This window comes from Lithobates pipiens, unplaced genomic scaffold, assembly GCF_037356315.1.
Source record: "Lithobates pipiens isolate NorthernLeopardFrog02 unplaced genomic scaffold, aLitPip1_a1.2 Scaffold_8, whole genome shotgun sequence".
In the NCBI taxonomy this organism is placed as follows: Eukaryota; Metazoa; Chordata; class Amphibia; order Anura; family Ranidae; genus Lithobates; species Lithobates pipiens.
The window spans coordinates 372754674-372826762 of record NW_027507903.1 but is presented as its reverse complement, the minus strand read 5'-3'; the positions used below and the strand labels follow the sequence as shown (position 1 = coordinate 372826762).

The 72089-nt window shown below is 45.5% G+C and overlaps 1 long non-coding RNA gene across 1 annotated transcript; it reads right to left on the bottom strand.

The window, feature by feature from the left end:
* Nucleotides 1–30329: 30329 nt before the first annotated feature.
* On the bottom strand, nucleotides 30330–53676 carry LOC143963843 (uncharacterized). The gene is made up of 2 exons (XR_013271047.1): nucleotides 52752–53676; nucleotides 30330–37210 (listed from the first exon to the last, which is right to left on the bottom strand). It is a non-coding gene; the product is annotated as an uncharacterized LOC143963843 (long non-coding RNA).
* Between the last annotated feature and the right edge of the window lie 18413 nt (nucleotides 53677–72089).

Sequence of the window (72089 nt, the reverse complement as noted above, 5' to 3'; positions counted from 1 at the left end):
GTTTTCAATTGGGTATTCACATCAATCAAGGATTTTCTACAGGAGTTAATCACCTCTAACACCTCCTTTAAGGTAGGCTCTGGGTCCACTTCTATGTCAGGACCTCCCACTAAACCCAGGCCCCCCTCTAGAGTCTGGCCCTGGAGCCTCCCCGCTGGGTCGTTCCCTTCTGCCTGCACTGGTGCTTGACTCTGCCCTTGGATTTTTCTACTCCCTGCAGCCCCCACCTGATGGATAGGCTGGACCTGTTGGTTCTGTGGTGTAGTTTTAGGGGGAGTGTGGGCATATTTCTCCAATTTTGCTGCTGCTTGGCTTGCCTTAGTATTACGTTGTGATGGCATACTGCTAATTTTTAGTAAGAAGAAGGAAAGCACACAATATGCAGCAGTTTTGGATCCTGTCTGTATGTAGCCTGGCCCTAGAAAGAGGACTAATAATAAATAAATAAATAAATATATATATATATATATATATATATATATATATATATATATATATATATATATATGGTACTGAGTGGATTAGTAGCATAAAATGTCTCGTAGGGGGATAAAAAGGATAATTGAAATAGTGACACAGTTCATTAAACTCTCTTCTTCCCTTTTTATATATCCCCAAAAGGGAAAAAAACAGCTCTCCTTTAACTTTTTTAATAAAAAAAGATTTGGATGTTTCTGACCAATCCTGTATAATGGATGAGTTCACAGCTGGAGAAAATGGCCAGTTCCAATCATCTGTGCTGCGTTGAAAGTGCCGTCTGGATGAACAAGTGTGGAAGCTCTTATACCTAATCTGGCAGTGGCAAAGGGGGACCTCTCACAATTCCCCCTGGATGTTGATTGCCGTCAGTCAGGTACCTATATCTCCTCTCCGCTGGCTGCTGTCAGCTATACCACGATCAGGGGGAGAAAAGGAGGAGCAGTCAGAGTCTCTCTCCCTGCAACCTCCAAGCAGCCTCACAAACCCAGAGCCCGGCCAGCGTCCAGTAATGCGTCCTCTGCATACAGCACACGTCCCACCACTCCCACCTGATATCTCGCTCTGGGTCACCGGAAGCCCGGTGCGCAGCACAGCACTGCCGTGTCCCACACACAGCACCTCCGTCAAGTGTGTCCTAAGCCCTGGATCTCGCGGGCGTCCACCAACCACAAAGCACCTTGTACCCACTAGTTTAAAGGGTCTTTTCACATTCCGTAAAGCCCCGTCTGCAGACCCTCACAACCCCTGCCTAGGGTTGTGTGGAAGAGGCCCTTGTCCCCTGAATATGGGAAAAAAGGTGGTTGACTTTTGGAGTGCCTGAGCCCCTCCTGCCCCCAAGCATCCACCCCCCCCCCCCTTCATGGGCTGGCTTGCTGTGTGTTTGGCTATGGGTTTGTTAGTGCGTGGTAGGGGCACAATATTTTTTGATTTGTGGGTGGGATTTTTCATGTGGGGGTTCTCAGTTTAAACCTTTACAGCCCCAAATGGCCTTCTATGTATTGGGGGCAGGCTATTTTTGGTTTTGTGTTAAAATCTTGTAGCTGCAATGTAGATATGTATGTTTTCTCTAAGGCCGTACATGTTTGAAGCATCATTTTGGATACATGCTACAGATGTACCACTTTACAGGCAGAGAAACCCCCCCCCCCCCCAAGTAACTAGCTTTAGGGCTAGGTCACTCCATAGAAATGCAGTTAAGATGTGTTCCAGATGCTTTTCTGCATGTGTGGTTTTTGATGCGATCCAGTGCGTTTATGATACGTTTGTGGTGCGTTTTTATGCAGTCCAGTACTTTTTTCAACCTTCTTTTTCCTTAACCTTAATTAAGGACATGCTGGATGATGTGTTTCATTTTGGGCAGGGGGTGGCTTATTTTGTGCTAGCTGCATTTGGGTTGGTCTGGGCATGCACAGGGACTTTATTTATTTATTTATTTTTTGTGTGAACAGCACTTGGATGTTTCTGGGCATGCTCAGAGTGTATTTTTTGGGTTAGTAATTTAAAGACATCCTTAACAGGTGTACCCACTTTGAAGTTCAGTCTCTACACTGGGTGAACTTGCATTTTGTGTGTTTTGCATGTGTTTTCAATTGCCTCATTAGCACACAAACCTATTTTTATATAAAGTTTGCAGATAGCATTCTTTACCTTGCCCTGAAAAAAGGCCAGCAAGAGAGTGCAGTTGGGTGTTTGTATCACATGTATTTCCTCTTTGTATTTTGTTTATGTCTTTGCAAAACAGATGTGTTTTTGAGCAAGTTTTTTTAACTTTGGTTTATTGTATTTTTTTGGGTGGGGGATATTTTCCCCTGAAATATGTATGGTGTCAATGTGTGTCATTTGTAGGTTGTTCACTTTGATTTAATTGTCTGTGCTGCATTATTTTACAAAAACGTTTTCTCAAGATATTGTAACTAATGTTTAAATCCTTAACAGATATCCATTTGTGGGCGCAGTCCTTTTAACTCACATTAGCCATGTTCTGTTCATGTGTAAAACTGACGTAAGTGTGTGCTTGTTTATTTTATTTTATTTTTATTTATTTTTTGCTTTCCTTTTCCAAGTCCTGTGTTGTTGACCAATAAATGTGTAGCAAAGTGTTATGTGTTGTGTTTTTTGTTACTTTTCATGCAACACATTTCCCAGCTGCAGCTTATCTAGGCTGATTGGCATGGCAAATCCCCAAAAATGTGTGATTTGTCCAAGTTACTTTTCTGGTACCTTCATGGTAGGATAGGTATGGATTGTGCGTATACTGTCATGGATAGGCACCAGGAAAGAAATTATAGAGAGGTAAGTATTCCATTTTCCATTTTAGAGCTGTGGTTCGCCGCCTCAGTTCTCAAGTACCCCTGACAGGACATGTTTTTGGAATTTTATCTTGGCTAAAATAGCTGTCCAAAATACCAAGCCATTGCCTGATTTACCTGTGCAAAATTAACGAAAACCTGCAAACATTGCCTGTTGGGCGTACTTGAAGACCGGATTGAGAAGCACTGATTTAGAACACTGAGCTAAAATCTAGCTCCAGACAATCCTATTCTAATTTTGGGCATTTGAGGGAAACAAAGTGAGTCTTACAACCGCTTTTTGTGTTTTTTTAGGTTGGGCTTTGTGTCCCTTTTCCTAACATTTGCTTCACTTCCTGTCACATAGCCAGACAGGAAATGAGGGTGAAACCCTACCAATGCCTTTCCTTGGGGACACGCAGGTCAATCTAAGTAGTGTCCCCATTAGGCAAATTGCACTCTAGCACTTTGTTGTGTACACACCAAATTCTAAGTTTTGGGTTTATTAAAGGTAAAGCCACTCTGCAATATGAGTGTACTCACTGAAAATCTGAAGGGAAGCACTGGTGCTTTTATCATCCAATCATGTAGAAGCAAAGATGGCGTTTTTTTTTATTTCCTTGCATGTCCCCCTCGGATCTCCATTAACTGCACTTGTAGTGCAAACTGGATTTGCCTTTAGTAAATAAACCCCAAAGACTTTCCCTGTTTTTTGTTATCTTGGTTTTACATTGAGGAGGAGTTTACATGCCACAGATTGTATATGAAGACCCCTTTCACACTGGGAGCTTTTTTCAGGTGCTTTTGGGCGAAAAATAGCTCCTGTAAAGCGGCTCCCCTGCAGTCTCAGTATGAGAGCCCGAGTGCTTTCACACTGAGGCGTTTTGCAACTTTTGAGAGTGATGAGAGTTCCAGTGCATTTACTGAGAAGATATCTGTCTGGTATAGATATATCGATGATATCTTTGTCACCTGGAATGGCTCAGTTGATATGCTCAGTCAGTGTATTGTGTCAATGGGTCATAATGACTTCAATTTAAATTTTACGATGGAAAGTGATCCTCACAAGATCATCACTTTCTTGGACGTCACCATTCAAAAAAAAACCAGATGGTCACCTTTCCAGTGTATTGTACTGCAAAGAGATGGCAGGCAATACAATCTTACATGGCACTAGCTTTCATCCTGCATCACTTATTAAGTCTATTCCTTATACACAATACTTGCAGATTCGCCAAAATTGCTCTGAAGATGGCACGTTCCAAATAAATTACAAACCAGACTTTTACAACAGATATTCCCCCCACAGGCCTGAAAAAGGCCTACAAAAGAGCCAAAGAAAAAACTCAACAAGACTTGCTATTTGACCCTTCTAAAAGGAGACGAAATTCAATGAGAGAAGATTTACAAATAAGTTATTACTACATTTAACAAACAACATAAATGTTTTAAAAGAATCTTAGAAAGACATTGGCATATTCTCCGTATTGACCCTATGTGAAATCAATTTATACCCCCTAACCCCCACGTACAAACACGATCACTGAAGGACAGATAAGTTACCAGTGAGTACACTGGGGAATTCAGGGGTGACCCCTGTAAGAGACGGGCAGATTTAGATATGGGGCATGCTCTTACTGCTAATTCACTAACATCGAGACTGACTACCTACTACCTAACGGCCTCCATTATAAACCTTCCCATTATGCCAAGTGTCACACATCTGGGGTAGTTTATTGTCTAACTTGCCCCTGCGGGTGTTTTTACGTTGGGAAAACCAATCTAGAGTTACACAAAAGAATGTACAGACATATACATCGTATGCACACATGCAACCCAGATCTCCCACTGGGCAGACACACCCAGGATGTGCATCAGGGGCATTTTCCCAATATTACATTTTTAATATTGGACCATGTTCATCCCAGGTATAGAGGGGGTGACTGGGACAAAACACTTTTACAGAGAGAAACAAGGTGGATAGTAGGGATGAGCTCAGTGTTCGACGCGAACACTGTTTGCCTGTTCGGTGAATCCAGGACTTTGTGGGCCATTCGGGCAATATTGGTGTGGCGCTCACGGCCCACAATGCACTGTGCCATCACAGTGAATTGCTGGCTCATGATTGATTGCGGGGTCACAGTGCATGCTTGGCCAATCACAGTGTCGGCAGCGATGAGAGCCATAATTGGTCACAGGCAGGATGCCTGTGGCCAATTATAGCTCAGGGGGGTTTAGTACACGCCCCACACTATATAAGCCCACCAGTGCAGCGGCCTTGTGTAGCATTTTGACATGCAGGGAAAGAGCAGGATAGGCAGGGATAGTGTATTTTTGCTTGTGAACCTAGCTCTGTTACAGTGGGTGTTGTGTGCCTCCTGTACAGTATACACCTAAAGCTACCCCTTATTGCTGGCGTTGTTCTGTTTCTATAACACAGGCATCTGCAGCAGTTACAGTGGGTGTTGTGTGTCTCCTGCACAGTATACACCTGAAAGCTACCCCTTATTGCTGGTGTTGTTCTGTTTCTGTAATACAGGCATCTGCAGCAGTTACAGTGACATTAGTGTGCCTCCTGCACAGTATACACCTGAACTACCCCTTATTGCTGGTGTTGTTCTGTTTCTGTAACACAAGCATCTGCAGCATTTACAGTGGGTGTTGTGTGCCTCCTGCACAGTATACACCTGAAGCTACCCCTTATTGCTGGTGCTGTTCTGTTTCTGTAACACAGGCATCTGCAGCAGTTACAGTGACAGTAGTGTGCCTTCTGCACAGTATACACCCGAAGTTACCCCTTATTGCTGGTGTTGTTCTGTTTCTGTAACAGAGGCATCTGCAGCATTTACAGTGGGTGTTGTGTGCCTCCTGCACAGTATACACCTGAAGCTACCCCTTATTTCTGGTGTTTTTCTGTTTCTGTAACACAGGCATCTGCAGCAGTTACAGTGACAGTAGTGTGCCTCCTGCACAGTATACACCTGAAGCTACCCCTTATTGCTGGCGTTGTTCTGTTTCTGTAACAGAGGCATCTGCAGCATTTACAGTGGGTGTTGTGTGCCTCCTGCACAGTATACACCTGAAGCTACCCCTTATTGCTGGTGTTGTTCTGTTTCTGTAACACAGGCATCTGCAGCAGTTACAGTGACAATAGTGTGCCTCCTGCACAGTATACACCTGAACTACCCCTTATTGCTGGTGTTGTTCTGTTTCTGTAACACAAGCATCTGCAGCATTTACAGTGGGTGTTGTGTGCCTCCTGCACAGTATACACCTGAAGCTACCCCTTATTTCTGGTGTTTTTCTGTTTCTGTAACACAGGCATCTGCAGCAGTTACAGTGACAGTAGTGTGCCTCCTGCACAGTATACACCTGAAGCTACCCCTTATTGCTGGCGTTGTTCTGTTTCTGTAACAGAGGCATCTGCAGCATTTACAGTGGGTGTTGTGTGCCTCCTGCACAGTATACACCTGAAGCTACCCCTTATTGCTGGTGTTGTTCTGTTTCTGTAACACAGGCATCTGCAGCAGTTACAGTGACAATAGTGTGCCTCCTGCACAGTATACACCTGAACTACCCCTTATTGCTGGTGTTGTTCTGTTTCTGTAACACAGGCATCTGCAGTAGTTACAGTGACAGTAGTGTGCCTTCTGCACAGTATACACCCGAAGTTACCCCTTATTGCTGGTGTTGTTCTGTTTCTGTAACAGAGGCATCTGCAGCATTTACAGTGGGTGTTGTGTGCCTCCTGCACAGTATACACCTGAAGCTACCCCTTATTTCTGGTGTTTTTCTGTTTCTGTAACACAGGCATCTGCAGCAGTTACAGTGACAGTAGTGTGCCTCCTGCACAGTATACACCTGAAGCTACCCCTTATTGCTGGCGTTGTTCTGTTTCTGTAACAGAGGCATCTGCAGCATTTACAGTGGGTGTTGTGTGCCTCCTGCACAGTATACACCTGAAGCTACCCCTTATTGCTGGTGTTGTTCTGTTTCTGTAACACAGGCATCTGCAGCGGTTACAGTGACAATAGTGTGCCTCCTGCACAATATACACCTGAAGCTACCCCTTATTGCTGGTGTTGTTCTGTTTCTGTAACGCAGGCATCTGCAGCATTTACAGTCAGTGTAGTGTGCCTCCTGCACAGTATACACCTGAAGCTACCCCTTATTGCTGGTGTTGTTCTGTTTCTGTAACACAGGCATCTGCAGCAGTTACAGTGGGTGTTGTGTGCCTCCTGCACAGTATACACCTGAAGCTACCCCTTATTGCTGGTGTTGTTCTGTTTCTGTAACACAGGCATCTGCAGCATTTACAGTGGGTGTAGTGTGCCTCCTGCACAGTATACACCTGAAGCTACCCCTTATTGCTGGTGTTGTTCTGTTTCTGTAACACAGGCATATGCAGCAGTTACAGTGGGTGTTGTGTGCCTCCTTCACAGTATACACCTGAAACTACCCCGTATTGCTGGTGTTGTTCTGTTTCTGTAACACAGGCATCTGCAGCAGTTACAGTGGGTGTTGTGTGCCTCCTGCACAGTATACACCTGAAGCTACCCCTTATTGCTGGTGTTGTTCTGTTTCTGTAACACAGGCATCTGTAGCATTTACAGTGGGTGTAGTGTGCCTCCTGCACAGTATACACCTGAAGCTACCCCTTATTGCTGGTGTTGTTCTGTTTCTGTAACACAGGCATCTGCAGCAGTTACAGTGGGTGTTGTGTGCCTCCTTCACAGTATACACCTGAAACTACCCCGTATTGCTGGTGTTGTTCTATTTCTGTAACACAGGCATCTGCAGCATTTACAGTGGGTGTAGTGTGCCTCCTGCACAGTATACACCTGAAGCTACCCCCAATTGCTGGTGTTGTTGCGTTTCTATACCACAGGCATCTGGAGCAGTTACAGTTGGTGTATTGTGCCACCTGCACAGTATACACCTGAAGCCACCCCCAATTGCTGGTGTTGTTGCGTTTCTATACCACAGGCATCTGGAGCAGTTACAGTCAGTGTATTGTGCCACCTGCACAGTATAAACCCGAAGCTACCCCCAATTGCTGGTGTTGTTCCGTTTCTATACCAAGGAAGCTGGAGCAGTTACAGTCAGTGTATTGGGCCTCCTGCACAGTATACACCTGAAGCTACCCCCAATTGCTGGTGTTCTCATCTCCCTGTAGGCCATTAGTATGTCTGGAAGGCCAACAAGGAGAAGCAGACAGTCACGAGTCAATAAAAGTGGGCAAGCAGGCTCTGTGTCTAGAGGCAACAGTGCTGGTAGTGGACGCGGTGCACCGTCATCAGCACGTGGCCATGGGACACGCTTGTCCTTATTTTGGGCAGCTGGACGTGTTGAGCTGCAACGTGTCGAAGACTTGGTAGAGTGGATGACCAAGTCCTCCTCATCCTCTCTCACCTAGGCTCACGGTACTGGCAAAGCAGCTGCCAACGTGTCCTCTTCCCTCGTATCAATGGCATCAGTCACTCCTTCCCTAGACCCACCATATCCTCCTGAGGAGTCCCCCGAACAGTTTGAGCACAGTGTTGGGTATATGCTCCAGGAGGATGCCCAGCGTTTTGAAGGCTCTGATGACGATACACAGCTAGAGGAAGGCAGTAGCGTGAGCCCAGAGAGAGGGGATGCTCAAGAAGGGCAGCAATCTGGCAGTCATGTTCCACCAGCTGCAGCATACTGCCAGGTTTGCTCTAGTGATGAAGAGGGAGGAGATGATGAGGTCACTGACTCCACGTGGGTGTCTAATAGGAGAGAAGAGGAGGAGGAGGCACATCTCCAATGAGGCAGGATGCCCTCCGGGGGCCAGCTTAAGGGCAGCACACCTACTGAATCACACAGCAGAGCTCCGCCTGTGCAGGACGCTGCCTCTGCGCGTTGTTCCAAAAGTTCTTTGGTATGGGCCTTTTTGGAGACGAGTGCATCAGATCGCACCAGTGCTATTTGCAACATATGTCTCAAGCGTATCTCGCATGGCCAAAACATCAGCTGCTTGGGCACCACATGCTTGACCAGACATATGTTGACCTGCCATGCAGCTCGTTGGCAAGAGTACCTTAACCACTTTCAGACCGGACCATTTTGCTGGTCAATGACCAGAGGTCTTTTTACAATTTGGCACTGCGCTGCTTTAACTGGTAATTGCACGGTCATGCAATGTTGTACCCAAACAAAATTTGCGTCCTTTTTTTCCCACAAATAGAGCTTTCTTTTAAAGGTATTTGACTGACTCTGCAATTTTTATTTTTTGCGATATAAACGTAAAAAGACCGCAAATTTTGAAAAAAAATGATATTTTCTACTTTTTGTTATTAGAAAAATCCAATAAACTCAATTTTAGTCATACATTTAGGCCAAAATGTATTCAGCCACATGTCTTTGGTAAAAAAAAGTCAATAACTGTATATTTATTGGTTTGCGCAAAAGTTGTCACATCTACAAACTAAGGTACGTTTTCTGGAATTTACGCAGCTTTTAGTTTACGACTGCCTATCTCATTTCTTGAGGTGCTAAAATGGCAGGGCAGTACAAAACCCCCCCAAATGACCCCATTTTGGAAAGTAGACCCCCTAAGGAAATTGATAAGAGGCATGTTGAGCCCATTGAATATTTTATTTTTTTGCCTCAAGCGATTGAATAATGACACAAAGTTGTCACTAAATGATATATTGCTCACACATGCTATGGGCATATGTGAAATGACACCCCAAAATAAATTCTGCTGCTTCTCCTGAGTACAGGGATACCACATATGTGGGACTTTTTGTGAGCCTAGCCGCGTACGGGGCCCCGAAAACCAAGCACCGCCTTCAGGCTTTCTAAGGGCGTAAATTTTTGATTTTACTTCTCACTACCTATTACAGTTTTGAAGGCCATAAAATGCCAAGATGGCACAAAACCCCCACAAATGACCCAATTTTAGAAAGTAGACACCCCAAGCTATTTGCTGAGAGGCATGTTGAGTCCATGGAATATTTTATATTTTGCCACAAGTTGCGGGAAAATTACAAACTTTTATTTTTTTTTATTTTTTTTCACAAAGTTGTCACTAAATGATATATTGCTCACACATGCTATGGGCATATGTGAAATGACACCCCAAAATAAATTCTGCTGCTTCTCCTGAGTACAGGGATACCACATATGTGGGACTTTTTGTGAGCCTAGCCGCGTACGGGGCCCCGAAAACCAAGCACCGCCTTCAGGCTTTCTAAGGGCGTAAATTTTTGATTTTACTTCTCACTACCTATTACAGTTTTGAAGGCCATAAAATGCCAAGATGGCACAAAACCCCCACAAATGACCCAATTTTAGAAAGTAGACACCCCAAGCTATTTGCTGAGAGGCATGTTGAGTCCATGGAATATTTTATATTTTGCCACAAGTTGCGGGAAAATTACAAACTTTTATTTTTTTTTATTTTTTTTCACAAAGTTGTCACTAAATTATATATTGCTCACACATGCTATGGGCATATGTGAAATGACACCCCAAAATAAATTCTGCTGCTTCTCCTGAGTACGGGGATACCACATATGTGGGACTTTTTGGGAGCCTAGCCGCGTACGGGGCCCCGAAATCCAAGCACCGCCTTCAGGCTTTCTAAGGGCGTAAATTTTTGATTTCACTTCTCACTACCTATTACAGTTTTGAAGGCCATAAAATGCCAAGATGGCACAAAACCCCCACAAATGACCCCATTTTAGAAAGTAGACACCCCAAGCTATTTGCTGAGAGGCATGTTGAGTCCATGGAATATTTTATATTTTGCCACAAGTTGCGGGAAAATTACAAACTTTTTTTTTTTTTCACAAAGTTGTCACTAAATGATATATTGCTCACGCATGCCATGGGCATATGTGAAATGACACCCCAAAATAAATTCTGCTGCTTCTCCTGAGTACGGGGATACCACATATGTGGGACTTTTTGGGAGCCTAGCCGCGTACGGGGCCCCGAAAACCAAGCACCGCCTTCAGGCTTTCTAAGGGCGTTACAGTTTTGAAGGCCATAAAATGCCAAGATGGCACAAACCCCCCCAAATTACCCCATTTTGGAAAGTAGACACCCCTAAATTTAGGGGTACACTAGTGAGACTAGGTAATAAATGGCGGGTGCCCTGAAACTATAAAAAAATAACTAACCAACCAGCGTCACCTGTAACAGTTATATGGTGATCACTGGTGAAAGGGTTAACTAGGGGGCAATCAGGGGGCTTTATGCGGTAGTATATGGGGGTCCCTGGCGCTATAAAAAGCTGCGGCGAACCTAAATACCTACCTGCCTAACTAGCGTCACCTGTGACACTAATACAGCGATCAGAAAAACGATCGCTTATTAGGCTGGGTTCACACTGGAGCGATGCGGGAACGCCACGAATCCGCGGCGGGTTCCCGCATCGCATGCCTCCCGGCGGCAGTTCACACTGCCCTATGCGAACTGCTGGGAGTGTCAGTGAAATGTTAATGACACCCCCAGATCAGTTCGCATATCGCAGTGCGATCTGCAAACTCGGATCGCATGGTGTGAACACCCATGCGATCCGATTCTGCTGCGGACCAAAAAAAGGGTCCCGTGCGAATTTGCGGCGGGTGCGGCGCGAATTCAGCCATACTATCTGTATGGCTGAACTCGAATCGCACAGAGATCGGATGTGATTTGCACTGCAGTGCGAATCACATCCGTTCTCATAAACCGCTGCAATGTGAACCCAGCCTTAGTGACACTGGTGACGGGGGGTGATCACGGGGTTAAACCTTTATTGGGGGGGTTAGGGGGGTACATTAGAACTAAAGGGGGCTAACCCTAACTGCCCTAACAGTTATTACAGTCACAAATGACACCAATGCAAAAAAAAAAATGCAATTGGTGTCACTGTGACTGGGGGGGCAGGGGTAATTGGGGGGGGGTGATCGGGGGGTGAAGGGGGGGTGTGAGTGTGCCTGGCATGTTCTACTGTGTAGTGTCGTGTTGGTGCAACTCACCGATCCTCTCTCCTCGGTGCCGGAACGAAAAATACCGACACGGAGGAGAGATTACATCACTTCCTCTGCCTGTGTTTACATTACAGGAGAGGAAGTGATGTCACAGAGCATTTCCATTCGTCGGGAGCGATCGCGAGGGGGGTGGCCATGAATGAATGGCCGCCCCCTCATCCCGGATCGTTACCGAACGAATACCGACCGCCGCAGGCACCGGGGGGGGGCCCGATCGGGCCCCCCACCCGCGGGAAGGCAGGGACGTACAGGTACACCCATATTCCTGCCCGTGCCATTCTGTCGACGTATATCGTTGTGCGGCGGTCGGCAAGTGGTTAAAGACCAACACCAATGAACAAAACGGACCTCTCCTTGCTCCTTATCAGCTGGGATCTCCAACGCCACTATACCTTCAGTCCTCTCTGAAACCTGAAGGAATGAAGGTGTACAATTAGTTGTGTCACAGCCAAATACTTGTGGGCACTTTGCTAGCAGTACACCGACGTCCGGTTGTACCAGGAAAATTTCCCTGCCCCAGCTGCTGGACCGTCGAAAGTTCACTCCAAGCCATCCACATGCCCAGCGGTTGAATGCTAGCTTGGCTAAATTGCTAGTACTTCAACTGCTGCCTTTTCAGTTGGTAGACTCGGCCCCCTTCCCTGAGTTTGTGCAATGTGCAGTTCCTCAGTGGTAGGTTCCCAAACGCCACTTTCTCATGGAAGGCGATTCCGGCTCTCTATCGGCATGTGGAAGGCAAAGTCCATGCCTTGCTGGACCAAGTGGTCAGCGGTAAAGTGTATATTTCCACTGACTCATGGTCCAGCATGCATGGACAGGGACGTTACCTATCTTTCATGGCGCTTTGGGTCACTCTTCTGGCAGCTGGGAAGGATGCAGGACAAGGTGCAGTAGTGTTGGAGTTTGTTCCGCCACCACACCTCCAAAATGCTACAACTGGTTGTGACACACCTCTCTCCTCCACCCCCTCCTCTTCTTCTTCCTCCATGGCCTCTTCCTGTGCTTTGTCCTCGGAACCAGTGGTGCTCCGTAGGCGTTCAATGGGCTACGCAAGTACGCAGGCAAAATATGCCATCCCGTGCTTGCGCTGGTGTGCTTGGGAGACAGGAGCCACACTGGGGCAGATATTTTGTCAGCTCTGCAGGGGCAGGCCGAGAGGTGGATGATGCCATGACAGCTTAAGCCAGGAATGGTGGTTTGCGACAATAGCACCAACCTCCTCTCCGCTCTCTGACAGGGACAACTGTCCTATGTGCCCTGTGTGGCTCTCATCCTTAACCTGGTGGTGAAGCAGTTCTTAGGCAGGTACCCGGGCTTACAGGATATCCTGTGGCAGGCCAGGAAAGTCTTTGTGCATTTCCGCCTATCATATAATGCTAGTGCTTGGCTGACTGAGCTCCAAAAGGAGTTGAACCTGCCCAAGAACCGCCTTATATGTGACATGCCCACCAGGTGGAACTCAACGTTGGCCATGCTGCAGTGGCTGCACATTCAGCAGAGGGCCAGGAGCGCACGTTTTTTTTCACCACGCAAGTGGGGCATGATCAGGGATGCATGCACTGTCCTGTCACCATTTGAGGAGGCCACGAGGATGGTGAGCAGTGACAATGCATGAATCAGTGACACTGTACCTCTTGTCCACCTGTTGGAGCATACGCTGCATGCAATAATGGACAGGGCACTTGAGGCAGAACAGAGGCAGGAAGAGGAGGACTTCCTTGACTCTCAAGGTCCCCTTTATCCAGACAGTGTTCCTGCTATCCCATCCATCACACAGGAAGAGGACGAGGAGGAGGAGGATTGTGTCAGCATGGAGGTGGAGCCTGGCACTCAGCATCAGCAGCAGCAGTCTTTTAGGGATAATTTACAGTCCCAAGAAACCCGTGGACTTGTACATGGCTGGGAGGCGGTGGCTGTGGAGCATGTTGTGCTTAGTGACCCAGAGGACTCTGGAATGAATGCCTCAGCTAACCTATGCTGCATGGCCTCCCTGATCCTGCAAAGCCTTCGGATCAAGGAGAGGGATCATTACTGGCTGGCAACTCTCCTTGATCCACAGTACAAGGGTAAGGTTGCAGACCTTATCTTGCCGTAGCAGAGGGTGAGACATCTCCGGGAGGCCTTGCAGAAGGGTCTGGGCAATGCATTCCCAGAGACTGGGAGGTTCCAAACTTCTGGTCCTGGACAACATGTTGCTGGGGCTTTGGTCAGTCACAGAAGGAGCGGTGGAGAAGGTGGCCATCTGACCGATGCATTCAGACAATTTTTTAGTCCGCAGCCCTCTAGGTATGATTGATTCCAGCAACCATCGCCAGCGTCTGATTTACATGGTGCAGGAATACTTAGGGGCAAGGTCAGACTTTTAGTATCTGGGAGAGGTTGCAGTGTCATGGCACCAATTTTTCAGCCCCTGTTTAACAGGGGCATGTAATTACAGTTTTTGATGCAATGCTTTGCATTCCTGCACTCCAACTAGAGTATCTGGGTGTTACGTACCTGGGATGTGAGCCTGATGTGCAGAAGAAGGCCTCTCGTACAACTCTGGCTCTTGGACCACTGGTAGTGATACAGCAGCCACAGGAGCACGGTGGGGTATGAGTGCCTGTAAACAGTTCATTAGCCCCTGTAGAAGCGGTGATCAGCAGGCAGGTAGAGGATGAGCTCACACTATGCTTGACTGGTGGCAGGCTGGGATGAAGCACAGAGCAGTACCAGATGCAGGCTTGCAGGGCTAGGAGCTGAAGCAGGCTGGATGAGCGAGATGCAGGGTCAGACAGGCCGGGTCGGTAATAATCAGGCAGATCAGGCATAGACGATAGGCAGAAGAGAGGTCAGGTCACAAGCCGAGTCGTACCGGAAGATCAGCAGACAGAATCAGCAGGCAGGATCAGAGTCAAAGGGAAGCCGGGATCAGAACAGGCAGCAGGCAATCACAGGTAACAACAAGCTGGATCAGATTCAGAGGTCACACAGGAAACAACACAGGAGCTGCAGACCAAAGAGCAATGAACCTCTGTTGGAGCCCTGTTTAAATAGCCCGCCTGACTTCAGTATTAGTGACAGGTGTGTGTCTTAAAGTGCTAGTACCCATGCGTGCACGCCGGGATCTTACATGGAAAGCCTGTCTTCCCTGACACTGGGAGAGGTTGCAGTTTCGTGGCACCAGTGCCTAAGGCCTAATTTTTCTGCCCCTGTTAAACAGGGGCATGCAATTACTATTTTTGATTTAATGCTTTGCATTAGGGCTCATTTCTGCACTTCAGGGCTCCTTCCTGCACTGGGAGAGGTTGCAGTGTCGTGGCACCAGTGCCTAAGGCCCAATTTTTCTGCCCCTGTTTAAAAGGGGCATGTAATTACAATTTTTAATGCAATGCTTTGCAGCAGGGCTCATTCCTGCTCTCCAACTAGAGCTTCTGTGAGGTGTTGCAGTGTTGTGGCACCAGTGCCTAAGGCCCAATTTTTCAGCCCCTGTTTATTACTGCATGTAATTACAATTCTTGATATAATATTTCACAGCAGGGCCTGTTCCTGCATCCATCGAGTAACTGTGAGGACTTGCAGTGTTGTGGCACCAGCACCACCACCACAACCACCAAAGGCCCAATTTTTCTACCACTGTTCAACAATGGCATGTAATTACAATTCTTGATATAATAGTTCACAGCAGGGCGCTCCAGTGCCCACCAAGAGTAACTTTGAGGGCTTACAGTGTTAACTGGTGGCAACACCAACACCTTAGGACCAAATTTCTGCAGAGCATATAGGGCAGGCCCCCTACTTTCAAACATCCAATTTACAAACGTCTCCTACTTGCAAACGGAAGGAGACAACAGGAAGAGAGATGAAAAAAGACAGATGGCCAAAACAATTATACAGGGGTGATAACCCTTCCCCATGTTTTCCAAAAAGCTTAAAAATAGATTTTTTGACTGGAGCTAAACTTAAAAAATGTACCACTTCAAAATTACAAACATATTCTACTTAACACAACAACACAGTCCTTGTCTTGTCTGCACCGCCTGTATACTGCTGTTCTGAGTATATAAGGCCTGGGGGCCCCACGCCTTTTCTTTTTTTAATTTGGGTACGGGGTTCCCCTTAATATCAGTACAAGACCCAAAGGGGCTGTTAATGGGCAGGGGGGCTACCCATGCCATTTTTCTCAATGATTTTCATCCGTATTTCCGGAACCAGACATTACATTAAAACCGCAAGCAGTTTTAAATGACTTTTTTTCAGTTAAATGTAAATTTGTGCAGTGACTGTTCTAAACACAGGAAACACGTGCCACTTCACAGGCATACTATAGACACCCACCAGGCATGATATTTCAAGGAATATTTCACTTTTTTTTTCACTTTAATCATCATTATAATCAGTGCTCCCGAAAAAAACATCAGTTTAAAAAAAAAAAAATTGCATTGATCCATGTCCCCTGGGGCAGGAGTCGGGCCCACAAACCCTTTTTAGGACAATATCTTGCATATTAGCCTTTAAAATAAGCACTTTTGATTTTACGAGCCACCTTACCACCAGGTCTCAATGACTGTATCAGTTATCGCCCCTTCCTGGAAGGATTTTCATCTGGTGTTTGGGACAGAATGGGGTAGATATTATAAGACCATATTTTTGGCTGGTATTGCAGATAAGCACTTGGATCGTCATGCAATTCTGGTTTGGTAGTATAATAGGATTTCTCTGTTCATGGGTAGTCTGCTTTGTTTACTCTACATACTATCATGTATAATTTCCTCTTTTTCTGGCGTAACAATTCCCTGCCTTTAACTACGTACCCCACAAATTTACACCAATGTCGGGTTGTAGTTTCAGACAGAATGTCTCACCAGTAAGGCGTTACACACAATAAGCATCTAGGCTGTATACATGCCTGTTTTTGTTAAGGATTTCATATTTGACATGTGTTTTTATTTTATATATATATATATATATATATATATATATATGTAGCACTAACCCCCCCAAGGAGCTGCTGGTTATTTTTGGGCTTGCCATTACCTTCTGCTTCTTCTTGTTGCACGTCTAGGGGATGTCCCATGGTAGGTGACCCAGTAACTTAAGACTGCCAATAGATCCAGTTGAATGGATTTTATTTGCAAACTTCAACCATTGAACAGTCTTTTAACTTGGGATCAGAGGGTTGGAAAGGAATTCAGGTACTCTCAATGTCAAAGTCTATAAACGTTAAGGAACTTGCTACTTTGACTGCATCCAGAGAATAGCCATTTGCAGCTGGATGAACAATCAGGTTGGACAGTCATTGTCTCACAAGGCCTAGCAGCCAACAAGGTGCTTACTCAAGAACAAAGTCTTTATCACCGACATTGTTGCAGAACAAGTAGGAAACTAAGCTGTAGAACATTTGTAGGATACCTGGATCTTTCAGCCCACTTGGGGATATCCACAAGACCGGATTCTCTCGGATACTTCAGCCCTTCCAGGCTCTTGTTAAGAAAACCAAACTCACACGTGGTGTTCTTCTAAAGAGTCCTCCCCTTGAATGCTTGAAGTACAATGGGTCTCTCCCGAACCGGAGACGGCACCCAACCACCTCGGAATCCTCCTCTAGTTTCCATACCTTGGGCTAGCCAGCCCCACGGCATTAAAGTCGGGTGGAACCGCACCCCAGGCCATAGCCTTCCTGGGGGCTGGTCAGGAGGACCAAGACCATGTAATCAGCACTTCATACTGGACTGGAACCCCCGAACCAAGTGACGTCCATATCTTAAATATCCTCTCCCAGAGGGCACAGCGAGAGGGCCACTCCCACTGACCTGACTACGAGAGAGAGTAATTTAAGCACCTGACCAGACCATAGTTCCACGCCTGCCACCAGAGACAGTGCCCCCTGCGGCTAGGTTGAACATCTGACAGTCCAGTCAGACTGACACAGAAGTCAAATTTAGACAAATAGACCCAAACCAAACTGTAGTTTGGGTAAAGTTTTAACTTTGAAAAACATAGCGCATGCTCTTCAGGAGCCCGGCGCTACATATACATACATACATACATTTTCTATTTTCCTTTAGGTAGCACTGTGACTATGGGGACATATCTGTGTGCCTTACTAGCGGATAATATATAATATTCTGTGCCAGTGACTTAACATAGTATAGAAAATTGCGCAATCCTTCCTCCCTCCTATATATGTTTCTAGCTAGGTGGATGTTTTTTTTTTTTTTTTTTTTTTTGCTTGTTTGCAGCTTGTCTATTTCAGCCAATGCCTCTGTGGGGATTTCCACTGAGGGAGGACGTGGCTTGCATTCCAGCTCCCTTTGGGATCGTGGCGCCGCTCGTGTGCGCGTGCATCCTGCCGTCAGCACGGTGGTTCAATGCGCGCGTGTGGGCATTCTGCACCACAAATAGATCCCCGATCTGACAGTCTGACGAGCACTGCAGAGCGGAGAGACGACATTCTCTGGGTTCCCACACACATCTGCATGGTGAGCAACCTCTTCCCTCTCTGATGGCCAAGTTTGACAGCTTAAGGGCCGTCTGTTAATGGCTGTTTACTCTTGGTTAATTATATATTTATTTTCTTACATCAGGGGACACAGAGCCATAGTAATTGCTATGTGCGTTATATATCGGACCGACAGGTACTGGACACTGGCATGCCCCCTAAGGCGTGCACTTCCCCATATAACCCCTCCCATTACTGGGAGTCCTCAGTTTTTTCGCCAGTGTCTAAGGTGTTGGGCACGAATAAAGATGTGCTATGCTGAGCTCCACGGGTAGTAATCCTTGATGAGGGCCAGCCATGCTGACTGGATCCGTTCTGATGTCTTTTTCATGGGCTAAATGAATGGTACTCAGGCTTTGTGATTAAAAGAAACAAGGTTTTGCTTGCGAATGCTTCTCTTTGAGAGCTGGGCCCTGGGATCTAGTACTTTTTGGTAGTAAGGCCATAAAGTTTTACTGGTAGGGTGCTGTCGCTGGTCCAGGATTGTGGGATAACCTGAGAGTTCCCTGGTTCCTGAAGGTTTCCTTTAAGGTCTCAGAGCCTACCGTGAAGGGTGAAGATTGAGTTTTTATCTCTGATAAAACCCTGCTGCGAGGATAAGGTAAGGGAGATTTTCTCAGGAATTTCTCCTTCTATGTATAGTCTTGTCATGTCTATGTGTCACCATTGGGGGCTGTATTGTGCACTCACCATCCTGACGCTGGAAACAGCAGAAGCCTGAACTATCCTCTCCTTTAGCGGCAACAGACCTTCTGGTAAAAAAAAAGGGGGGGTCTGGTCTCTTCCTGCACCCCCAGGTTGGCATTTTCCTCTCCAGGGACATGCCAGAGCATCTGCCTTGTTTTTAAAAAAAATTCAAATAATTTTTTTTTAACCACTTTTCCAGCTAAAGGACCAAGCCCCATTTTGCGATTCGCCACTGCGTCGCTTTAACTGACAATTGCGTGATCGTGAGTCGTGGCTCTGAAACAAAATTGGCATCCTTTTTTCCCCACAAATAGAGCTTTCCTTTGGTGGTATTTGATCACCCCTGCATTTTTATTTTTTGCGCTATAAACAAAAAAAAGTGACAATTTTGAAAAAAACACATTATTTTTTTCCATTTTGCTATAATAAACTTCCCCCAAAATATATAAAAAACATTTTTTTCCTCAGTTTAGGCCGATACATATTCTTCTACATATTTTTGGTAAAAAAAATCGCAATAAGCGTTTATTGATTGGTTTGCGAAAAAGTTATAGCGTCTACAAAATAGGGGATAGTTTTATGGCATTTTTATTAATATTTTTTACTAGTAATGTCGGCGATCAGCGATTTTTATTGTGACTGCGACATTATGGCGAACACGTCGGACAATTTTGACACATTTTTGGGACCATTGGCATTAATACAGCAATCAGTGCAATTAAAAATGCACTGATTCCTGTAAAAATGTCACTGGCAGTGAAGGGGTTAACCACTAAGGGGCAGTGTAGGGGTTAAGTGTTTGTGTGTTTTTTTTAACTGTAGGGGGCATGGCTTGGCGTTTGACATCACTGATCGTCTTTCCCTGTAAGGCCGCGTACACACGGGCGGACTGTTCGCCCAACCTTGTTCGGCAAACAGTTTCATCAAACAGTCCGCTCAAAATTTGCATGAGCGGACTTGCCCACACACGAGCGGACTGTTTGACGAACAAGGTTGGGCAAACAGTTCGCTCAACTTTTGAAATGAACGGACTCGCCCACGTAAGGCGGAGGCAAATCCGCCCATTTCGAGCGCGTGTACAGGTAGGCGGGGCCCGCGAAGGAGACGTCGCGGGCTCCGCCGCCTGGAATGGGCTTAAAGGGGAACCCCAACGCCGAAAAAAATCGGCGTGGGGGTTCCCCCCAAGTCCACACCAGACCCTTGTCCGAGCACGCTACCCGGCCGGCCAGGAAAGGGGGGCGAGCGAGCGCGCCCCCCCTCCTGAGCCGTACCAGGCCGCGTGCCCTCAACATGGGGGGTGCCTTGGGGAAGGGGGGGCCGCGCGGCCCCCCCACCCCAAAGCACCTTGTCCCCATGTTGATGAGGACAAGGGCCTCTTCCCGACAACCCTGGCCGTTGGTTGTCGGGGTCTGCGGGCGGGGGGCTTATCGGAATCCGGGAGCCCCCTTTAAGAAGGGGGCCCCGGATACCGGCCTCCCACCCTATGTGAATGAGTATGGGGTACAATGTACCCCTACCCATTCACCTGTGAACTAAAGTACAATAAAAAACACAACACAGAGAAAAAATATTTTATTGCACAGCTCCGGGGGTCTTCTCGCCGGACTCCTCCGCTATGTGTGTGTAGCTCTTTTGCTAGCGGAGGAGTCCGGCTTTCTTCCTCCCCGCCGCCGGCCTCTTCTCCCGACTTCGGGGGTCTTGTCCCCCTCTTCGGTTCTTCTGCCGGGCCACCGCGCCTGGTCCGGTGGCCCGGTCTTCTGTCGCCGTCTTCCGTTCTTCTGTCGCCGCCTTCGGTTCTTCTGCCGGGCCACCGCGCCTTCTTGTAGCTCTTTTACAGGCGGTGGCCCGGTCTTCTGTCGCCGCTGTCGTCGCCGCCGCCGCCGCCTTCCGTTCTTGTTCTTCTTCTTGTTCTTCTTCTTCTCCTGGAGATGTTGACTCGACGAGCTCTCCGGCCGGAATGCCAGGGACACGCTCCGCTGCCACTTATATAGTGACAATGGGGCGGTGTCACATGGTATATGTCACATGGGTTGGTCACATGGTGACCCCGCCCCCTTACGATGTCATAGTCCCCATGTGACATCAACCCATGTGACCAACCCATGTGACATATACCATGTGACACCGCCCCATTGTCACTATATAAGTGGCAGCGGAGCGTGTCCCTGGCATTCCGGCCGGAGAGCTCGTCGAGTCAACATCTCCAGGAGAAGAAGAAGAACAAGAAGAAGAACAAGAACGGAAGGCGGCGGCGGCGGCGACGACAGCGGCGACAGAAGACCGGGCCACCGCCTGTAAAAGAGCTACAAGAAGGCGCGGTGGCCCGGCAGAAGAACCGAAGGCGGCGACAGAAGAACGGAAGACGGCGACAGAAGACCGGGCCACCGGACCAGGCGCGGTGGCCCGGCAGAAGAACCGAAGAGGGGGACAAGACCCCCGAAGTCGGGAGAAGAGGCCGGCGGCGGGGAGGAAGAAAGCCGGACTCCTCCGCTAGCAAAAGAGCTACACACACATAGCGGAGGAGTCCGGCGAGAAGACCCCCGGAGCTGTGCAATAAAATATTTTTTCTCTGTGTTGTGTTTTTTATTGTACTTTAGTTCACAGGTGAATGGGTAGGGGTACATTGTACCCCATACTCATTCACATAGGGTGGGGGGCCGGTATCCGGGGGCCCCCTTCTTAAAGGGGGCTCCCGGATTCCGATAAGCCCCCCGCCCGCAGACCCCGACAACCAACGGCCAGGGTTGTCGGGAAGAGGCCCTTGTCCTCATCAACATGGGGACAAGGTGCTTTGGGGTGGGGGGGCCGCGCGGCCCCCCTTCCCCAAGGCACCCCCCATGTTGAGGGCACGCGGCCTGGTACGGCTCAGGAGGGGGGGCGCGCTCGCTCGCCCCCCTTTCCTGGCCGGCCGGGTAGCGTGCTCGGACAAGGGTCTGGTGTGGACTTGGGGGGAACCCCCACGCCGATTTTTTTCGGCGTTGGGGTTCCCCTTTAAGCCCATTCCAGGCGGCGGAGCCCGCGACGTATCCTTCGCGGGCCCCGCCTACCTGTACACGCGCTCGAAATGGGCGGACTTTCCGAGCGGGAACAGTCCGCTCATTTCGAAAGTACAGCGGACAAGCCCACACACGGGCGGACTGTTCGCTCAAACACAGTTTCAGCGGACAGTTTTTCGGAATTTCCGAAAGACTTTGTCCGTCCAACTGTCCGCTGAAACTGTCCGCTGAAAGCCCACACACGAGCGGACTGTCCGCCCAAACACTGTTCAGCGGACAAGGTTGGGCGAACAGTCCGCCCGTGTGTACGCGGCCTAACAGGGAACAGACGATCAGTGACAGGCTCAGTAGGAAGCACAAGGAGAGGTTGAGCACTTAAAGAGCAACGTACAGGTACGTGATTGTGCATTCAGTCCCTGTATATATCATACAAACAGGTTTTTTTCTTCTACCATTTAAAAATTTGAAAGAAGATTAATGCTATGATGTCTATCCATAGTAGGACTAAACATAGCAGATTCCCATCTAGTCCTCAGGGCCCTTTTGTTGAGGTGCAGGAGGCTGGGGATCAGGTAGATCTTCCCAAATATTGGAAGATACTTATTTTTCCTCATGATACTAACAGGGAGGGAGTAGCCTCACATATCAGGTGCTTGTCTAGTCCCTAACTTAACCATTTTATTGCCTGCAGCACAGGCTCTTGGGGTATCTACCTCTAATAAGGTTCATTTGAACCTCCCCCACCTGGGGATGCTTTTTCCTATTCATGCATAGCTTATGTATTCTGAATGGGAACATTTCTATGAAGAAATGGGGAGGTTCCAGCCATTGATGCTGCAATCACCTCATTGAGCAGAGTCTCATATGTCCAGTGGATAATGCACTGATGTTAAAGGATCCAGCAAATTAAGGTTGGAACTTCCTTTTAAAGACAAGATGTCTTTTGCAGTCCTTGCTGCAATTGGTGTATCTCAGTCCTTTAGCCCTTTAACGTCTGCTCCACCATTTATTGGAGCACATTTTAAGTCACGCTAACTCATTGAAAAATGTGGACTCCAAAGGCTTAAGGAACAGTTTGCGGAGATACCTGAGATTCTGCCTGATCAGCAGGCCCGGCAATGGGCTGGTGTATCTGACGCACTGTCTCACTATCTGACGCGCTGTCTCACAATAGATGCTATGAAAGACTCTATCGTTTAATGCCACGTACACACGATTGGACTATCCAGCGGACCAGAGTCCGCCCGTGTGTGGGCTTCGGGGGACTTTTTCTTTCCAAAAGTCCGGCAGACTTAGAAAGAAGTTTTGACTCGAAATTGTCCGACAGACTGCAGAGTCCAGATTTTTGAGTCAAAATCCGCCTGTCTGTGTGCTAGTCCGCCGGACTTTTGAAATGAACGGACTTGCCCACACGGAGAAAAGTCTGTTCATTTTGAACGTGGCTCCAGGTAGCCGGGACTAGCGAAGGAAGTCCATGTCACCGCCTCCATCGGCGAGAATGACACCTCGCTAGCCCTGTCACCTGGTATGGATCTAAAGGGGAACCCCTACGCGTGGGGGTCCCCCCAAAGTCCATAGCAGACCCTTATCCGAGCATGCAGCCAAGCCGGTCAGGAAAGGGGGTGGGGACGAGCGAGCAGGCCCCCCTCCTAAGCCGTACCAGGCCACGTGCCCTCAACATGGGGGGTGCTTTGAGGAAGGGGGTCCTGCGGCCCCCCACCCCAAAGCACCTTGTCCCCATGTTGATGAGGACAAGGGCCTCTTCCCGGCAACCCTGGCCGTTGGTTGTCGGGTTCTGCGGACGTGGGGCTTATTGGAATCCGGGAGCACCCTTTAATAAGGAGGCCCCAGATATTGGCCCCCCACCCTAAGTGAATGAGTATGGGGTACATTGTACCCCTACCCATTCACCTGGTGAAAAAAGTGTAAATAAAAAAACAACACAAGTTTTTAAAATAATTTATTAGACAGCTCCGGTGGTCTTCTTCCATCTTGGGGGGGTCTTCTCTTCTTCCGTCTTGATGGGGTCTTCTCGCTGGACTCCTCTGCTATCTTCTGCTAGCTCTTTTACTAGCGTTGGCTCAGTCTTCTGTCGCTGCCGCCTTCTTCTCTTTTTCTTCGTTGTGATGTTGGCAAGACGCTCTCTCTGGCCGCAATGGCAGGGACGCGTTGTGCGGCGACTTATATAGGGACAAGGGGCGGGTTCACCGGGTGATGTGACATGGTGACTCTGCCCCTTATGAGGTCACAGTCCCAGCATCCTCCGGGACTGTGACATCATAAGCCCATGGAATAGTCCGGTTGTGTGTGGGCTGGTCTGCTCGTCCGGAAAGTCCAGCGGACCTCAGCTGCAAAGTCCAGCGGTTTGTCCGCCGGATTAAGGCCACCGGATAGTCCGATCGTGTGTACGTGGCATAAGCCTTATGGCTTATGCTTGGACTAGTGCATTCTTGCAGAGTTCTGTGGCTAAAATATTAAGCCGAAGCACCATGTGAAAGCTATTAGCCAGTTTGTTTCCCTTCTTGGGGTACGGCTATTTATAGTGGATAAGTACATCCAAAAGGGTAAAGCTCTCTTTACCAGTAAAAGGAGATTCAAACATTTCTCCTTTTATCGTGCTGCCTCTCCTATGCCTGGGTCATCTGCCTATAGGCAGTCTTGATGGTCTCAATCGTCAGGTACAAGGGAAATTCCCCAAGGGCAGCACCAGGATCTTGGGGGCAGAAAGCCCACAAAGCAGAATGCTAAAGCCTTCTCCTGAAGAGGCACCTCATTTGGGTGAGGGGAAAGGTCCTGCGATTCTCAAAATCTGGCAGGAACAATGTCAAGAGCAGAGGTATTTCTGCAATTTGTTCTCTAGGTTACGACTAGAGTTCTGAGAGCCCAGATGGCTCAGTCGGCTTTTGATCTGAGGGTCCAGGGTTCGGTCCCTGTTTGGGTGCTGTCTGTGGGGTGCTTGGCCTGCTGATGGGGCCGTATTTATGCAAGAGTTTCCGTCTCCTCTGAGAATGTTCCTAAGGATCCAGAGGAAAAAGAAGTCTCTCTTTCTGGCCTCGGGATCAGCTGTCCCAGTCAGTGATATCAGAAGTTCCCTTAGTGGAACACGATTTTTTTGGCTCAAGGTCCCAGAATCAAACAGAGAGGTAAGACCCATTCTAGATCTCGAATATCTGAATCGGCACTTAAACATCCGTTCCTTTTATAATTCAATCGGCTGTGTCCATCGAGCAAGGAGGGGAGTTGCAAAGTTTCCGCTTACCAGAAATTTCTGCGATTTGAAATATATTTTTTTTTTCCAGTTGTGGCCCTGCCATTTGGCTTAGCCACAGCACCACGAGTGTTCTGAAAGATTCTGATACCTCTTTTAGCCAGGTTAAGGGCTCAAGGCATAGCGGTCCTAGCCTATTTAGAAGATCTACTTTTAATAGATCATTCAGTCTCAGGTCTAAAACCAGAGTCTGATATCAGCTGTAAATATCTGAAATCTCTAGGTTGGATTCTCAACCTAGAAAGATTCTCCTTTAACACCAAAGAGATTACAGTACTTGGGGGGCTTGCTATAGATACCATACAGAAGAAGGTATTCTTACCCCAGACAGAGATCAGTTTCCATTGTAGGACTAATTCAACTTGTCAAAACAAAGATAAATTCCTTCATCCGGCTGTGCAGGAGATTTTTAGGGAAAATGGTGGCCTCCTTCGAGGCCGTCCCTTACGCGCAGTTTTACTCAATCTTCAAGACACCACCCTGTCGGTCTGGAATAAAAAAGGATTCAGGCCTTGTTTGTTTCCAATAAGCTTGGCTCCCAACATAAGTAAGAGACTAAATTGGTGGTTGTTATCCAGCAAAAGGGGAAATCTTTTTCCTGGAGGGTGTTAACAGATGCCAGCCTTCTAGGCTGGGGAACAGCCCTGGAAGAGGATTCTGTCTGGGGAGATGGTCCAGGTTGGAGGACCTGGCCTATCAACTTTTGTGGAAGTTTTCGGGCAGTACGTCTGGCCCTAGAATCTTGGACGGTCAGACTATGGGACTGTCCTGTCAGGATTCAGTCTGACAAAGGCCACGGCGGTGGATTACATCAATCCCCAGGGGGGCACAAGAGGTCGTGTAGCCCAAAGAGAGGTGAATAATGTTCTATCTTGGGCAGAACACAACATTCCTTGCCTATCGGCAATTTTCATTTTCAGGAATAGGGAATTGGCAGGCGTACTACTTGAGTCGGCAACAATTATTTCCGGCAGAGTGATCTCTTCACCCTGCCGAAATCTTCCTAGCGAGATGTCAGAGTTAGGTTATTCCGGACATGGACCTATTTGCGTCCAGATTCATCAACAAGGTCGACAACTTTATGTCGTGAACAAGGGGTCCGCTAGCAGGCGGAACAGACGCATTAGTCTTCCCATGGGATCAGTTTTCACTGATCTATGTGTTTCCTCCAGTTCTGCTACTTCCGCACCTTCTCCGCAGGATTAAGCAGGAACAAAAGGGGGGTGATTCTGGCAGCCCCAGCGGGTCCCAGAAGATCTTGATTTACTGAGATCATAAGGGTGGCAGTAGGAGTCCTTCAGACTCTGCCATTATAGCCAGACCTTCTTGCACAAGGTCTGGTATTTCATCCTACCTTACGGACGAAAAATTGAACAGGTTTGACTGTTGAATCCCACTCTATAAAAGATCGTGGGTGATCTCCTTCGGTAGTGTCTACTTTGACTAATGCCATGAAGCCGGCTTCCAGAATCACTTACTCTAGTGTCTGGAAAGCATATGTTTCTTGGTTTGCACCCCAGGAAGTATGTCATAGGCAGGATTCCTGATTTTCCTGCATATGGGATCTGAAATAAAGCTGGCCTTGACTTCTATCATGTGCCAGATCCCGGCCTTGTTGGTGTTTTTCCTATGGCCTCTTGCTTCTTACTCTTTGTGCGTAGCTTATTCAGGGGGTAACACGGTTTATTCCCCCTATCAAGGCACCTCTAAATCCTTGGGATTTAAAATTGGTCTTATCGGCTTTGCTGAATCAGCCGTTTTGAACCTTTATGAGAAATTTCCTTGGTTCTTTGACAAGAAAGATAATCTCTTCTGGTTGCCTTTTCTTCTGCTAGAAGAATATCGGAACTAGCAGCTCTGTTTGGTAAGAGCCATATTTCATCATGCTTAACCGCTTCCCGACTGGTGCATGACGATGTACGTCAGCAGAATGGCACGGACAGGCAAATGGGCGTACAGGTACGTCCCTTTAAAATTGCCAGCGCGCATGCCGGTCGGGACCTCTGTGAGTCCGACCGTGGCTCCCGCGGACTCGATCACCATGGGGATACCCACGATCATCTCACGGGGAGGAAGAACGGGGAGATGCCAATGTAAACAGCATCTCCCCATTCTGCCTAGCAACCTTTGATACTGGTCTCTGCTCCCTGTGATTGGAGCAGAGATCAGCGATCTGTAAAACACAGTCACGCCCCCACAGTTAGAAACACGCCAGTAGGACACCCTTAACCCCTACACAGCCACCTCCTGGTTAACCCGTTCACTGTCAGTGTCATTTACACAGGAATCGGTGCATTTGTATAGCACTGATTGCTGTATAAATGACAATGGTCCCAAAAATGTGTCAAAAATGTCCGATGTGTCCGCCATAATGTCGCAGTCATAATAAAAATCGCTGTTCGCTGCCATTACTAGTAAAAAAAATTTATAAAAATGCCATAAAACCACCCCCTATTTTGTAAATGCTATAAATTTTGCGCCAACCAATCAATAATCCCTTATTACGATTTCTTTTTTTACCAAAAATATGTAGAAGAATACGTATCGGCCTAAACTGAGGAAAAAAATGTTTTTTTATATATTTTTGGGGGATATTTATTACAGCAAAAAGTAAAAAATAATGGTTTTTTTTTCTAAATTTTCGCTCTTTTGGGAACCACGTCGCACGACCGCGCAATTGTCAGTTAAAGCGACGCAGTGCCGAATCGCAAAAAGTGCTCTGGTCTTAAGCCAGCAAAATGGTCCGGGCTTAAGTGGTTAAGGATGAGGTGGCTTTATGTCCTCATCCTGAATTCCTACCAAAGTGGTAACAGGTTTTCAATTAAACCAAGATATTATTCTTCTTCCTTTTCCCCAGAGCCTTAATCTAGGGGAGAAGAAGGAACTACATTCTCTTGATGTAGTAGGAGTGATCAGAGTCTATTTAAAGGCGACCGCTCTGGTTCGCGAAACACAGGTTTTGTTTGTACTGCCAGAGGGTCCAGGCAGGGTGGACAGCATCAAGATCCACTATTTTCCAAATGGATTTGTCAAGTTATTATTCAAGCTTCAGCTTAAAGTAGAAAATTCTTCCTTCTCATATTAGGAGCACACTCATCCAGGGCAATTAGTGCCTCTTGGGTGGTGCATCATCAGGCCTCTATGGCTCAGATCTGTAAGACTGCAACTTGGTCTTCGATTCATATATTTATCAGATTTTATCAAATCGATATTAAAGGTCATGAGGTTATTGCCTTTGGGCACAGTATACTGCAGGCTGTAGTATGAGTCGTCTGGCCTCCTGTTTTTTTTTGTTCTGTCCCCCCCCCCCCCCCCCTTTAGTTGCCATTGCTATGGGACATCCCACATAGTAATTACTATGGCTCTGTGTCCCCTGATGTAAGAAAAGAAAATAGGACTTTTATAACAGCTTACCTGTAAAATCCTTTTCTTTGATGACACAGAGGTCTCTCCCTTCTTATTATATATTTGTATTGCTTGGCTACAAAACTGCGGACTCCCAGTAATGGGAGGGGTTATATGGGGGAAGTACACACCTTAGGGGCGTGCCAGTGTCCAGCACCTGTCGGTCCGATATATAACCCACATAGTAATTTTTGGAACCCCTGGTGTTACTGACAAGAAGCTTTATCTAAAGCTCTGACCATTTATTACTATCGGCTATTGAACACCGGTAATTAAATACATTTATTTATGCAATTTTTTTCATATGTTCATAGATGGTTCTGTAAAATTATATATACACGCAATTACTCCTTGGTAAATGCTCCTTAGGGCCATGCATGTTATGTCATAGGCACTGTTTGTTCTTTTGTAACATGCTTTGTGGATTTTTTGGATTCATTTTTGGTTTTCTGTGCCTTCTTTTTTTCATTGTTAGTCCTGTACAGTCCCCGGAATCCAGTCTCTGCTACCTAGCAGGTAGACATCTGACCTGGAATGTATTTTGTTCTATTTACCGCTTCCTGTTTGGTGCCCACCTATGCCCCCTCTGTTACAGTTGGTTCACCTATTTTTTCCTTTATTGGAGTTATTTTGCATGGTAAGTATACCTCTTTGGATGTTCTGACTGTTGTGTGATGACCAATATAGATGTTGCCTTCTACTCTTTACCATTATGACATGTCCTTTTTATCTTTTATAGTTAAAAACATATTGTGACTGTACTTCTATCCTTTACCCCTGGTGAAAGTGTTTAACCAGAAACGCTTCGGCGCCATTTACCGGAGAGTATTATTATATTGTCATACTGTTCATGTAAATTGTTGTTTTGTTTTGTATGTATATTTTTTGTATAAACAATTTTGATGGTTTTTAATCATTTTTTTGATCAAATATTTTTATGTATATTCAATAAAATTGACTTTTTTGTACTATCCAAGTGTAGGTTGCCTTTAAAGTCCCAATGAAGGGGATCGGTCTTTTTCCTAAAGAAAATTCTTTGGAACATCTAGAGAATCCAGTATTCCCGTGTGCCCAGGGTAGCATAGAAATGCAAGACATCATTGTTTTCAGGAGACCCCTGCATTGGGAAGCTGACAACTGCTTGGTCCATTCAAAGAAGGAGAAAAGTACTCACATAAACACTGAACTGGGCCTACATATTGATGACTAGCCAGGTCTGCTCCAACTGTCTTGACAATTCCTATCCAGCCAAACTTCTCTGGCTGGTCAAAAGAGTCATCTGGACTCTGAGCCAACAGTAGCATACCATCCAATTAATGATCAATTTGAAGCACCCCCGTTTCCCTAGAGGGGGCTACACAGAGATTAGCAGTTCCATAAAGGTCATCGGTGAGGTGGAGAGCCCTGAAAGGAAGACACACAAACTGAAAATGTCCATCTTCCATCAAGACTCAGTTTCTTTAAATTCAACACTGTCTCTTGTGCAAAGAAGACCAGAGGAGAATGAAAGCCTGTAAATCTCTCTGAGGGTTGGACTTCAAATCATTCCCCATTGCAGTATTATAATATTGATGTAATCAGAGAGGACACCTGAAGGGAATGTAGATTGTCTAGAGGTAGTTAACCCTTCAATTACCTCTGGTAAAATGTGACGATCAATCCCCACACAGGCCTGGGAGATTCGCCCATTGAGACAATGACACAAAACAACAAAGTCTCTCCGAGCAAATCTAATCTTTATTCTTTGGTGTGAATATTTAAAGGGGGCTTTCAGAAAGTACCGCCCTTTGAACGTGTCATACAGATTATCCAATCATATACAAGTACAGCCTACAATAAAAGTGAAACTAGCAATTCCTCAAAATCATGTGCTTTCCAAGAAACGAAACAACTGAAAGAAGATAACAGTAACATGGGAAACGAAACTAGACTAGCAAAACTTGAGCATACATTTTGTGAGGTGGATGTTAGAGAGAGACACAAAATGGAAACCAAATTTCTTAAATAATGAAAGCGGTTAAGCTAAATATCCCTTCAATCCCCTCTTAGATCATATAAGATGATCTCTACATTCTATGTTGTGTCTTAATACTTCTTTGGGGTTGTGGCGTTGATTGCCTGATAACTCTTCATGTATGTCATGTAGGATAGAACCTTATCGGGAGATTGAAGGCGTGCAACTATGCAAGTGTAACACTTAAAGCAGAGGTAAAGAATCAGAGCAAGGATAAATATCATAACAATAACAAGGACAATGTCTTTTAACCATGAAAATATACCTCCAAGCCCAAATCCTGCATTGGCAAATGGGCTCCATGTTTTAGCAATGTCCCTAGCTTCCTGCTGGAGCTGACCTCTAAGGGATGTCCCCTTTTATCATCCCCTACCACTCCCATGACAGGTACCAAGTATGCAAGGTAACACCATCCCTTAACATGAAGGGGCACCCAGGGATAACACACTTTCCCACAACATACATAAATACTTTGTCCTAGTGCAAAAGGTCTCTTAGCGACAATCTCATGAGTGTACTTGTCCTGTGTCGCGATTATTGGTGCAATATTTCACCTACATTTTTAGGGAAAGAAGAAAAGTTATGCAAAGTTCAGTTTAGCCCTGGGTCAGATACTTGAAACAGTGAGCAGGCATTCCCACATCTTGATGTTAAATATTGACCTGCTGCAGAAAGAAGGGTTAGTCTGTGTCTCATTCCCTAAATTAAAACACCAATCAGGGGAATGACTTCTACCTGCTATTGGAAAGGTAACAAAGTTGTTTATGTACAGAGTGGATATGTTAGTCAGGAATACCGGAGGAGGAGTCTCCTTGAGAAAGGAGGAAATATTTAAAGGTACAGACAAAAGGGAAATTCAGGCAGTGCTAGGATGTAATTTGTTACATATCCTACATTCTTCAAACCCTGATTTTTTTCCCGAGCATAAGCATACTTAAATTTTAGCAAAAGCATCTTATCAGTAAAACTATCTCCAGTCTCTCTCTTGATTCTAGCTTGTGTCACTGTAATGCTCTCTTGTGTGTTTGTGTGTGTGTTCCAAAAGATACTTTTAATTGCACCCAAATCTTCAGGATGGTAGCTACAGTTAGTGATGATTCAGGTGGGTAGGAACACTGTCAGAGAGATCAGAATCAGGAGGCAAAATGCCTGGCCAGAAGTCTGTGGTGAAATAAGCGAGGTCATCTTCTCTGGCCGCACCTGCTTTCCCAGGAACTCCTCCTTCCTCTGCTTGGACTTCTGCTTGAGGGCCTCCTGTATCCAAGATCTCCTTCCAGCTCTTGGGGCTTTGGGCAACCTTTTTCACTCTGTTGGCATGGATCCAGGACTGGCAATTTTCCACTGGGATGGCTGTTCTGGTCACTGCAACCACTGTGGTAGGAGGTCCAAAGGGATACTCTTGCTTCTTACTTCTGTTCAGCTGTTGGGCCACCACGGTGTGTCCCACCTTAAAGAGGTGAGTAGCTTCCTGTGAAGAAAAAGGAGAGGTGCGAGCAACATTTCTCTCAACTGTATCGAATGTTTCAACCAATTTCCTTACATATTCTTCCTGTATTAAGTCTAAATCTCCCTTTTCTATCATTAAAGGTGCTCTGGCCTATGAGGTGGGGAAAGGTAGACCCATCAAGACTTCAAAAGGTGAATACCCTGTTGTCTTGGAAGGGGTCATTCTTATTTCTGCCAGGACTGCTGAGAGGACCTTCTTCCAGTTGGCAAAGATTCCTCCTGTGGCCTTTCTTATTTTGTCTTTTTAATTGTTCTGTTCATTCTTTCTATTATCCCTGAGTTTTGAGGGTGGTAGGGAATGTGAAACTTCCATTCTATCTTGAGAGTTTTTACCAAGTCCTGGCAGACCCTTGATACAAGGTCCATTGTCTGAGTTTATTTGAAGTGGGCATCCCCATCGAGGAATGATTTTCCTGACTGAGGATCCTCACTACTGTTTGTGCATCTTCTTTTGTGGTTACAAAAAATTCAACTCATCTTAAAAAAATGTTCACAATTACCAAAAGATATTTCTGTCTTTTGCCTAGTTTGGCCATGTGTGTGAAATCAGTCTGAAAATGTGTAAAAGGAGTGTTTGGCCTTGTGTGGGTTGCTCCTGATACATGTGATGCATCTTGATACATAATCTTTAACCCTCCAGGAAAGTTCTGAAAAATAAAAATATTTCTCCAATAGTTCACAAGTGGCCTTCCAGCCTCTGTGACCTATTCCATGGTACTGAGAAATAAAAAGTGATGCACTAGCTACTGGTATACATGGCTTCCCCTCTTTGCAGAGAAGTCCAGTCTTTGGATCTTTCTGCACACTTATTTTGTCCCAATCCCTGAGATCAGCTTCTACTGCACATCCCTGCAAATCTGAAAGAACCTGATCAAAGAAGGGCAATTCTGGGGCTAGCATGGGCATTTAGATCTGTGCATTTTGTGAAATATCAGCTTGTTTAGCAGCTAAACCAGCCAGAGCATTGCCCTTGGCTATCTGTTTGTTGGCCTGTGTGTGCTCTGCAATGCTGTGAAAGATAAATCAGACCTGGGTGATGTGTCTTGGTGAATGAGGTTTATGCAATCATGTTGTGGCACAACCTCATCCTGCTCTCCTTTTAATTCTAAAGGGCATTTAAGATTGGTGCTGGTCCTGCAGTGGGAGAAGCATATTTGATGTGCAATTTTGGATTAGACAGCACGATCACCTCATAGCCACTCAACCTCTGAGCAGACATGTGCTGTGTATGTACATTTTTCAATAGGATTGATACATTGTTGGTGGTGTGAAGTGTCGTGTCGTGCCCCAGAGTGAAAGAAGTGGTCATCTGAACCATCATCACACAGGACACAAGAGCTCCGAGACACACAGGCATGCCCTGAACCTGCACCGGAACCATCTTTGAGGAAAAAAAACAATAGGGCGCAACTTGCCTCCATGCTCCTGAGCGAGGACACCTGACAAAGTCTTACAATTTTCCCTTGCAAACAAATAAAACATTTTTCCATAATTAGGGAGGCCGAGCCCTGGAGCCATTACCATAGCATTTTTCAAATACACAAAAGCATTGCACATTTCATCTGACCATTTTATACAGTCTGGCATGTCTGAACCTATGGCTTGTCTCAGGAGATTGTCATAGTAGGAACAGTCAGGTATTCATTGGCGGCAGTAACCAATCATACCAAGAAAGGTAAGCATGTCTTTCTTAGTAAGTGAGCAGGGCAGACCCACAAGAACCATAGCTCTTTTGTGATTGACTTTCCTTTCTCCTTTTGAGAGTACACAACCAAGATATGCAACCATTTCCTGACACCATTGCAATAATTTCTTTGACACTTTGTGACCACTTTCAAAAAAACATTTCAAAAGATCCCTCTCATCCTCCAGGGCGGCCACCGAGGAAAAACTGCAGATGAGGAGCCACATACTGCAGCAGGGATGAACAGTGTCCTGGTATCCAAGCTCTGAGAGTAGTTTGGAGGACAATGGATAGACTGCAGAGGAGTCTACATAGCCCTGGGGCATTCTACACCATGTTAGTTAGAAAGCAAAGATTGGCTGTGTCTCCTCATCCACAGGGACGGAAATAAAAAAAGCATTCAATAAATCAATCACAGTAAAATACTCTGCATCCTGTGGTATGGCAGTATTGATGACACATCAGACACCATTGGGGCAATCGGTACCATTAGGCTATTGATGGCCCTTAGGTCTTGTACAAACCTATAGTCACCATTTGCCATCTTACTGGGTTAATGTTAATGTAGGGCGAGACAATTTCCCTCTTGGTTGTCTCTGTGTGTAACCCCCTCTTTGTCCTTGCCCCCTCCCTTTTATAAAAGTTACCCCTTTTATTTCCTGAGAAATCATTTTGATAATGTGTCTGCACTAGTTTGTTTAAGGATGTCAAAACATCCTGCAGCATCCTTCGCTGTCAGAAATCAGTTATTGTGCTTGTAGCCCACTCTGATATTTACTGTGTGTCCTCATGTAATGAAGTCTTTCATGAAACTCTTATCTGGTTGTGGAATGTAAGGGGGAGGAGGGGGGTGCATGGTACATGCATAGAAAACATTGATTTAACCCTTAAATCCACCATCTCATGTCTCTGTTAAACCCATTGTGGACAATGTTGTGGCTAGGATGCTATAGGGAGCCTCGGTCCAGCCGGGGATCTCCACAGCATGTTTATTTTCATCCTTATTTTTCTTTCTAAACATTCTGACTTTTATTTCCTTGACTTTTTATTTATTTTTTATTTATTTATTTTTTGGGCAAAATTCCAACAAGCACTCCTTATGGCCGGAGGTTCCCCTGATCACAAGCAAGCTTTGTGCATTATTACTTTTCTTATTTTTATCACCAAACTATTTTTATTTATATTTCAAATTTTTGGCAGCGTGCCAACGGGTTCAAACGGTACTTTCAATTGCTGTAGTACCAATGTCGCAAACAATTACTCACTATCTATTACGGTCAGTGAGATATTAGCACTTGAACCCTGTTGGCAAAAAAACAAATGTCCAAAGAGATGTCAGTAGCAAAAAGAATTATTCAAATAGCATGTTTTGATCAAAAGTTAGCCTCAGAGTATACTACCGACTATGCCAATTCATGTATTACCTTAAGAGAGTGTTATAAACACTGCTACTATGCTCACTATCTCATATATTGGAGTCAAAACATTCATATGTAAATCATTAAGAGAAAACATAAATACATCACCGGATACTGTAGCATCGCTCTACGTCTCGGTTGGGGAACTTCCATCAATCACAAAAAGGAGGCGGGAGTTCACCGCAAGACGCGTCTGTCGCCTTTTATTTACGTACCCTTATAACACAGTGCAGTGGAAAGCGTCGTCTTACCTTACAACGCTGACAAATTCCACACAAACAGTTAACAGATCATCTTATAAACTTCTACAGGCGATAGGAAGATAAGCAAAGAGAAGGGTTTTGTCAGTCACACTTTAGCAGACTTTTTTCTTATAATTACAGTACTGTATAAATCATTTTCCTACGAACTTCTCAGAGTCCGTGAAAGCCCACCCAGAGCTTTCTCCTTGTTCACACGGGAACAAGTGCTGCTTCTTAAAGCAGTCTTATTAAATGAACTTCTCGGAGTCCATTAAAGCCCACCCAAGGCTTCTCTACCTGTTCACACGGGAACAGGTGCTGCTTCTTAAAGCAGTCTTATTAAATGAACTTCTCAGAGTCCATTAAAGCCCACCCAAGGCTTTATCACTGTTAACTCAGAACAGCCTTTTTTACTGCTTCTCAGAGCAGTTAAACTTATCAACGAGGTCTGAAAACAACGTCTACATAAATCACAGGTTCAAAGAACGATTTTTTTAAATAGATGTCACAGTGAGAGATACATATATCAATTCAACTCACCATATAGACATATATTATAATCGACCCCGGACGAGCCCCCAAACTGAAGGGAATGTAGATTGTCTAGAGGTAGTTAACCCTTCAATTACCTCTGGTAAAATGTGACGATCAATCCCCACACAGGCCTGGGAGATTCGCCCATTGAGACAATGACACAAAACAACAAAGTCTCTCCGAGCAAATCTAATCTTTATTCTTTGGTGTGAATATTTAAAGGGGGCTTTCAGAAAGTACCGCCCTTTGAACGTGTCATACAGATTATCCAATCATATACAAGTACAGCCTACAATAAAAGTGAAACTAGCAATTCCTCAAAATCATGTGCTTTCCAAGAAACGAAACAACTGAAAGAAGATAACAGTAACATGGGAAACGAAACTAGACTAGCAAAACTTGAGCATACATTTTGTGAGGTGGATGTTAGAGAGAGACACAAAATGGAAACCAAATTTCTTAAATAATGAAAGCGGTTAAGCTAAATATCCCTTCAGACACCCACCTCCTGAGCTGAATCAGGACATCCACCTCCTGATTCTGGTCAGGATGAAGAAATGTTCAGGTAGGTGATGTCTGAAGCACCAAAAGCAACAGAGTTTTACCATAGCAGGCACCCATGGGTCCCACAAAAATGGTCTTTACCATCTGTGCTCACAATCGGCTGCCCTGGCCCTCACCACACTAGCTTGGGGGAGGAGGGGGTCTCCCATCAACCAGAATCCTGTAGGGGGTGAAGGGATTGAAAAAGTCCTTGGATGTGCACTCTTCCATTCGCTCTTGAAGTTTTCCATTCTGGCGAAAGGATGAAAAAAGACACAGGCTAGGACTTTAAATCATACGTTTTCGATGCTAAACTCACTTATTGATGAGATGCATACTAGTCTGTATCAAGCAGCACTGCAGCCTAAGCACACCCATATGGGAACAAAACTGCTGGTGAAGTTAACCCCTTCATGCCGACCATACCCAAATGTGTTCCCAACTGTATTGGGCTTTTTTCCATGGGACCGCATATTTGCCTTTGTGTTGGGTGCGTGCTGCATGGCGCACTCACAGCACAGAAATTCAGGATTTCATGAAGAGCCCTGGGCCCCGTACTAACAATTAGAACCCAGATCTTCTGATTCCATATCACCTGATCGCTGTGATATCCTCTGACTGATCAGTCACTGTGAAGCTCGCTCCGATGTTTTCTTTCTCTGTGAATGGAGGAGAGAGTTACTGTTACTGACCCGGAAGCGATGTGTAAAACGCCACTTCTGACCTGCACTGCATTCGTTTCATCGGTGGACAAGTGAGACATCAAGAGTCTTTGCACCCCCAATGTTTCATTAAAATTAAATGAAAGGACCCCCATGTGACGAAAAAAAAAAAATTAGTACAGAAAGAAAATAAAAATAAACAAGGTGTAAAAAAATTGAAGTTAAACCCAAGCACCTAACCCCCCCCCCCCCCACCCCCATACCCATATACATGCATGTAGGAATGAAAATGCCCCTCACGGGTGACTACACATGGAAAAAATATTTTTTATTATATTATATTTTATTAGTATATTATATACAACTGGTCCATTATTCACAATTAACACTAAACTGATGACTTGTAGGGGCTTTTAAAGCATAGCCTTTTGGAAATGGGTACTGAAGTTTGTTGCTATTTCATGGACACACATAATTTTATGTCTTGACTTGTTGGGTATCTAATTACTTGGCGCAAACTCATTTTGTATATTACCAAAAAACTGGGTAATATGTTATGTGCCCTAAAATTATCTTTAGTGTATTTTTTTACAGAAATTTTGTGTTTCATAAACTGTTGTGTGACACAAAAGATTTGAACTACCCCTTTTTTATTCTCTAGGAATGAAATGAAATACTGTTTGGGGGTTTTACACAATCTTCAAGCCTAAAAAAGATTTTTAAACTTGTGTACAAAAACTGCTCTTTGAGTGAATGGGTTAAAGTGGTTCTAAAGGCTACACATTTTTTACCTTAATACATTCCCTGCATTAAGGTAAAAAAATGTCCTAATATTTGTGTTGTCCCCTCCCCCCCCCCCCATATACTCACCCAAATCCTATCTCGATCCAGTGCTGTGCCCCTCTGCAGTGGCTCTTTCTTCTCACAGAGGCAGGAGTCATTTTCTTGAGGCTCCGGTGCTACCAGATTACCTCGCAAACTTGTGGAGGATAATGGGCTCCCTCTCCTCCTGCTGTGCTTGGGGAGAGCCCTTCCTAGCAGCAGGTAAATGTTAGGTTTGCATGTGTGCACTGTAATATTTTTGTTCAGTTGTATGGTCTTATGGCAGCACCATCTTTATGCATTTTTTTTAGGGTATGCCCCCCAAATATATTGTTTGTCTATTGTATGGATTCTGACCAAATACTTTTGGGTGGAGCACCCCACTCCCTCAGTAAGTACCTCTCATTAGTGACCACCTGTGTCATGGTGGTGACCTCATGTTCTCCCATATAGAGGAGTATAGCTCCCATGGTTCAGAGAAGCAGGATCATCTAGTCTATGGATAGTGTAGGACACACTAATCATTGGGTACTTTGTCGCAGTAAGTGGGCTTAAGCACTGTATAGCAATATGGTGTGACCAAATGCCCATATTTTTTGATAATGTTTTTTGAAAATGTCTAGGCGATTTTAAAAAGCCTTGCTGGAGGTAAATGTTAGTTTTGCATGTGTGCGCTGTAATATTTTTGTTCTGTTGTATGGTCTTATGGCAGCACCATCTTTATGCATTTTTTTATGGTGTGCCCCCCAAATATCTTGTTTGTCATTTATGAAGCCTGTTTGACCCTTATGGATATATTTTGCTAAAAAAAGTACCAAGATGCAAACCCACAAGTTTTGTGAGGATTTTTAGATCACAATTAAATAATGAGGTAGGGTAATAGTTAAGGACGTCAGTAGAATCTATTAGGTTTAGAAATAATGCTTATGTGGGCCCTATTTTCATCCAAAGGAACGCCTCCACCATCCATAAGGAGTTGAAAAAAGAGCCATATGAGGAGCAAGCTGGTTAGGATTTTTTTGTAGTAATTATTAGGGAGACCATTGGGGCCTAGTGATTTATGTAAGGATAGCGTCTTAATAGTTATCTGGATCTCTTCACGCCTAATGAATTGTTCTATGAGCTTCCGTAAGAGATTGGAGAGGTAGGGCAGTCAGAAAGGCACTAATAGAAGATGTGTCACCTTAAGATGGGCTGTATAGGTTAGCATAAAAATTATGGAATTATCAAATCATTTTTTGAGAGTCTTGGGAAAGAATGACCCCTGAAAGTCTAATTTTCAGGAGAGCTAAATGCGACTGCTTAGGAGTGAGTTTATGTGCCAACAACAAACCAGGTCAATTGCGCCATGTAAAATAACATATGATCTGCCCAACGTAAATGTTTTTCCGCTTTTGTGGTAAGGCAGATATTAAGTTTTGTATAAGCTTGTTCAAGTTAGTTCAACAGGTCAGAATTTGGGGGAACTAGCTAGAGGTTCATATTCCTTAGATTTAGCAGAAATCACCTCTTTGCAAGCTTTAAGTCTGGGTGACAATTTAATTAAAAAAAAGCCCCTAACAGAGGCCTTATGTTCCCACAGATTTTAAATTTACTGATCTAGCCTTTGAAGATATGGGCAACTTGAAGAAACTGATGAATAAAATAATGGATTTACTCCTGAAAAGGGCCTGGCAGTCTATTATGAATAATCTTAAGCCACCCACGGTGACCACGTCTATTCTGCTGATACCTCAGCAGAATCAATTCAGGATGTCAGCAAGATCGGCAGCTTAAACAAATTCTGAGAGGCCCATGGGTAAAGACTTGGCCGGAGATGCTGTACCGAAGAATAAATTATGTGGCATTCCATTCGCTGGAGATCTACTACTTGAGTCTAAACTGAAATTTATCCTTGACCCAAAGGAACAGAAAAGTCTTTTTGTGGTTGATTTTTATTTTTCTTGACCAGAAAACTTTTTTCCTGTCGCATCATGGCAGCATACACTCTGGGTTGTGACTCCGCCCCCACAACCTGATAGGACCACATAGCTATAAGATGACAATGCGCCCCCCGCCCCGGTATTCTCTTATTTTTCCTCACCTGTTGGGACCGCACGGATCATCACCCTCTTACCGCTTCGCCCCAGCCAGGTTCTAGCCTCTCCTCTCCTGGAAGTCCTTACCGGTACAGCCTCTAAAGGAAGCTAAATGGAAGGAACCCCACTCTGGTGATCTCAGGGGTATGAATACTTTTTCTCTGCAAACAGAGCATTGCCTCTATAGCCGTTGAAAGTAAGCCTTAAACAGGCTGAAGGCATATAATAAAAAGATTGGTCTTTAAAGTGGGGTACCCCCTAAAAAAAAAAAATTAAAAGTCAGCAGCTACAAATACTGCAGCTGCTGGCTTTTAATAATCGGACACTTACCTGTCCCGGGTTCCAGCGATGCGGGGGAACGAAGCCCCCCCCTCGCTCCCCTCGCGGCGCCGTCATGCATACTGTGGGCACCCGGCTGTGGCTTCACAGCCGGGCACCCACTGCGCATGCGCGAGCGGCGCAGGGCGCCGTGATACGCCGTACAGTCACCTGGGACACGTGACAGGTCCCAGGTGAATGTGCGGCGCGAGGGGAAGTGATGTCACCAGCCCGGGCAATGAAGAAGGCAGACTACGAGGGACCCCCTAGCAACCGGTATTTAGAGGTGAGTAAAAATTTTTTTTTTTGCCAATTATTTTTTTTTGATTTTTTTTAAGATTTTTAAGTGGTTTTATTTTTTGGGGGGCAACTCCACTTTAAGCCTTAAACAGGCTTAGTACCTGCGGTGGTCTCCGGTTTCCTGTTCCTACCTGGTGTCACTCTGTCTGCAACCTGACAGCATACTCTCTGCCTTCAGTATCTCTTGTCACCTTAGGTTGTCTGGTGCCTTTACCCCAGTGTTGCCTTTCTGCCATATTTTACTTCCTTTTCCTTAGCTCTGTAGTCCCACAGCAACATCACCACTCTTCCTGGTCACTCTGCCGCTTTGCACATGCTCACTGTGCACTTTGGGCAGCCTGTGTATGTCTATCTATGTCTTTTCCCTTTTCCAAGATGGTGCCGGCGGCTGCATGGCACTACTGAGCATGTGCGGGCGGGACATGACCCCGGCTCCAATTTTAAAAGGGGAAGATGCCTTTTTTAATGCAGATGCCTTTTTTTGCCTGTTTTTTGTGCTCAGCTGAATTTCATGACTGCTGCATTTCTGTTTTTTCTACCCCAGTGTTGCCTCTCTGTTTGGTAAGTATCTCCCCTGTATTTTTCTTCTCTCTATTCCCCTCTTGTTTCTGTTATGGCTTTATCTTCCTTACCCTTTTTGCGTTACCTGTGTCTTCAGGCTTTCTCTGTTTCCCTATCCATGGAGACCACTGCTCCAGCAGATCACCACCAGCATAATAGGTAAGAGGGGAGGAGTTTGGTAAGTAGAGAAGATCGAAAAAGAGAGCAGGACGCACTAGCGCTACCTAAATGGTTAGACCCATCAGGTCCGCAAGATCATCTCGCAGAGATTCCTCGCATAGAAGAAGCCGCTCTGGCCATAGGCGGAGCCATTCGGGTGGAGGAAGTCGCTCAGGGAAAGGGAGTCGCAGAAGGAGTCGCTCCAGGTCTTGTTCAAGGCGCAGCCATTCCCGCCGAAGAAGATCCCCTGACCGGAGGCGCCATTCACCAGCACGTCACTCCCATCCTTATGAAAATACCTGCTGGGTATGCGGGGCCATAGCCCTTCCAGATATGTTGGCATGCCGCTGGTGCTTTGAAGAAGCCACCAGAGAGAAAGGGCAAGAACACAGAGAGCTCACAGAGTCTTCTGCCCCACGTGTCGCTCCCGACACGGAGTTATCTCCACGGGGTGCTTCGCTGGCTCCCCCAAGTACTTCCAGAGAGCATGATTCTCCTTCAGATGAGGAAGAACTAGAGGCTTCAGCGGGCTTTGACTTCTCCCTAATAGAGCCTTTTGTGAGGTCAGTGAAGGGGGCCATTAGCTGGGAGGAACCCCAGGAGGCCCAACCCAAAAGGAGAAAATATTTCCCGAACCTGATGAGAGACCCCGAAGCCTTCCCCTTCATTGATGAGTTGGAGGAACTTATCAGAGACGAGTGGCAGAGACCCGAGAAGAAAGCAAGTCTTAACAATCGGCTTGCCAAACTATATCCTCTAAAGGAGGCTAAAATTAAATCTCTCGTGTCCCCGCCAGTGGTGGATGCATCCCTCATGCGCGTGGCCAGACACGTTACGCTCCCTATCGAGGACGCTGTGTCATTCAAGGATGTCCTGGATAGGAAGATCGATACTGATCTCAAAAGAGCTTACTTAGCAGCAGGAGGCGTATGCAGGCCAGCAGTGGTTCTTGCAGCTGTGGGTAAGGCTATTGCCAGTTGGTCAGCAAGCACAGAAAAGCTTGTATCCAAGGCGCTGATCAGGACCAGATAGTTAGGGCCCTGCAAGAACTAAGCCTTGCAGGGGATTTTGTGGCAGAGGCATCTGTGGATGCTATTAAGTCTGCATCCAGGGCTATATTGTCCTCGGTAATGGCCAGACGGGCTCTCTGGCTCAAACCCTGGGCGGCAGATCCTGCTTCCAAGTCCAATTGGTGCCGCATCCCGTATGATGGTGAGAACCTTTTCGGCGCAAAATTGGACTCTGCTATTTCTAAGGTCACTGGCGGAAAATCAGGGCTTATCCCCTCGGATAGAAAGCCAAAGCTTCAGAGGCCTCCTCCCTTTAAGCGTAACCTCCCGGACAGGTACAGGGATGCCAAGTCCTACAGGCCTGGTAGGGAGTACAGAAGGAACTGGAAGGCCCCTCAAACGTCCTTCCTGACGTCCCAGAAGCCCAGGACCCCGGCATCTACTGACCAGAAGTCCTTTTGAAGGTGCGTCCGCCCAGCCAGCAGTGGTGGGGGCCAGACTCTCAAAGTTCACGCTGGTTTGGGGGGAAACAATAAGCGTTAACCACCGTTCGCGTCGGGCACAGATGGTCATTCAGGTGACTTCCCCCGGGGGACCATTTTTGCCCAACAAACCTCCCGTCATCCCGGCAAAAGAGGTTAGCCTTGACCCGATACGTTCAGGATCTGCTCCAAAAGGAAGCAATTACCGAGGTGCCCCTATCCCAAAGAGGTCGGGGGTTCTATTCCCCTCTATTTCTAGTAAAAAAGAAATCAGGGGACCTACGTCCGGTCCTGGATCTAAACGTAAACCGCTCTATCCAGGTAGAAGCATTCAAAATGGAGAGCCTACAGTCTATCCTCCAGACCATAAATTTGGGGGACTGGATGCTCTCCATAGATCTACAGGGCGCCTACCTCCATATCCCTATCCATTCAGAACTCCAAAAGTTCCTCAGTTTTTCGCTAAACCACAGACACTTTCAGTTCTGAAGTATTCCGTGTGGAATTTCTGCGGCTGCCAGGACCTTTACAAAGGTCCTTCTTCCCGTTATCGCGCATCTGAGGGAGAGGGGGCTCCGAGTCCACCATTATCTGGATGATATTCTCCTCCTCTCAGACAGCCAGGAGTCGCTGTTACAGCATCAAAAGATCCTCGTCTCCACTCTGCAGAATCTGGGATGGCTCATAAACTGGGGAAAGAGCCAGACTCGGCCCACCCAGAGAATGATCTTCTTAGGAGCCCAGTTGAATACAGTGCAGCTGCCTCCGGAGAAGTCTTCCCTGTTGGTCCGGAAGGTGAAGAAGGCCATTCTAGCAAGATCCCTGTCGGCCAGAGTATGCCTCAGCCTCCTAGGCTCCCTATCAGCGACAATTCCTATGGTCCGTTGGGCTCAGTGGCACACCAGACCTCTGCAGAACTCCTTCCTACATCAGTGGGATGGTTCATCCATGACCCAGACGATCCGGATCTCGGAGACAGTCAGGCGCTCATTGCGTTGTGGTCCCCACAACTTAAACAATTGCAAACACATAGTCATCCCTCCTCAGGAGGTAGTGACCACGGATGCCAGTCTAGAAGGTTTGGGAGCCCACTACCAGTCCCATGCAGCGCAGGGCCGTTGGCCTTTCGAAGTACGGGACTCGGTATCGAACGTGCTGGAGATGAGGGCGGCCCTCCAGGCTCTCCTGGCCTTCAGCTTCCTTTTAAGGGGGAAGCAGTTCCTCCTAACGATGGACAACAAGGTTGCTGTCGCCTACATAAACAGACAGGGGGGGACCAGGAGTCCCTCCATGATGCGGGAAGTTCTCCCTGTGATTGAATGGGCACAGTTGAACCTGTCAGACTTGAGGGCGACTTACATCCAGGGGTTCGAGAACATCTTAGCCGACACGCTCAGCAGGGAGTTCGCCTTCAACAACGAGTGGTCCCTGAGCCCTCAGGCCTTCTCCCTCATCTGCCAGACCTGGGGTCAACCAGACATAGACCTTGCTGCGACTCCAGCAAACTCCAAATGCCGAAGGTTCCTGTCGAGGTTTCCCTTCCACTTAACGGAGGGGACAGATTGCCTCCAGCATCCCTGGAACTTCCATCTCGGGTATATCTGCCCTCTGACTCCCCTGATGCGAGATTTCTCTTAAGGCTCAAGAGATCAACGGCATTGGTGATAGCGGTGATTCCTTTTTGGCCCAGGAGGCCATGGTTCACCACCCTCCTACAACTGAGCACGGCAGACCCTCTTGCTCTTCCCTGTCAGCCGACTTGCTCTCCCAGGGCCAGCTCCTACATCCAGATTCGGGGAAGCTGCACTTGATGGCTTGGGGGCTGAGAGGGCTAGGTATCTATGTCAGGGCTGCTCCCAGAAGGTAGCTGATACCCTGCTCCAGGCCAGAAAACCTACCACCAACTGCACCTACTGCGGGGTCTGGAAGAAGTTTGTTGCCTTCTCTCAGGACCTTGGCCGGGATCTGTCCTCCCTTTCGGCTCCTCTGATCCTAGAGTTCCTGCAATCAGGCTTAGACAAAGGTCTTAGCTCTAGTACTCTGAAAGTTCAGGTGTCAGCTCTATCCGCCCTGACAGAGGTTAAATGGGCTCACGATCCCCTTGTTATGCAATTTCAGAAGGCCTGTCTTAAACTAAGACCACCTAGGAAGCCTTCCTTTCCAACATGGGACCCATCAGTCATCTTAGAGGTACTATCCAAAGAACCCTGTTTTCCGCTGGAAAACATCTCCCTCTGGCACCTGACACTAAAAGTCACCTTTCCTGGTCGCAATCACATCAGCGAAGAGAGTTTCAGAGATGCAAGCATTACTGATTAAGGAGCCGTATCTGATCATTAATCCAGACAGGGTAGTTCTAAGACCCTTGGATCACTTTATCCCAAAGGTGGCATCCTCTTTTTACTTCAACCAGGAAATCAACTTGCCAGCTCTTAACACAGACCAGGGTGACCCTCATCCTCTGGATGCAAGGGGCAAAATCATAAAATACCTTTCCCTGTCCAAATCCTTTAAAAGATCGGAGAACCTCTTTATCATTCCCTATGGCCTTAGGAGAGGTCAAGCAGCGTCGGCCCAAACCATTGCCTACTGGTTGGTGAAGGCCTACTTGCTGAGTGAGTCGCAAATTCCTGAAGACCTTAGGGCTCATTCCACCAGAGCAGTGGCCACCTCCTGGGCGGCGTATTGTGGGGTCTCGGTGGAGACCATCTGCAGAGCGGCCACTTGGTCCTCCAGGAACACCTTTATCTCTCACTACAAGGTGGACTCAGCTCAGCTATCAACAGTAGAATTGGGAAAGTCCATTATTCAAGCCAACTCTTCTATTCCTTGGTAATAAACGTTTACCTTTGCATCTCCCACCCAGTCTGCGAGTTAATCCCCAGAGTGTATGCTGCCATGATGCGACAGGAAAATGGAAAATTGTATACTTACCTTTCCGTAATTTTCCTTTCCTGTCGCATCTTCATGGCAGCATACAATATCCCACCCACAAAGGTGATTCATATATACAGAGAATACCGGGGCGGGGGGCGTATCTTCATCTTATAGCTATGTGGTCCTATCAGGTTGTGGGGGCGGAGTCACAACCCAGAGTGTATGCTGCCATGAAGATGCGACAGGAAAGGAAAATTACGGAAAGGTAAGTATACAATTTTCCATTTTTTCGCCCAATCATTCTGCGAGTGATTCTAATTTATTATCACTGTTTTCTAGCTGGTCTATAACCACTTTTGATGTAAACGGACACTTTTTGGTTGCTATGGACAATCTCCAGTTTCCAGGCATAAAGAACAGTATTTATAATATAAAACTGTATGCAGGGCACTGGAGAAACCACTAGGGACAAAGGGGATGTGTAATTATTTGATACAGTACTGTAATCTGTAAGATTACAGTATACTGTATCTATACTGTGTATTTAACTTTTTAGAATTTGGTGCCGAACTCCATCTCCGTGCGTCACAATGCTTGCAGGGAACGGAGCCCAGCGATGAGACAGATCGAGCAGAGGACGGCTCGCTCATACAGCGGGGGGACATCGCTGGATCCAGGGGACAAGGTAATTAAACCCCTCTTTGGATCCAGCGATGCGGTCCCGAGTCTGGCTCGGGAATACTGCTTAAGGTATTTAAATCTCACCCTGAGCCAGACTCGGGAACACCGCCAGGGAGGTTAATCTATAAGATCCCTGCATTTTTATTGATTTGTTTTAGATTCTATTTTAACGTTGACTTCAACATTATTACTATGAATGAAATATAATTCCATACAGTAATCATATCCCTGTCCTACACATACATATCCAAACAAATCTTCAGCTGTATTGATATTAAAATATATGTCTAGATCTCTTTTGTTTCTGAATAATGTAATGACTTTGTTGTGTAAATCTTCAATCCTGTTAACCTCTGCATAGCTGAAACGTTGTGTAATATATTTTACCACAGATAAAATTGTCACTATAAAAAAAGATGAATCCGGTGATGGTGATAAACCTTCTCTCTTTAAAACTTTTTTTTTTCTTAGCCACATCAGCGTACTTGTTCAAGAGACATAATTCACCTTATATCTCCTTATGTCTCTTCTCAATTCCACATCATCGTGGCCTTTGTCATTCTCTTATTACACTTTTTATTCTATATTATTCCCAAAGGGAGGGGTATATATTTTTATTTTTATTCCCCCCCTCGTCTTTTCCAGCATAGATAACTTAACATAATAAACCTTTGACCCCCCCCAGTCCCCCCAATCTTCCCCCACCCCTAATCCTCCCTATTTACTTACCCCTACCTCTGAGCGGCATTGCTTTCTTTGTCTTCCTTGTGTTGTTTTTACTCCACATAACCTTCCCCTAGGGCCTTAACACTTCAGCATAAGTTTTTTTTTAATTCCCTCCAACACTTCCATTTTTCCCCCATCCCCTCATTGCTTTCCTCAAGGTCATACCTCAAGCATTCCATGTTATATGTTTCCTCTACCGCGTCCACCCATTCCCAAACTGAAGGACTATCTGCCGCTCTCCATTTTTTGGGGATGATTCTTTTTGCCGCATTCAATAGATGTGATACTAATGAGTCTTTATATTGTTCGATCCCTCCTTTCACTCCATGCAGCAAGATGACCCATGGATCGTTTGCTATTTCTTTTTTGGTAATTTCTTTTATGTATTGTTTAATCTTAACCCAGTAATTATTAATAACGGGGAAATCCCACCACAGATGACCCATTGTTCCTATCTTCCCACATCCTGTCCAGCACTCTCCGGAACTGCCTGATTGATACTTACTGATTTTATCAGGAGTGGCATACCACCTGGTTAAACATTTATAATTCATCTCGGCTGTTCGACTATCAACAGCCGAGGCTATGGGTTAGTGTCAAAACTTTTCCTATAGTGCTTTGTGTACTTTGTGTAATTTGTGTACCTAATTCCCTCTCCCATTTTTTTATATATGGCGGGATCTCCAGTTCGTCCATCTTCAACAATAAATTATAAACTTTTGATATCATGTTTTTTAGTATTTTCCATTGTACAAAGCCTTTCCAATGCTGTCAGATCGTCGCCAGCTCTAATAGGCTGGAGTAAATTTTTTATGAAATGACTCAACTGTAGGTACCGCCAATCATTAATTTCCATTAAGTCCCTATTATTCTTTATTTCCTGTAGTGTCAAACCCCCCCCCCCTATACACATCTTTTAATTGAACCCATTCTCCCTTTATCCAACCCCCTTCTATTGATTTTTTCCCAGGTGGAAAATAATTATTTTCCTTCAGTGATATCAGTGGTGAGTTATATTTCCCATTTAATCTTTTATATATTTTATCCCAAATATTTAATATATTTTGTGTCAAAACGAGTTTTATCATCTAATGCTCTAAAATTTCAGGGATTCCATATTATACTATTCAACCTTACCTTACTTAGTGAATTTTCTATATTAACCCACCTCTTTTTGTTTCTTTCCTTAACTCATTTGGGAATTCTTGAGAGTACTACTGCATTATAATATTTTTGAATATCGGGGATTGCTAAGCCTCCGTGTCCTTTGTCCTGAGTTAGTATTGAGAATGAAATTCTAGGTTTTCTATTTTTCCAAACAAAATTCATCACCAACAACCTCAATTTTCTAAAATATAGTTGTGGGAGTGGTAATAGCAGCATTTGAAATTTATATGTTACCTTGGGGAGGATAGTCATTTTTAACGTGTTTACACGTCCTATCCACGAGAGTGGCCTATTCATTAACTCTTTGCTTACTTTTTTAATTTAATCTAATATAGTTTATTTTATAAATCTTCTTCATAGAGTTTGCTAATTTAACCCCTAAATATTTAAATTCTTTCCTCCAGGGGAGATTACATTCCCATTGTAACCTCATCGCATCATTTTTGTTCAAGTTTATATTTAATATCTCCGACTTTGTCAGATTTATTTTAAAATTCGAAATTTCCCCATATTTTTCCAAGGTCTCTAATAACTTGGGCATTGGATTCCATGGGTTCCTAATATAGAAAAGGACATCATCAGCAAACAGTGCAAGTTTATGTTCTTCGTCCCCTATCTTTATTCCTCTTATTTCGGTCTCTTTTCGAATTGTGGAAAGTAATGGTTCTAATGTTAAAACAAAGAGGATAGGTCTCGTCCCATTTTTCATCTCAAAGGGTATAGAAACTGCTCCATTTATTTTAACAGATGCTGATAGTACAATGTTTTAACACGCTGGACTATTCTCGGGCCAAATCTATCCTGTCAATCGCTTTTTCTCTGTCCGTCGACAGGAATAGACCTGGGGATCCACTCTCTCTTATCTCTTGAGGGTTAACAACATTCTCACCGTTGTCTCGTCCTTCCCTTTCTGTTACAAAACCAACCTGGTCCGGATGAACCAGCGTGTTCAACAAACTTCTTAATCTTCCTGCCAATACTTTAGCATACAATTTTGTGTCTGCGTTTAGCAGGGATATTGGCAATAGGCTTGAACACAACGTCCTATCCTTTCCTTCCTTTGGAATGACTGTAATCGTTGCAGCCAACGCTTCCCTGCTCATTTCACAGTCTTTTCCTAGTCCGTTCATGTAACAACATAGCCTAAGAATTAAGATCTCTTTGAACTTTTTATAATATAATGTAGTGAACCCATTTTGCCTGGGTAGGAGTCCCCCAACACTCCATTTAGTTCCTCCTCGGTGATAGGGTTTTCCAATATCTCCCTAATGCTTTCAGAGAGTTTTGGCAGATCTGCATTTTTCAAAAAGGTTATGATGCTGTCTCTTTTCCCTCCCCGTTGTCCTTCCTTCTGTTCTACTACGTAAACCCCCTTTATAATATTACTTGAATGTTTCTGCTGTTTCCTTTGTCTTGTACACCATTTCCCCATTTTTAGTATTTTTTCTATATAATTTACGATTTCTTTTTCTGCAGAATTTTTATTAAATGTTTACTGGGTTTATTTTTCCCACTGATACCTTTCTTTAGATATTCTATTAAAGGTTTTTTTTTGTTTCTTGTTCCAAGAGCTCTTTAAGTTCGTCCCTTTTTAAAACCAATTTTAAAAAAAGCTCTCTATTCTGGCCCAGATTAATTTTATGTTCTTGCTCTGCTCTATTAATTTCATCAACTAATTTTTAGATTTTTTCCTCGCTCCCATGGCTATAAATACCCCCCTAATATAAGCTTTATGAGCTTCCCATAAAGTCGATCCTGAGATCTCATCTGTGTTATTAATTGAGAAATATTGTTCTAGTTCTTCTCTCACTCTTTCAATATCTGCCACCTCTCGGAGTAAATCTTCATTTAGATGCCAGTTGCCAAAATGACTTTGGAAACCGGGGACCACTATTTTCATTCTCATTGGTGCATGGTCTGATAACGTAGTTGTCTCTATCTTAGTTTCAGTAATATTTCCCAACATATTATGATCAACGAGTATGTAATCAATTCTTGAGTAGGTCTCGTGTACGGGGGAGTAAAACGTATAGTCTTGTATTTTGGGATGCTGGACCCTCCAAGCATCCACTAGTTGACATGAGTGCATTTTTTTTGATCATTTTTAACTGATCGTTATTCGTCCCCCGTACACAAGACAAACTGTCTACCCTTGGATCCAAACAAAAATTCAGGTCCCCATTAGAATAACATGTCCTCTCTTAAAATCCATTAATTTTTCCAAAATTCCCCTAACATATTTTATCCGATTTTTATTAGGTGCATAAATATTTGCGAGAGTACATTCCATTCCACTGAGACTCCCTCTGAGGAAAAGGAATCTACCCTCCGGGTCAGTTTTTCTTTCCTCTAACGTGAACTGTATTCTTCTTGCAAAGCCTATTGCTACCCCCTTGCTCTTTTTGTTATTGTGTCCCCATAATACCACGTGGGATGGCTATTCGAATATAATTTCACATTATTATTGGAAGTGTATGAGAGGTGTGTCTCCTGTAGGTAAACTACATCTGCCATGTACCTTTTTAATTCCTTTAAGATCTTATGTCTCTTACTCTGAGTATTAAGGCCTCTAACATTGTAAGTCATAAAATGTATATCTGTCATCTCTATTTCCATTCCACTTTTGAGAACCTAGTCTAAAGTCCAGCCCCAATTGCTCTCCTTTCACCTATGCTACCGGAGGTATCAATTATCCCCTCCCACTTATCCCCCCCAACTCCCCCCCCCATCACCCTACTTCCCCCCATCCTTCTCTCCCCTTCAGCCCCCATTGGGCCTCTGAGTTTATTGGTGGTCCTGGATACCGTGGCCATCTACAACTCTCTTACTCCTGAGGTGGGGCCCAGGAAGCACATCCCCCCTCCCCTTCACCCAAATGTAGGGTGAAGGGGACTCATGGGGGAACGCCCAGGCCTTCAGCTTGACACCCCACCCACAGCAGCCTATCTCCCCCCATTGTCCCCCCCACCACCACGCTTCTTATATTTTTATTCTGCTCTGGCTAACTTCCACCGTATGTTAACCCAGTTCACTTCTATTTAGACCTCTCCTTCTCCATCTGCCCACCCTGGTAATTCGGGTATCCGTATGTCCAATTTGTTACAAAATTCGACCAAGTCCTCTGGAAATCTTAACCTTGCTGATATCCCCTCCTTGAAACCAATCAAACAGGCTGGAAACCCCCACTTATATTTTATACTTTGTGCTCGCATCTGTGACAGCAGAGGTTTCAATAACCGTCTTCCTGCTAAAGTTTCAGGGGCCAGGTCAGCAAAGACCTGTACTTCTAGGCCTTGATGATATAAGGGGGATTTTCCTCTCAGGTTAGCCCAAATTTCGGCCTTGTTGTCATAAAAATGGAATCGAACTATAATATCCCTAGGTCTGGTGGTTTCAGTATTAGTCTGTTTCCCAACCCAGTGTACCCTCTCGATCTTTGGGAAATCATTCACCTCTCTGTCCAAAAGGGGGCTAAAGAGAAATTTTATGATTTCTTTCAGGTCTTCTCTCTTCTCCTCTGGCATCGAGCACATTCTCAAGTTTTGCCTCCTATTACGGTTTTCCCTGATCTTCTAATCTGTAGAGGATATTTCTCTGGTTTTGTTGTACTGTTTTAAATTTCTGCTTTAATTTAATAGCATCCAGATTGTATTTGTCCATTCTCTCCTCCACCACCTCTACTCTTGCAAGCAGGTGACCCAGATACGCTCTCAAGAGATACATCTGAGCTCTGATCACCTTCTCTAATTTTGAGAACATCTCCAGGATTTCTCCTTTAGATGGAATTGTGGCACTTGCACTAGCTTCCTCTACTTCCAACTCACTCTCTGTTGTAAAGTCCTCTCTTGACTGGTCCGGGGTCTCCCCAGTTTTTTTTTATCAGACCCCTTCTTATCCATTCTAGTCTGGGTTTGTTTCCCTGGGCCCAAGGACTTCCTCCCTGGCTCATATAACTAGTGGCGTTCATGCCTTCGTCTGCGTTAAGGTGAATATTTTTATTTATTACTATACATTTTCACAGGCACTTACCTATAAGTTCAGCACTAACAACAAGCAGGCGGCAGGTAAGTTTCTACGTTCTAAAGCCGTGCAGACATTCATATAGAACTACTCAGGAAAGGTTTTTTTTTTTTTTTATAAGTTCAGCGATAACATCAAGCAGGCAGCAGTTAAGTTTCTACGTTGTAACGCCTTGCAAACATTCGTATAGAACTATTCAGGCAAGTTTTTTTTTTGGTGTTAAATCAAAATGCCAGTCATTAAATCAGAGCAACAATCATTCTCATCACAATGTTGTTACCTTGTCCTTCCAATGTACAACCTATCTGAGAGGTGTTTTTTTTTTTACAATACTCACGGCACTCCAGTCTCCAGGGACATACTACAGCCCCTTCTCCTCGTGTTCCCAGATGGGCAGTAAGTCAACTGTCTGCCATTAAGTTACCTCATTCAGAGAGTCCTTAGCTCACTCACAGCTCACTCACAGCTCACTCGCAGCATGTGTGTGTGTGTGTGTGGGGCGGGGGAGGGGGGGAGCCGAGATCTCATTCCCCGCATCCGATCACTCACTCTCCACTCTTTTCATCTCTCCTTTCCTCCAGGTGTTCCCCTTCAGTCCCGCAGGAGAGCGATGGTGCTTCAGGGGTTTATCGGCCACCGAGGTCTCTCACTCCCTGTGCACTCCGGCGCTGTCCGTATTGGCGTCTCACTCCGGCCGGCTCCCCCAGGCCCCTTCCTCCGTGATGATCGTTATGTCATCACACCTGACCTTTTGCTTTTGTTGAACCAACATCTTTTCTTCTTTTTGGAATCCATGTAGCATCCTTATCTCAGCATATACAATTTGTTGTATCCACATTTTTTATTGTCTACATGTATTTTTCACTAAATTGAGAGGTCTTTAAACTAGTACCATTACCCCTTGAACATCCAAGATGTCAAATGGACCTTCCCAATTACTTTGCCATGGTCCACTTCTCCTGAAACTTTAGTTCCGCCTGTGACATGTATCTCACAATCTCTGGGTTTGGCTTTACACGTGTCAACTCTCTGATCACCATTTTCCTTTCTGCGCAGACTTGTGCTAACAGCATCTCATTTTGGTTTAAACAAACCTTTCCGTTCTTGGTCATCAATCTCGATAGACCGCTTATCTTGTACAAAAGATAATTTTTTTTAATAATAAAATAGCAAAATGTTACAAGAACAATATCAATTGTAGAATATAAAAAATTGATTATTCTTAAAATGATTAAATCAGATATGTGTGTGTGGGTCTAACAGCAGTTCTCATGCTGTATGTGTCTCTTGTGTATGCTGGAGTGAATGTCTCCTGCAGAAACAGCCTGTCTGAACTTTTACTAACTTCCTGCTCCTACAAATAACCCCCACCCTTTCCCATAAAGGCTGGCTTAAAGGTTTGTTTTTGTATTATAGTTCCACAGAACTTCGCAGGCTTTCAATGAGCAGTTTTCCCTCCCACCTTTCTAAAAAGGTGGGGGTTACTCATTCTACCACATTCCCAAGGTGTGGGCTAAGAGTGCTATGTATAAAACCATTTTAAACATATACAATATGTTTCCTTTTTTTATTTTTTATTTACATTTTATTGTATTTTAAAAATATCTTATACAATACATGTATGTTCAACTTAATCACATTCAGCTTTTATCCTATTACCCTTCTACTTTCCCTTGTAACCCCTATCCACCCTCCCATCCACCCCGTGCTCTGTTGGCCCTCCTTGAATCCAATACCTGTTTATTCCGCTAATGCCTGAATGTAATTTTCAGTCCACTTTTCCCACATTGCCCAATATCTATTCATTTGATTTTTCTCCATTTTACTTAAATATTCCATATTATTAATATACTAAATTCTCTGTATCCATTCTCTGATAGGGGGTTTTTTAATTTGTAACCAGTTTTTAGGTATCAGGGCTTTTGCCGCATTAAGCAGAAAGGGTACCAACGTTTTTTTGTTTTTTTTTAAATTGGTTACCAGTTTTTTCCTCTACACCATAGAATAGACACGCCCAGGGAAAACATGGTATTCTTTCCCCAGTTATTATTTCTATATAGGCTAATATGCTATACCAATATTATTTTATCTCTGGGCATTCCCACCATACAGTGCCTTGCAAAAGTATTCGGCCCCCTTGAACTTTTCAACCTTTTGCCACATTTCAGGCTTCAAACGAAAAAGTTATAAAATTTTAATTTTTTGTGAAGAATCACCAACAAGTGGGGCACAATTGTGAAGTGGAATGAAATCTATTGGATAATTTTAACTTTTTTAGCAAATAAAAAACTGAAAAGTGGTGCGTGCAAAATTATTCGGCCCCATTACTTTCAGTGCAGCAAACTCACTCCAGAAGTTCAGCGAGGATCTCTGAATGATCCAATGTTGTCCTAAATGACTGATGGTGATAAATAGAATCCACCTGTGTGTAATCAAGTCTCTGTATAAATGCACCTGCTCTGTGATAGTCTCAGGGTTCTGTTGAAAGCGCAGAGAGCATCACGAAGACCAAGGAACACACCAGGCAGGTCCGTAATACTGTTGTGGAGAAGTGTAAAGCCGGATTTGGATATAAAAAGATTTCCCAAGCTTTAAACATCCCAAGGAGCACTGTGCAAGCGATCATTTTGAAATGGAAGGAGTATCAGACCACTCCAAATCTACCAAGACCTGGCCGTCCCTCTAAACTTTCAGCTCAGACAAGGAGAAGACTGATCAGAGGTGCAGCCAAGAGGCCCATGATCACTCTGGATGAACTGCAGAGAACTACAGCTGAGGTGGGAGAGTCTGTCCATAGGACAACAATCAGTCGTACACTGCACAAATCTGGCCTTTATGGAAGAGTGGCAAGAAGAAAGCCATTTCTCAAAGATATCCATAAAAAGTCTCGTCTAAAGTTTGTCACAAGCCACCTGGGAGACACACCAAACATGTGGAAGAAGGTGCTCTGGTCAGATGAAACCAAAATCAAACTTTTTAGCCACAATGCAAAACGATATGTTTGGCGTAAAAGCAACACAGCTCATCACCCTCAACACACCATCCCCACTGTCAAACATGGTGGTGGCAGCATCATGGTTTGGGCCTGCTTTTCTTCAGCAGTGACAGGGAAGATGGTTAAAATTGAGGGGGAAGATGGATGCAGCCAAATACAGGACCATTCTGGATGAAAACCTGTTGGAGTCTGCAAAAGACCTGAAACTGGGACGGAGATTTATCTTCCAACAAGACAATGATCCCAAACATACAGCAAAATCTACAAAGGAATAGTTCACAAATAAACGTATCCAGGTGTTAGAATGGCCAAGTCAAAGTCCAGACCTGAATCCAATTGAGAATCTGTGGAAAGAGCTGAAAACTGCTGTTCACAAACGCTCTCCATCCAACCTCACTGAGCTCGAGCTGTTTTGCAAGGAAGAATGGGCAAGAATTTCAGTCTCTCGATGTGCAAAACTGATAGAGACATACCCCAAGCGACTTGCAGCTGTAATCGCAGCAAAAGGTGGCTCTACAAAGTATTAACGCAAGGGGGCCGAATAACTTTGCACGCCGCACTTTTCATTTTTTTATTAGTTAAAAAAGTTTAAAAAATCCAATAGATTTCGTTCCACTTCACAATTGTGTCCCACTTGTTTGTGATTCTTCACAAAAAATTTAAATTTTATATCTTTATGTTTGAAGCCTGAAATGTGGCAAAAGGTTGAAAAGTTCAAGGGGGCCGAATACTTTTGCAAGGCACTGTATATGGAATGTTGTTCCGGGTAATTTACATTCTCTCCAGCACTGTATGGATTTAGAGGGGTCTATTCTGTGTAATCTGTCCGGTGTCAGATGCCATCTCATCAGGCACTTGTAGTTGACTTCAATTGACATTGTATCCGATACATAGCTATGCACAGCATCAACCATCTGAGTCTCGTCTACTTTAATACCCATATCCTGTTCCCATTTTGCTATAGCTGGTATGGCCCCTCGCCCCTCAATTTCTGAGAGGATTTCATATACCCGTGACACACAATGCTTTACTGTTATTTTTGAATTGCAAAGCTTTTCCATTGGCGTTAATGTGTTTTCGTCCCTTATTGGTTTTGGGATTGAATTAACAAAATGTTGAATCTGTAGGTATTCCCATTCCTTTAAATTTTGCCAGCTATGCTTCTTTATTAGATCTTGTTTTAACATTAGTTCACCTCCGAAAAGTGATATCTTTTAATTGTGAGTTTATCATTTGTTTCCCTAGTTGCGTGCCATTTCCTGGGATAAAAAAAATCTGTGCCCTCAAGTGGAATTAATGGAGAATTATATACCCATTTATTTCTCCGGCTGTACTGCGTCCCATATTTTAAGTGTCGTTAAAGTAATTTCATGTGCCATATTACTGCCTAATCCAAATATTTTTTTGTAAATGTGATCCAATAAGTGACTCCTCCATTTTTACCCATTTCTTCTTAGTGCCTAAATGAGTCCACTCCACCAATCTCGCCAAAGTGATTGCAATATAATATCTATAAGTGTCTGGCAATGCCATCCCCCCTCTTTTTTTTTTCTAGTTAATATATTATAATTTATCCTTGATTTTTTATTTTGTCATATAAATTTTAAGAAAAGTGTTATTACTTTAAAAAAACTGGAATGTTAATCGGAAGCATTTGGAGTTTATAGGTAATTTTTGGTAAGACCACCATCTTCAACATATTAATTCTGCCCGTCCATGTGTTTATATTCCTTAACACTGTTTTAATTTAATTTACTAATGGAATATAGTTAGCTTGATATAGATCATGGACCGTCTTTGTAATTTTTTTCCCTAAATATGTTATTTCTTTTTTTTCCCATGTAAAGGGGAATTCCTGTTGTAATAATTTCTCTTCCCTATTATCTAATCCTATATTCAATATAACTGTTTTTATAGGGTTTATTTTAAAGTTTGAAAGAGCACCGTATTTCCTTATTTCTTTTATTAAACTAGGTAAGGACAGTCGTGGATTAGTTATATATAGGAGTATGTCATCCGCATATGCCGCCACTTTATGATCCTCTCCCCCCATCCTAACCCCACCTATGTTAACATTATTTCGAATCTTTGCCAATAGTGGCTCCAAGGCGATCACATACAGAAGGGGCGAAAGTGGGCAACCCTGCCTTGTCCCATTTAACATTTCAAATGAGGATGACATACTATTTTTTCCTTAACCACTTTCAGACCGGACCATTTTGCTGGTCAATGACCAGAGGTCTTTTTACAATTCGGCACTGCGCTGCTTTAACTGGTAATTGCGCGGTCATGCAATGTTGTACCCAAACAAAATTTGCGTCCTTTTTTTCCCACAAATAGAGCTTTCTTTTAAAGGTATTTGACTGACTCTGCGATTTTTATTTTTTGCGATATAAACGTAAAAAGTCCGCAAATTTTGAAAAAAAATTATATTTTCTACTTTTTGTTATTAGAAAAATCCAATAAACTCAATTTTAGTCATACATTTAGGCCAAAATGTATTCAGCCACATGTCTTTGGTAAAAAAAAAAGTCAATAACTGTATATTTATTGGTTTGTGCAAAAGTTGTCACATCTACAAACTAAGGTACGTTTCTGGAATTTACGCAGCTTTTAGTTTATGACTGCCTATCTCATTTCTTGAGGTGCTAAAATGGCAGGGCAGTACAAAACCCCCCAAATGACCCCATTTTGGAAAGTAGACACCCTAAGGAAATTGATAAGAGGCATGTTGAGCCCATTGAATATTTTATTTTTTTGCCTCAAGCGATTGAATAATGACAAAAAAAAATATTTTTTTTTTTTTTACACAAAGTTGTCACTAAATGATATATTGCTCACACATGCCATGGTTATATGTGGAATTGTACCCCAAAATACATTCTGCTGCTTCTCCTGAGTACGGGGATACCACATGTGGTCAACTTTTTGGAAGCCTAACCGCGTACGGGGCCCCAAAAACCAAGCACCGCCTTCAGGATTTCTAAGGGCGTACATTTGTAATTTCACTCCTCACTACCTATCACAGTTTTGAAGGCCATAAAATGCCAAGATGGCACAAAACACCCACAAATGATCCAATTTTAGAAAGTAGACACCCCAAGCTATTTGCTGAGAGGCATGTTGAGTCCATGGAATATTTTATATTTTGCCACAAGTTGCGGGAAAATTACAAACTTTTTTTTCTTTTTTTCACAAAGTTGTCACTAAATGATATATTGCTCACACATGCTATGGGCATATGTGAAATGACACCCCAAAATAAATTCTGCTGCTTCTCCTGAGTACGGGGATACCACATGTGTGAGATTTTTTGGGAGCCTAGCTGCGTACGGGGCCCCGAAAGCCAAGAACCGCCTTCAGGCTTTCTAAGGGCGTAAATTTTTAAGTTCACTCCTCACTACCTATCACAGTTTTGAAGGCCATAAAATGCCAAGATGGCACAAAACACCCACAAATGACCCAATTTTAGAAAGTAGACACCCCAAGCTATTTGCTGAGAGGCATGTTGAGTCCATGGAATATTTTATATTTTGCCACAAGTTGCGGGAAAATTACAAACTTTTTTTTCTTTTTTTCACAAAGTTGTCACTAAATGATATATTGCTCACACATGCTATGGGCATATGTGAAATGACACCCCAAAATAAATTCTGCTGCTTCTCCTGAGTACGGGGATACCACATGTGTGAGATTTTTTGGGAGCCTAGCTGCGTACGGGGCCCCGAAAGCCAAGAACCGCCTTCAGGCTTTCTAAGGGCGTAAATTTTTGAGTTCACTCCTCACTACCTGTTACAGTTTTGAAGGCCATAAAATGCCAAGATGGCACAAAACCCCCACAAATGACCCCATTTTAGAAAGTAGACACCCCAAGCTATTTGCTGAGAGGCATGTTGAGTCCATGGAATATTTTATATTTTGCCGCAAGTTGCGGGAAAATTACAAACTTTTTTTTTTTTTTCACAAAGTTGTCACTAAATGATATATTGCTCACGCATGCCATGGGCATATGTGAAATGACACCCCAAAATAAATTCTGCTGCTTCTCCTGAGTACGGGGATACCACATATGTGGGACTTTTTGGGAGCCTAGCCGCGTACGGGGCCCCAAAAACCAAGCACCGCCTTCAGGCTTTCTAAGGGCGTAAATTTTTGACTTCACTCCTCACTACCTATTACAGTTTTGAAGGCCATAAAATGCCAAGATGGCACAAACCCCCCCCAAATGACCCCATTTTGGAAAGTAGACACCCCTAAATTTAGGGGTACACTAGTGAGACTCATAGGTAAAAAAGCACCTAGGCTGTCAGCGACTGTATCAAAACGCTACAAAAAAAACTGTTAGCGATCGCAGGGATCAGGCCTGACTCTGCGAACGCTGCAGTTATGTGTGTTGTGTTTTGTAAGTGACAGTGATCGATCGATACTGCACTTGGGTGGGCTGGTCTGGGCTTGGCGGAGGGGCTAAACGCAGGTGCTAGCAGGTATCTGGGCTGATCCCGCTAACAATGCGTTTTGGGAAACCTAAACTGCTGGCGACGCTAATATAGATCTGATCAGATACTATATTACTAAGGGAGGTGTATGCTTTGCGCGTGGGTGTTAGCGGTACTGGCACTAACCTGACGCTGCCTGGGGCGACGCAGACCTTATCTGACCCTCAAACTTATATCACCCGCCGGGTGATCAGGAGGTTAAACCTTTATTAGGTAATAATGGCGGGTGCCCTGAAACTATAAAAAATAACTAACCAACCAGCGTCACCTGTAACAGTTATATGGTGAAAACTGGTGAAAGGGTTAACTAGGGGGCAGTCAGGGGGCTTTATGCGGTAGTATATGGGGGTCCCTGGCGCTATAAAAAGCTGCGGCGAACCTAAATACCTACCTGCCTAACTAGCGTCACCTGTGACACTAATACAGCGATCAGAGAAACGATCGCTTATTAGGCTGGGTTCACACTGGAGCGATGCGGGAACGCCACGAATCCGCGGCGGGTTCCCGCATCACACTGCCCTATGCGAACTGCTGGGAGTGTCAGTGAAATGTTAATGACACCCCCAGATCAGTTTGCATATCGCAGTGCGATCTGCAAACTCGGACAGGAATCGGATCGCATGGTGTGAACACCCAATGCGATCCGATTCTGCTGCGGACCAAAAAAAGGGTCCCGTGCGAGTTTGCGGCGGGTGCGACGCGAATTCAGCCATACTATCTGTATGGCTGAACTCGAATCGCACAGAGATCGGATGTGATTTGCACTGCAGTGCGGTGCGAATCACATCCGTTCTCATAAACCGCTGCAATGTGAACCCAACCTTAGTGACACTGGCGACGGGGGGTGATCACGGGGTTAAACCTTTATTGGGGGGGTTAGAGGGGTACCTTAGAACTAAAGGGGGCTAACCCTAACTGCCCTAACAGTTATTACAGTCACAAATGACACCAATGCAAAAAAAAAAAACTCGGACAGGAATCAGATCGCATGGTGTGAACACCCATGCGATCCGATTCTGCTGCGGACCAAAAAAAGGTCCCGTGCGAGTCTGCGGCGGGTGCGACGCGAATTCAGCCATACTATCTGTATGGCTGAACTCGAATCGCACAGAGATCGGATGTGATTTGCACTGCAGTGCGGTGCGAATCACATCCGTTCTCATAAACCGCTGCAATGTGAACCCAGCCTTAGTGACACTGGCGACGGGGGGTGATCACGGGGTTAAACCTTTATTGGGGGGGTTAGGGGGGTAACTTAGAACTAAAGGGGGCTAACCCTAACTGCCCTAACAGTTATTACAGTCACAAATGACACCAATGCAAAAAAAAAAAAAAATGCAATTGGTGTCACTGTGACTGGGGGTGCAGGGGTGATTGGGGGGGTGATCGGGGGGTGAAGGGGGGGTGAGAGTATGCCCGGCATGTTCTACTGTACGTGTGGTGTGTTGGTGCAACTCACCGATCCTCTCTCCTCGGTGCCGGAACGAAAAATACCGACACGGAGGAGAGATTACATCACTTCCTCTGCCTGTGTTTACATTACAGGAGAGGAAGTGATGTCACGCTTCACTTCCATTCGTCAGGAGCGATCGCGAGGGGGTGGCCATGAACGAATGGCCGCCCCCTCATCCCGGATAGCTGCTGAACGGATACCGACCGCCGCTGGCACCGGGGGGGGGGGGTGGGGGGGGCCCGATCGGGCCCCCCACCCGCGGGAAGGCAGGGACGTACATGTACGCCCATATGCCTGCCCGTGCCATTCTGTCGACGTACATCGTCGTGCAGCGGTCGGCAAGTGATTAATATGTTACTTTTAGGAATAGAAACCTCCCCTCTGGGTTCACTTTCATTCCTTCTACATTCCACTTAACGTTATTCGAAATCCCAATAGCTACCCCCCTAGATCCCTTAATCGGGGAGTCTGCATAATACCAGGTTGGAAACTTTCCTGTATTTAACCAAGTGTTGGAGTCAAGGGATAGGTGTGTCTCCTGCAAAAAAACAATATCCGCCAAATATCCCTCCAACTCTTTGAAAATGTTATACCTTTTCTTGGGAGAATTCATTCCTCTCACGTTATATGTTACTATCTTAAGCTCTACCATCAGACAAATCTAGGTACTTTCTTATTTCATTTAGTGGATTCAGGCCAACAGATTTTCCCTCCCTTCGTTCCCACCCCCCTCCCTGCACCCTCTTTTGATGTAAATTTTACCCCATGGTCCAGGGCATCTTATAAGGAACCCCATTGTTCCATTTGTCCCTTTGTCCTAGGGTGGAATTCTGTTTGGCTGTGTCGCCATCTATCTCGCCTATTACTTGCGAGACGATTACCCAACATGCCAGAAGCATCTTGTCCCCTCCAAACCGCCTTGTCCTCTCCACCTCCTCTAACTCTCCCCCCTCCTCCCCCTCCCTCACCCCCCCATGGAGGGAGGGGGGGAGAGAGAGAGGGAGGGAGAGGGAGGAAGTGACCGGGGGGAAAAAAACAGTACACCCATACATTTATATTCACTTATCCCCACCCCCTCTCCCATAGTCATTCAACCCCCACCCTCATTCGCCCCGACATTGTCTCTATGTCCTTGGTACTGGAATATCAAGTTTTTTACAGAATTCTGTTATATCTTTGATATGTCTAAGTCTTCCTATCCGACCATTCTTTCTACCTATTAGGCATGCGGGGAAACCCCAGTTATATTGCACCCCATTCTCGATCAAAACTGCTAATAAAGGTTTTTTGGAACATTTTATTGAAATTTAAATTTTAACAAACATACAGAAGAAAGAACAATAAGGTACAGGTAATGAAGGTAGGCAGTCACAAGCTACAATACTCCGTGTGGTGGGTGGCCTATACCAAACGAGCCACCAATACTTCTATTCAGTGGTGTGGGCATAAGATCCTGGCTCTCTGGGTCCACTAATAATATAGCAGAAACAAAAAATACGACATTGCATCAACTCAAGCATTACACCACTACAACGTACATTTACAGGGGGAATTAGATTCCTGCATTCTTCCACTGATCAATTTAGTAAACTTTCATGTGACTTAGATAGAGGAGATTGAGGGGAAAGAGGGAAAATAGGAAAGGTGGATGAAGACACGAAGAATCGTGTGAACAACCCTAGGACGGTAGAAAAAAGGTACAGATTAGCTAAAGAAGGAGAAAGAGGAGGAAAGTAAAGGACGCCCGTCTGACCGCCCCCGCGCCCCCGCCATCCCCTCACTCAAGGGGTGGGGGCCTTCATCCTATCCCAAAGGCCCCATACCTTGTTATGTTTGTCAAGAGTGTTATTTAGATATTCCATTCGCCTGACGTCTCTGATTCTAGTATGCAACTCAACTAGTGAGGGGATTTCCCTTTTCTTCCATTATAGAGCAATTAGGCATCGCCCAGCCGTCAGCACGTGGGCTAGTAGTTTTTGGGAGGATCGGGAGAATGAGGTAGGAGGGAGGCCCAGGAGAAATAGTTTGGGGTCTAATGGTATTTGTACTTCAAAAACGGTTTGTAATAAGGCCTTGACTGTTTCCCAATAGGGGACGACTTGTGGACATGTCCAGTAAATATGGAACAGTGTTCCTACTGCACTACGGCAGCGCCAGCAGCGGGAGTCAGCGGAAGGGTATATAGAATTGAGTAGTGACGGAGTTTGATACCAATTTAGCATAACCTTATATTGGTTTTCCTTATATAAGGTGCATACAGAGCTTTTAGCTGCATGCAACCACACCTGCTGCCATGTCTCCAAAGGCATGGTCTCCCCTAGATCCCTTTCCCATTTATCCATATAAGCGTGCCGCGGTCCCGTCAAAGAGGAGTCCGCTATCAGAATTTGGTAGGTACGTGAGACCATGCCCTTTGGAGACGGGCTCTCCAGGCATACTTTTTCAAACTCTGTTAAAGGGGAGAATTGTAGGGTCGGCGTAAAAGATTGCGCAAAGTGGCGGATCTGCAGGTAGCTATAGAATGCTTGTCTAGGTAAATCATATGAATCTTTTAATTACTGGAATGATCTAAGTGTCCTAGTCCTGGTATCTACCAACTGACCAAAGCGGAATAGACCTCTACTAAACCAGTGTTGAGACATTCGGGATGTCAGACTGTCTGGGACAGTGGGTGTAAACAAAAAAGAGGTGGCCGGGAAGGCTGTGGAGGTCAGCGGATATACCTTTTTGGTGCGGAGCCACAGTGTGCGAACAAGCGCTATTGGTCCCAGTGATTGGTATTTACTAAGACTAACTTCCGTACTCCATAACATGGAGTTAGGGTGTGTAGGGGCTAGCCACAGCTTCTCAATTTGAGACCAACGGTTATAGGCGTGTAGCGTACTCCATGAAGCTATTGGTCGAAGTTGGGCTGCTAAATAATATTTGGTTATATTGGGAAAGGCAAGACCCCCCTGGTTCCGTGGGGCAAATAATACGGACTTGGCTAACCGGTGCCTTCCATAGTTCCAAAAAAACCTTAGAAGGTCACCTTGGAGTGTCCTAAGGTGTGCTGGCGGGATTGGGATGGGTAGAGTCTCATAAAGGTAGAGAAGTCTGGGAAGGATTGCCATCTTAATGGTTGCTAACCTGCCAAAGAGGGACAGTTTTAGAAATTTCCATTTGGCTAGGGACGCCCTAATGTCCTTAAATAGTTGGGGGGAATTAGCTTTATATAGAGTCTCATAGGTCGGAGTGAGATGTACCCCCAGATATTTTAGAAAGGATGACTTCCAGGAATAGTGAAATGAGTGAGAGAGGGTTGACAATGTCCTCGGGGTCATATTAAGGGGAAGGGCTTCCGTATTTGAGTTATTAATTTTGTAGCCCGAGAGGAGGCTATAAGTATCTAATTCCTTATGGAGATTCGGCAGGGAAATTTGCGGCTGGGTCAAGGTTAGGAGGACATCATCCGCAAACAGGGACACTTTAAAGTCCCTTGTCCGGACCGGGATGCCATTAATGTTCGGATTTTGCCTTATATGGGCAGCAAGGGGTTCGATGCACAGGGCATACAAGAGAGGGGATAGGGGGCATCCCTGCCAAGTCCCGTTAGTTATAGGTAGCGTGGAAGAAAGGGCAAACTGGGTCCTAATCAGGGTCAGAGGGGATGAGTAGAGGTGAGAGATAGCTTGGAGGAACGAGCCTTCCACACCCGCCCTCCGGAGGGTGGCGAACAGGAAGGGCCAGCCTAGCCTATCAAAGGCCTTCTCAGCATCTAAGCTAAGGAGGATTGCTTCCGTATTGTTCCTGTTCGCCACCTCCACAAGGTCAATCACTCTCCTGGTGTTATCCCCTGCCTGTCGGCCGGGGATGAACCCCACTTGGTCTTTGTGTATCAGTGAAGGCATAAAAGCGTTCAATCTGTTGGCCAATAGCTTAGAAAAATTTTTAAATCTGAATTCAGGAGAGCTATCGGCCTGTAGTTAGGGCATAGAGTGTGGTCTTTCCCAGGTTTGGGGATCATTGTCAGGAAGAATGTTTGCATATCCCTCGGGATGGGTGTCGAGCACATAAGGGCATTGAATAGTGATGTAATCCGGGGGAGCAGGGTCGGCAGAAAAGTTTTGTAGTAAAGGTAGGGTAGGCCATCAGGCCCAGGTGCCTTGTTGTTTGGGAGGGCTTTAATTATGTCCTCGACTTTCTCTTCTACAATTGGAGAGTTGAGGCTAGCTAGGGCCGTGGGGGAGAGCCTTGGGAGGTCTCAGTCTGCCAAATATTCATCGATTGCTTGGGCCAAAGCGGGTGCCGGGGGGTTATGGGGGACGCTCGGGTCCTTGTAAAGGGTGGAATAGTAATCATGGAAAAGTTGGGTGATTTTGGATGGGTGAGATTGTAGAGTGCCGTTCGCATCTTTAATGGAGACGGGCGAGGTGACCGAAGTTCTCTCGTGGAGTTGTCTTGCTAAAAGTGTATGGGATTTGTTTGCTTTGTCATAGAAGGTTTGACGCAAGCGAAGAAGAGCCTTCTCCGTCTTCCCAACCTCCAGGTCCCGTAAGCTTGCCCTGGTGCTCACTAATGCCCTAAGCGTTTGGATGGTAGGGGATCGCAGGAGGCTGGCCTCCAGATTATGTAGCCGGCTGAGCAGAAGCTGTCTCTAATTATTTGCATTTAGCTTCAGGGCCATAGAGAGCGCAATACACTGACCTCTAAACACTGCCTTGTGGCCCTCCCATACCGAGGTTGGAGACACCTCAGGTGAGGTATTTTTGGTGAAGTAGAGCTTCAGGGTGTGCTCTAATTCTGATCTAGAAGGGTCATGTTTGAGTAGAAATTCATTAAGACGCCAGTGGCAAGCACGTAGGGAGCCTGGAGCAAGGGACAGTGACAGAGTGATTGGTGCATGGTCGGACCACGAGATCGCTTGAATGTCCGAACTCGTGCATGTGCGTAGTGTAGGGGCGTTTATGAAGACATGATCGATGCGTGAATGTGACTTGTGTGGGTGGGAATAAAACGTGAACTGTTTAGCGGATGGGTGCATTGTGCGCCATGCGTCAAACAGGGCATATTTTCTGGTTAGCTGGCGGAATGAGGTGGATTTCCTATCGTCTATTACATTGGCTTTCCCCGTTTTGACCGATAGCCTGTCCAGAGTTGGGGAGAAGGCTACGTTGAAGTCCCCTCCGACCACCAGATATTGGTGGGGTGAGGAGTGCAATCGTTTATACACTTTGGAGAGGAAGGGAACCTGATTGGTATTGGGTGCATAGATATTGCATAAAGTTAGGTTGGAGCCCTTCCATGTGCCCCGTAGAATAAGATAGTGACCTAGTGGATCTGCATATTGGGAATGTAGTTGGAAGGGGCATCCTTGTTTAAAAAGGATCGCTACACCAGCTCGTTTGCGTGAGTTGGAGTCAAGGTACATTTGTGGAAAGTGTCTGTGGGCAAACGTCAAGGTGCCTGATTTCAGGAGGTGAGTCTCCTGGATGAAGATGATGTCTGCCTTTGAGCGCTTGAACTCACGAAGGGCTAGACTGCGTTTAATATTGGAATTCAGGCCCTTTACGTTTAACGACAGAATATCAATCATGGTGGAAACCAAAAAAATAAAAAGCATCGCTTACCATTCCCGCTTCTCCTGGACCAGAGTGACGGAGGATCCATCCAGGGAGGCCCGGGGCGCAGGGTCAGAGCAGATCGGAAAGGGTCCAAGTCTCGTAGTGGAGGGGCGTCCAGAGGGGTTAGAGAAAAAGGAAGGAGAAGAAAGGGGAGGCTAAGCTCCAGAAAAGGAAGAGAGAACATAACAATAAACCAAATGTATGGCGCACAAGTAATCAGTAGCAAATTAACCGACATAGACACGCCATTATGTAATCCACCTAAAACTGGTGGCATTGTGGGATTCCCCAAGGAGCCCCCTCTCACGGGCGTGAGTACTACATGCCCGCCAGAGGGTGTCCTAAATAGCAAAATTGCCAGATAGGAGGCCAGTCGGAGAGCCCCGAGGGGGGTGGAATAAACGACCGAGGGAGAGATATGCAACTCCCTGGCCCGCCTGCAGATAATTCTAGAAGATGACCGGCACCTGGCCTAAGCAGCATGCGGTGAATTGTGCCCCACTTACCACCCCCGGTTGGGCCTTTGACATCAGTCCCATAAAAACCATACTAACCAACAGCAGAACCTGGGAACAATTTAACAGGGTGGTAATCCAACCGGGGGGGTTCTAGGGAAGCTGGGGAGGCCCAAGGCCTCACAACAGAGCACAGGAGAGTCCCCCGAGCCGGCGCCCCCCTAGAGGGGCTCTGGCAGAGGAGGACCCCCAACAGATTGACTCTGAGTAGAGTAAATCACACCAGGGGGATAATGGGCTAAGCAAGACCGTCCCACGCTAGAATAGCATACAATAACCAGCAACGCTGATAGCCCCCCCGAAACAGCGCCCCCCTGGGGGGGGCACCGTCCCAGGAGGGGGGCCCGCAGTGCTCAAATCCAAATGTATTCCCGTTAGTTGCCCAGTGCTAAGGAGTCACAAGACAGTCCAGAGTGTGAGTCCCATGACGTAACGGTGTCCCTGTTAAGGGCCTAGCCACATCGTCCCCGGGATGGCGGGGAGGTTCCAGCCAGGCCGGGTCCCATGCGTTTTCGACCCACCACCTGGGTCCAAGGGACCGGACGTGGCGGCAGGACCGGGAGAGGCTCCCAGCCGGGAGTGGGTGGGACGGGAATGCCCAGGTCTCTGCAGAAAGACTGGAGTTCTTCCGGGAATCTGAGCGTTGTGGATCTCCCATCTTTCTTAGCCGTGAGACTAAAGGGAAAGCCCCAATGATAGCGGAAGTCATTTTCTCGTAGTAGTGACAAAAGGGGTTGTAGGGAACGTCGTTGCTGAAGAGTAAGCCATGACAGGTCTGGAAAGAGTTGAATAGAGGCTCCATCAAAGTCAACAGTGCGCATGTTGCGGGCCTTTCTCATGATCTCTTCTTTAAGAGTGTAGTTATGAACTCTACATATCATATCACGCGGTTTGGAACCTGGCCCCCGCGGTCGGAGGGCTCTATGGGCCCGATCAAGCTTGATCTTTTGGTGTTCAGGGCGACCCAGTATGTTGTTGAAAATGGCTTGGAGCGTGATGGATAAGTCCTCGTCTTGGGTCGCTTCCGGGAGGCCGCGGACTCTAATGTTATTCCGCTGGCCCCTATTATCTAAGTCCTCAAGGTGGCGTTGGAAGTCGCGGAGGGTACTTGCTTGCGAGGCCAGCTGGGAGTGAATATGGGAGATCTCGAGTTTAGTGCCTCCACTCTCATCTTCCAAGGAGGACACCCTGGTAGAGAGATGGTGTAAGTCCGTACGCAGCATGCTAATCTCAGATCTGCAAGTTTCATGGACCTCTTGGATAAGCATGCGGAAGTCCTGCTTCGTGGGCATACAATGAACATAATCTCTCCAAGAGGTGCACAGTTCAGGGTCAGAGTCATCGTCTGCAGGACCTCTAGCATCCCCCGGTGGGCCTACGCGGGCCTCCCGAGCTTCGCCAACCCCCGGAGTCAGTGAACTAGGGGGAGGGCGATGGGGCATCTGAGCCGAGAGACCATGTGTCCGGCCTGGTGAGTGAAGAGGATCGAGTTGGTCCACAGGTCGCGGGGGCCTTGAATGAGCCCGAGGCTGAGACCGTGGTCCCTGGTGGGGTGCTGGGGGTGCTGAGGTTGTCTGGCTGTCCCTGTGTGGGTGACATACATGCTACAAAGCAGGGGGGGAATGACTGGGACAGGCTGTCAGGGGGGCGAACTCCAGGTAATGTCCCCTCCCCCCCTTGGGAAAGAAGGGGGTGCTCAGTGGGACAGCCAGTGTTCTCAACTTCGTCTGTGGCAACGTTATCTGTGTTCCAAACGCCAGTCATTGCAGGGGGGCTTGTAGAGCACACTGTCCGTGCTATGTTGGACAGGGGCTGCTGCGCCGGCTGTCCCTCCCCTTGGTAGCAGCCTGTGTGGGACGGATTTGCAATGTGGGAGTATAGGGGGACCCCAGCGCCTCCCGCGGGTGTCAGTAGCCCCTCCGAACCATACCTCGCACTGCCGGGTCCCTCCGATACGTGCGATGCAGGGGAGGCTTCCGCAGATGAGTCCGCCGGCGCCATCTTGGCCTCGTGGTGTCCCACTGCCTCCGGGCTGAAATATTCAGTAATGAGCGGCGGCGGAGCCGAGGAGGACCGCGTACTCAGTCCCTGAGAGCTGGGCTCCCTGTGGCGCTTCGATTTGCCCATAATGTGCTCGTCTGAGGTGCCGGTCGCTGACCTTAAAGGCAGGCCAGATGGGGAGCTTCAGTGCTGTGCGTCTCTTCCCGCTGCCATCCAGACCATGCCCCGCTAATAAAGGTTTTAGCGCTCTTCTTCTCCTTAGGGTATCTTGGGATAGGTCCTGGAATATCTGGATGTCCTTTCCTTCGTTTTCTATTGGTGCATTTGCTCTTATGTTTCTCCATATTTGATATTTATCTTCTTCGTTTTCGAATCGCACTATTATATCCCGTGGCATATCTTGTGGCAGTTCTTTAGGTTTCCTTAATCGATGAACCCTTTCGATATTTATTGGATTTGTTATGTCTTTATTCATCAATGGATTACAGATCTTTTTTATTACATCTATTAGATCTTGCTGTGATGAATCCGGGACTCCACGTATTCTTATGTTTTTTCTTCTGTCCCTATTTTCTTGGTCTTCTACTTTATATGCGTGTTCTTGTTGCGCTTTTTTTAAGAGTACTATTTCTGCTTCCAGTTTCTTTATTATATTAGTATCTTTTTCCGCTTTTTTTCCATGTTTTCTACCCGTTCCAGTATATGGCCGAGATTCTTGTGTAATCTTTCCATTTCCGATTTCATGGAATTTTCTAGAGCTGCAAACATAGAAATTATTTCTTTTTTTGTAGGCAAAGATAGGGGGCTTTCGTGTTGAATCGGGTGAGTCTGTGTACCTTCTGTTTCGTACTCTAGTTCTACTAGTTGATCTATCTCCACCTCCGGCGGTATGTCTTGGTCCTGTAAAGAATTATTTTGCGCTTGTTGCCTTCTTTTTTCCCTGTCCTTTTCCTTTTTTTCTTTGTCTTTATTTTCAGCTTGAGAACTTCTTGTGTATTGTTGTTTTTCTGGCTGTTGTTTCTCCATTACCCCAGTTTGCGTAACATATTTATTCATTGGACCAGGGCTAGTGACCAGACTCCGCCGAGGTGATTTAGGGATGGCTCCCTTCTTCGGTGTCTTTCCTTTCATTTGTCCGGGGACACTTACTCAGTCCGATTTATCACTGTTGTTTTTGTTTTTATTGGTATCTGTTTAAAGTGTGTTTAAAATATTACTGTACCGCTGCTGGTTCTGTATTCTATCTGGTGTTGCTAGCAACCCCTGTATGAGATAAATTTGCTATTGAAGTCTGATGGGGAGCAACATTATAAAGTTACTTTAAGCACACGTTTTCTATTTTTGTTTCTACTTCTCCTTTTAAATTCTTATTGCAACGTCTAGCAAGCAGTTTCTTAAGTTAATGTTAAAAGATGGAGCTTTTATTATTTTCCATGGATTTCCAATAAATCACAGCATAGATATTTGCAGCACTAACCTCAGCAACTTGTTCACCTTCACCTTCTTGCTATCTGTGGCTTAGAAGGACTTCCACAAGACCATTTTTCAGGGTTTCAGGGGGGGTTTCAGGGGTTTTTAATAGCTCTTAATATAAGTCCACATACCTCTTAAGCAAGTTCTCTCTCTGGGCGTCCTCCACTGGGTCTGCTGGAACACAAAAACACCTCGTGTAGCTTTGGCGTCTTCCTCTATCAGCGCTGACACTCCAAGGCAGTTCTCCTAGGAGTGCTGTTTCTCATTCAGCAGCAGAGGGCACCTGGAGCTGCCATTTTCTCCGGAGATCTCCGAACTCGCTCGGGATACCGCCCCTCTCACGGGGTCACGGACAGCGTCCTTCCCTGAGGCTCTCCTTTGCTTCATCAGACAATCACTTAAGCGGAAGATCCTACGTCCGCACGGAGCATCCAGCTGAAGACACCGCTACAGGGTATGGAAAATGGGGGGAGAGTGGGGAGAGGCTACAGTGGGTACGCCAGAGCCAGAGTCAGGCGGGATCGAGCGGCAGCATCATGGCTGTGAGGGGAGACCCAATCCACACCTGAGCATGTTAGGTGCAGGCACGTTCCAACACTAGACTCCTCCCCCTCATGGCCAGCCAGTATTGCTCCTACTTGAGAGGGTTGTCCTTTTTAACATCTAAATCAAATACTACATATATCTCAGTATATATATATATATATATATATATATATATATTATTAATTTAAAACGTAACATTCTTAATAATCTCCTAATCAGAACCAGAAATACTGTAATATAAAGGACTTGTATTCTTAGATAGCATACTGAAACTTTTTATCATGAGTTGCCCTTCTTTCTCAAACGTAGAAATGTGTGGATGGACCATTCTTTCATACCAAAAACTGCATGTGGCAAAATACTGTTCAAATTGTCCTGTATCATCTATGACCATTTTGTTTCCTCTATTGATGAAACAAAACCCCAATGTAAGAAATGTGAATGACTGCTCAAAATCAAACAGGCAATTATTTTTCTCTGATCCTGTGGCCCAGACACAGATCTAACATTTTACATTTCTTTGTTGGAGAGAAATGATACAAACTAATCTCAGATCTATCCCAACTAACTTACTATATAATGAGATAGCGGCA